Raw genomic sequence first — 72,089 nt, 5'->3', positions numbered from 1 at the left:
TGGCGGAGCAGTGCTGTTGCAGTGGCTGTTATGGTGCACGAAGTGTTGCAAATCTGGAGCTGTTTTCCGCTGTTGTTTCGTGTTTCAGGTGTTGTTGTTGCAGTGGCTACGTTCTGGTGGACGGTGTGCGACGGAGAAGGCACGATGGTGCGGTGGTGGACGGCGCAACGAATTCTGGTTGCAGTTGGAGCGCGAGATGGTGCGGAGATGATGGTCGCTGGTTCGCTGCTGCTGGATGGGTGGAATCGTGCCGGTGCGGACACGTTTCTGGTTACAGGTGGTGGTGCAGGTTCGCGGTGGCCATGGTTGCGTGAAGGAAGAAGATGCGCGGTGGCGCGCTGTAGCTGCATCGTGGTGTGCGGAGCTGCCGGCGAGAAAATGGAGGTGCTGCTCACGACGGCGAGAGGTCCGTGAATGGTGCAGCTGCGGCGTGCTGCAGTGATGACTGGAATCCAGACGGTGGTCAGAAACGGCGGCGGCTGCCGTGGAGGTTGATGGTGGCGGCTAGGGTTTGAGGAAAATTAGGGTTAGGGTTTCATGAGTGAGATGGAGGAAATGATGACGTGGCAAGATCTGATTGGTTAATTTAGTGAGTGGAAGATTATAACACGTGTTAGCAGATGGTTGGCCTGATTTGAAAGGTGGGGATTGCCACATGGCATGATCTGGTTGAGTGGAGTTTAAGTGGTAGGAGGGATGCAACTTAGTGAAAACTGGGGGTGCAAAACAGGTTTTTGGTGGTCCACTTTAGAAGGAGTGTGCAAATAAAATCTGGGGGTGCATTTAACTTCTGATTTATTCTTTTCCAGAATTTCCTGATTTTGGACTTATTTTGTAACTTTGAATATTTTAAATCCACACTATTAATGACCAAAAATAAATTCCAGCTGCATTAACAAACGTTAGAATATCCAATAATATTTTATGCAACTAAAATCAATTTTTACGCCACTTTTACCAAACTTACTCAATAAATCCAATAATCACAAATCCAAATTAAATCAATCTTTAAGCACAAAAAATTCAATTAAATCCCTAAATTTAAATATTAAATGAGGGCAAAAATTTGAACTCATCACCAACTTATCCTTCCCAAACCATGAGTATAGAGGAGTAATCCATACCGACACCATGCCACTTTGAGTACCAACCATCTCATTTGTTTTACATACTAGGATCACGCTAACACATCAATCCAATTAATACCAACAGATTATTCCATGCATTTTACAATACATTTCATTCTCATACTAAATCCCATGTCACTGTCATCACCAACCATGCATACCCAACTCGTCATATTCAAACAATGAATCAATCCATACGTGCAACATGCCCAAATCATGTTAAGCTCATTCATCACATACTGAAGATTATCTCATTCATACAAAATCATCCAATTCATACTTTAAGTTAAGATCAATCCAAACATATAGCCAACATTTGAGAATAGACAAACAATAAAACATGCCGTAGTCTCGCCCAACTTCTCGCTCAGGCAGAAAGGTCTCGCTCAGGCGAGCTCCTTTCGCCTAGGCGAGAACTCGAAGAGTGAGGAACAGTGGCTTGTGCGTTCTCTCGCTTAGGCGAGACCTCCTCGCCTAAACGAGATAGACTCTCGCTCAAAACAAGAGCTCGTCGCCTGAGTCATATATATATATATATATATATATATATATATATATATATAAATTCTCATTAAAAAAATAATAAAATAACATGAAATGTCTATAAACATATTATTGCTTTGGTCAATTTTGTTATGTTTTCTTTTAACCTTTGATTAAAATAATTATTATAATTACTATTTTAACTTAATAATTTATTTATACTATTATATTTAATTTTTATAATTTTATATATATATATATATATATATATATATAATATTTACAATATTTATAAAATGATAATAATATTAGATTATATTAATAATAGTTCTACTCTTCATATTTATAATAACAATATTAAAATTGTATGATTAAAATTTATAGTTAAACTTGAGAATTATATATTATATAAAAATAAAATACGTATACATGGATCATTGTCAAAATAAGATGTTGGTATATTGTGTATTACAGATTACGTACAAAATCAAAATACAAAACGAAGTTCAGAATGTCAAGATTTGTTAATAGAATCATAAATATAAATAATTAAACCAATATTTAAAATTAATTGACCATATGAAATCAATATTAATCAATATATATATATATATATATATATATATATATATATATATTTATTTAAAAGGTTTAGAATATCAAAAAATGTAGACACATCATGTGTTATGGATCTCGTATAAAACAATAATATCAGTAATAATAATAATAATACTAAATATTCTTTATTAATAATAATAATATAATAATAACAATAATAGTACTACTAATAAGAGTTATAATAATAAATATTTATTAATACTAATCATATTAATAATAAAAATAGTCAAAAATTGTAATTAAACATTTGAGTTATATATAAAATTAAAAGAAATGCTAATACATAATCTTTGTCTGAATAAAATGTAAGAATATCGTGTATGAATCCCATATAAAACAAAAATATAAAATCAAGATTATGCTACAATTTGTTGACAGAAATATAGATATGAAAATTTTAACCAATATTTAAAATAAATTGGCCATATGGAATGATAACAATATAAAATTAAATATAATGTAACAAATTGAATTTATATATATATATATATATATATATATAAATAAGGTATAGAATAACATAAAATATAAACGAATTATCACTAAAATAAAATATAGGCACATTATATGTTATGGATCCCGTACAAAACAACAGCAACAGCAATAATAATAATAATAATAATAATAATAATAATAATAAATATTCATTAACAATATTAATAATTTAAGTAATAATAGTAATAATATAATAATAATAGTACTACTAATAACAACAATAATAATATATATTTATTAATAATAATTATATTAATAATAATAATAATAATCAAAATTTATAATTAAAATTTTAAGTTATATATAAAATTAAAATAAAATACACATACAGGATCATTGTTTAGATAAAATATGGAAATATTATGCATTATGGATCCGTACAAACAAAAATACAAAACCAAGTTTACATCGAAATATGTTAACAAAAGTGTAGATATAAAATTTTTAAACAATATTTAAAATAAATTGAACATATAGAATTATAAAAGTATGAAATTAAATATAAATTATTCTAAGCAAAAGTCACAACAATTATAATAATAATAATAACATTAATAATAATAATAATAATAATAGAATAATAGTAATGTTTCTACTTATACTAAATATTCATTAATACTAATCATATTAATACTAATAGTAAAATAGTAATAATATAATATCAGTAATATTCTAATATAATTAAAATTTATACCATTTACGTAAAATATCAATCATTGTTAATGTAAAAATATAGTACATTGTGGACAAGGTACATTGTTAATCACTTAGTTGTAATAATAATAATAATAATAATAATAATAATAATAATAATAATAATAATAATAATAATAATAATAATAATAATAATAATAATAATATTAATACCAATAATATAATTGTTATTAAAATAATTTGTCTCCATTGTAATTAAAAATATATATAAATATTATTACTAACCTCTTAAATAAAAATAATAAAATGTAACAAATATTTTTAACTTCCAATAAATACAAATTCATCCTCCATGGATTAGTAAAATAGTACTATTAATAAGTTAGTAAATAAAAGAAAATAAAATAAAGCAGCTAATTATAATTATAATAACAATTAATAATAGTAAAAATAACGTTAATAATAGAACAAAAATTCTCAAAACGAAATATAATTATGAAATAAAAGTATAATATCAATAGTAATTGTATCACACCTAGCCGGTCACGACTAAGGATGTCAAAAAAATTCGTACCCGCGGATATTCCCGGATAAAACCCGCAACGGGCAGGAAATGGATATTAAAAATGGATACCCGCTACCCGCGGGTACGGGTATTTTTGATACCTGCATGTTAACGGGGCAGGTATGGATATCATAGTATCCGTACTCGTGGATACCTGTACCCGCTAAACTTTAATTCACAAAAAGTACCCTTATATATATATATATATATATATATATATATATATATTAGTAAAAAACATTCTAGCCTAATTTTTTCTAAGTTGCACATCTTGTCTTCTGTCTTCATTCTTCAAACTTCAAGTATTGGTACGTTGTCTTCTTCCAAGTACACCCATTGACATTCTTCTCTTTCCTTTACTTGAAATTGAGCATATACATCAAATCCTAAATAGATAATGACGTTTATGGTATACTTGATGTCAGATGATGAAATCAAAATAAGAATACTTGACACGTGACAATTGAGGTTTATTATTTGTTTATTTTGTTTATTTTTTAAGAATCAATTGGAGAAAATGGACTTTTTGATCAAAACACTAATTAAAGAATTTTAATTGTGTTGAATGTCATTTTATATTTAGTTTTATAATTATTTGGACTTGTGTGAACTTGAATTTATTTGAACTTTATTTAAAATTTATGACAGTGATGTGTTTTATTTTATTTTATTTGAATTTATGATTAAATAGTTGTTTTTTAAATAATTTTGTAAATACCCCCGGGTACCCGTGGATACCCGCGGATATGAAAAAAATAGGCGAATACCCGCATAACGGATACCCGACGGATATGGGTACGGGTACGGGGCAGATATTTATCTAGGGGGTAGGGTACGGGGGAGCTACTACCCGTACCCTACCCGCCCCGTTGACATCCCTAGTCACGACTAGCACATCAGCACATATCATCCTTCACCAACATACTTATATCGGCAAAGGCTGGGGGACTGGTGTACCGTACCTGGACAACTTAACCAAATAAGTAACAATAAACAATCACCACATATATTGTAACGTCCCATTTAATTAATAGCGTAATTAAAAGAAGTGTCACACTAGAATAATATCTTAGCGCAGTCCCGGAGTTTAAAAGTAACTCCATACAACCAACCCAAACGCGTAACGATGCCAAAAGAAACAGTTACAAAATATTCTACAGAAATCAACTTGAAATGTAAGGGACAAATGCTACATGGGTTGTGGCCCTAAAAGAAAGATCATGGATCAATTTTCCCTCACCACAAGGTTAGCCCTTAATGAATTTCGGGCTTCCTGCTACTCTCACCATAGGAGTCAGTCCGCTCTAGGTGAGACTAACTGACTCCTTAGAGTGTCAGGATGCAACCTTACCTTGAACCCTTACCTAGTCATACAGATGGGGCACCACCATGGACACCTACTAACAGGGGCCATGGGATTACGTCCCGACCACTGAAGCGCGACCCTGAAAATCTCACCTAGAGATCCCAAGGAATTACGCACTGACACGGACCAACATTCTTAATCAATCAAACGAGTTCAACATGCGTATACACATATATACATATACATCACATACAGTTTCTCATAATTCACCTCTTTCGTATTCCCAACCAAACCATACCAACTCATTATTCTCGAACCATGAATATGGAACTCCGTCTCATATCATTATCATGCCACATTATACCAACCCTTTTGTGTCTCATGTCGAACTCATGCCAAACTCATCATTTCAATTCCATGAATCACCTCATACATATATCATACTCACATCATGTAAAACTCATAAATCTCAATGTTACCATCTCATGCATACAAAATCACTCAATTCATAACTCATGAACCACATCCCTCATGCATAAACATTCAGAACATACTTTAGAACAATAACCCAGTCCTACATGTGATATTCACCCAATTAACATAGAAGAAAACACTACAGGGTGCATCCTCGCCCAACTCTCGCTCAATCTGAGGATACTCGCTCAGGCGAGAGGTTTCCCTCGCTTAGGTGGACTCCCCTCGCTCAGGCGAGAATTCGAGGAGTGGGAACAGTGGCTCTCTGCGAGGTCTCGCTTAGGCGAGCCCTCCTCGCTTAAGCGAGAATGCATCTCGCTCAAAACGGGGACTCTTCGCTTAAGCGACCCCTCGCATAGGAATCCTGAGCGAAACCTCCGCTAGTCTCGCCTAGGCGAGACAAGCTCGCTTGGGCAAAATTATCAGACTTCGCCACTGTCCGCACCTGCATCAGTTATATTTTACACATATGCAATATTACCAACCCTTCCCCACATTCACAGTAGCATACCAGTTCAAGAATCACGGAACACTAACCAGACAACAGACAAGCACATGAAACAAAAAAAAGGTTCTAGCTTCCCTTACCTGCAATAAGCTAGCACAGTACTCCGACACCAACCACAAAACACAGCAGCTCTAGGAAAAGGCTTAGAACTGAAAAACAGTGGAACAGATCTTAAGATTGGGTTCACTACGAAAACTCCAACTGATAACACTCGAGTTTACACTAAGAAAGGGATAACATGAGTTGAGGGGCAACTTACGTTGAGTAGAAACGAGCTTCGAGCGAACTGGTCCGAGATGGGAAAGCAAACCCTAGTAGAGTAACGGCTGCACCTCTTAGAATAAAGGGGCAGATTCTAAAAGTGAGTTAGAGGGTTAGGGTTAAGGCTGACTTAGGGTTTGTTTTTCCCTTTGGGCCAGCCCTTAGGCCTAACTCACATGGGGCAACCCTTTTTAAATTATGGCAGAAAAAGTGGGCCTTACATATATACCGCAAACAACCCAGGTACCCGACTCGGGTCGACATAGGCCTAACCGGCCTAAACCCATAACCAAAGTCGCTAAAGGAACGACCAACCTAGGACAGTACACGAACAAGGACGACATAAGCCAACTAGGGAAGTAACCGGATCAGACCATTCTAAAAGACTTAACGAAATCAAAGCCCACAACAGTCGATACTAAGGGCTTGGGCCAAGGCCTAGGCCCACCTATAGCCCAAACCATGGCCCAACCCATGGAATAGGCAAACATAATTAATAATCTATAAATACACATGGACCCCATGAATTAAATGTATGCATTCATTACTCCATTAATCACCTGATTTGACTTTTTGAGAGCTTTGGCTGACTTAAGCTTCGGAGTCCCTCCCCTCCCGAGTCCAAGCCGATATATCCCAAAAGGGAAGAAGCCAACCGAGGAGATAGCGGATATGGGTAAGGCCATACTTGTGTCTAACTGATCTTATTTGTTCTCTGCAGGAACAGTAATGATAAATATAGAATTAAGGAAGAGAATGTAAATTGATTCTTTGATTTTTTTTTTCAAAATCAAATATAATTACTATAATTAAGATAATTTCTCTTCACCATAATTATATAAATAAATAAATATTGAAACTGGCCTTAAAATGAAAATAATAAAATTGTAATAAATTTAAAAGATTTCAAAAAGTATTAATAAAACACAACTCATTCATAATTAGAAAATTAAAAATAATTAATACAATTAATAGAATTAATTAGGAATATTTAGAAATAAATTATTTAAGTATTAATTCTAAAAATATTTAATCCTTTAAAATTATTCCCAATCATATTTTAAAATAAAATAATTATTATTTTGAAAAGGTTAAATTTATACAAATTTATATAGAATAACCGATTGCAGTTTTATTTGTTTGGCAATATGAATGGCAAGAGCTCCTAAAAGTAGAAGGAACAATATCTTTGCAATCAATCCAATTTGAATTAAAAGAGCAAATTGCTTTTATTAAACTAAAACATCAATCTCCATTTTTCTTTTTCTTATGCAGAATGTTTATAGCGGCAAATTATTTTTCTTTAAAATATTTTTGAACAATAATATTACCATGTCTTTTACTTCTTTATCCTACCTATATATTATTGTTAACACATTGAAAATTTATTTATTCAAAATAAGTTGAATTATATTATTTTTCTTAAATAAAATTAAAAAATTTTACAGGCTATGATGAGATGCCTCTAACCAAGGGACCCACAACAAGAGCAATGGCTAGGAGGATACAAGAGGAATGGGCCTCCAATACACATACAAGGCCCAAGATGAACTTTACATGGGTCAAGGAAGATGTGAAGACCTAGCCTAAGACTCTTTGTTTGTAAATATTAGAATAGTGTTTATTTTTGGGCCTTGTATTTTGGGCTTTGTAGAATAGGGTTTTTGTTTGAGCCATGTATTGGACTTTGGAGGGTTTTTGGGCTTTGAAGAGAATTGGACCAAAGAAGAGTTGGGCTTGAAATTGGCCCAACAAAGAGAGAGGGCGCATTTGTTAGAGGATCTAGATCCTTCTTGCTCCAAGCTTGGTCACCAAACTTCTCTTATGCGCCAGAAGCAAGTCCCTTGTGACTTGCTTAGGTGGCAAGTCACACTTGCCTCACGCTCTCTTTTTGGCTCCAAATACCACATTCTAGATCCTTTTTCCCTCCCTTTTTCTAGACCACTTGGCTCTCCTTTTCTACTATAAATAGAGAGCTTAGGACCCTTGTATTTTCATTCATGAATATAGTAGAGAAACTCTGTTGAGATGACTCCAGACTCCTTTCTTTTTGTGAATCAACTTATGCTAGAGTTCTCCTTCTTGGTTTCCTCTAGCCCCTTTCCTTGAGTGTTGGCCCAACCTCACTTGAGAGCTTCTCCAAACACCATTGTCACACCACTTTTCCTCTCCTCTTCTAGCTTCCGCACCTTCATCCTTCTCCATGGAAGCTTCATCAATTCCGCATGGCTTCTCCTTGGCTTCCTTACTCTTGAAGATGGACTCATCAGGCTAGTTCCTGATAAAATTGAGGCAATGTTTTGTCTTCTCTTCATCAGGCTGAAATAGATATCTTATCATAATTACATGTAGAAAAAGAAAATAAGATAAATGAAGTTTGTAAAGATTGTCCAATTTGTAAGATTTCTCTTATGTTACTACTCCAAGATTATTTAGACAGAAACTTCTTACATTTATCTTTTGTATAAATTTTTATCCAAATAAATTCAATACAAGTAAAGAAAACATAACATGAATATGAGGCAAGTAAAGCCATCCAATTTTGATCACATCTTGTAACAATGACATAAGTTTTTGCTGATTTGGCAAATAAAACCCCCGTATAGGAGAAAAAAAGAAATAAATACTATATAATCTCAATTACAACTTCAACTTTCCACCATTAATCTGACATGAAACTATTACTTGGGACCAATGTCCTTAAGTACACATATGCTCCTCTCCCATACGAGATATAAGAGACACAACCAAATATTTGCCTTCAACAATCAGTATAAGAATAAGCAAATTATGAAAATTTAACAAATGATCAAGATCATGCCAAAGAAACAAAAAATGTTTCTTTCAGGTTTGGAGATACATAGAGAAATCAAATGCATTTGTTAAGAAAACCCATCTCAAACCTTTAACCATAACTCGTGAAAAAAGAACAAACCTTTAACCACAAACTATCAAACCCATTACAAAACTTTAATTAAAAACCATCAAACATGAACACACCTTCACAAACTTAGCATATCTTTGTCGTATAAAAGGTAAACATATAGTCAAGATTGCATACAATAAAACATAACATAACCATGCATCTAATGTTACAACATCATAGACCTTATTATGACTGCCATAAGTTGTATGCAACAATCCATCTATCTAGAAATTTTCACATGGTGAAGCCAATAAGAAAAATCATATGCTTTATCTAAAGTAGTTGAAAGCATATAACATCTTACCTTAAGATGTTGGGAGGTAAAACACTAAGACCAAAATAAATTATTTTCAAATATCAGTTATTCATAAGATAATAAAATTATTATTCATGACAATATGAAATAGAAAAATTAGAAAACCTTCTCTGAATAACACCTGAAGATTGCTATAAATGGCATTGGTCTCGTGAAGTAGACAATTGTAGAAGTGCTATACAATAAACATATCATAATTTAGTATAGTGTGATAAGAATAAACCAATCTTACGAAAATGATAAACAACCTAATACATATAATAGCAGAAAAAACCAAGTTCATGTAAATACCTTTTACAATGATTTGAAGCCTAATTAGTAAACCATGTGATGGCTAAAAAATCGTACCTTAGAAAGAAGAGCCTTAATTTATAGACATTAAATCGAACTCCAACATCCTCACTAATCAACCATGGATTCCACATGATGAGGGGTCTACACTGCCATTGTATGTATGATTTGAAAGAAAATTGTAAATAATACAAACACACGCGATAAATCTACTATTAATAGCAAAAGAACTGAGATGTAATGGTTGGATGTACAACAACATATCCAACAACTACTTTAATAGGTAAGTAATGCAATTCAAAAGTCACAATCATATACATTAGCGTATACCCCACGACTATTTTTTCACCAGGATAAAACATGAAGCCTTAGAAGTATTACCTTACAAATGTAAAGATAACATTTTTTCACCGATATTTCAGAAGGATTGCACCAACATCTGGAAATATGGCTTTAACTCTCTAACAATCAAATTAATGATTGTAGGCTCCCATGCTACTTAGAGACCCCTAAAATAAGATAAATGGTAAATAAACATAAATAATCAAGAAACATAACCAAATACCTAAATATTATGAATATAATAACAAAAGAACAAACTACAGCAAAAATAATTGAAAAATACATTGAAAGATAGTTAGAACAAACAATTTAAACAAAAAAAAAAAACTTAAACAACCTAGAAAAATATTACAATATCAACTCGTAATAATGATAGTTTCCAAAATACAAAATCGTAGTTTCCAAATTACAAAATGTTATCGATCTCTAAAACTTGGTATGGAACACAAACTTTATTATTTCATATTTAATAGACTATCATTATTGTATAATGAAAATATCCCTAAATCATTGGAATCTAATTATATTCTTGCATAATTTTTAATATGATTATATCCTAAATAATAATAATCTTATTATATATCTTAATAATAGCAATCTTGTTATATCCCTTAATAATAGGGATATTATTATGTCTTTGAATGACAGAATTTTATTAATATAGATGTCACCATAAAAGTCATAATAAAGGTAACAATAACAACAACGTAACTATTTGATTGACATATACTTAAAATAAAATAAACTTATTTTAAAAAAGTTATAATCAACCAAATGCAAAGCAATGCAAGAATAAAAAGTCAGAATAAAATACATATATTTGATAACTAGAAAAAAAATAAAGACATTTTTTTAATGAATAACCACTATTCATACAGTAAGAAATCAATTTCTAAATAAAAAATAGTTAAAGATATATAGTTTTTGCCACAACTTAAAACAAAATCCCAAAAAATCACAAACAAAATCCCAACAAATAATGACACAATAGCAAACATTATAAAAAAATGATTTAACTTGTTTTAGGTAATCAATATTCAACTCCTATCATAAGAACCAAAATACAAAAAAAAAAAAAAAACTTTATCAAGCATACAACCACAAAACACAAATGATCAAAGGTTAAAAAAAATGATGTTAAGGAACCTTAACAAACCCTAAACTATGAAATACATATCAAGAGACCACAAACCAAAAAATAGAAAAACACCAACTCAAATGTAACAACCAAAATACCAAAAACTAATATTTATTTAGCATTTCAACCATAAATCATAACTAAACCAGAGATCATAATAAAAAAACCATGATAGTGGTTCAAGTAAATGGGGTTAAAAGAACATCTAACCTTATAATCTCAGCTTGTCAACTGCGAATGCTTCAAAGACGAATGTCTGAACTTATTTTCGCAGCTTGTGATTTGTAAACCCTTCAAAATTGTGAGTATATACCACATATCAACTAAAATTGACAATAAAAATTAAAAGCATAAGAAAAATTAAGAAAATAAAACCTCAAATGCTAAAAAATACCTTTTTCAGTAACACCATACCGTTGTATTATTCTTGGATGAATAAAGCCCTGCACCACCGAAAACGTAACAAAAAAACTTACAGAATGTCACAGACACAAAACAAAATATGTAAAATAGGAGCATAAGAAGAATGTAGAATAATAGATTAAAACCCTAAAAAATATACCAACAAAACCCAAACAAAACCACAGACCCTAAGACGGTAAACACCAAATAAAACCATAATTAAAAATGTAAACACCAAGTAAAACTATAATCGAAAATGTAAACACCAAGTAAAACCACAATCGAAAAACCATAATAAAAAAGCAAATAATCGAAAAACCATGATAGTGTTGGAAGAAATTGGGTTAAGAAACATCTAATCGTTTCGTGACCTCTAAATCTTTCAATGGAAACCACGTAAATTTTTAGGAAGTATAGATGGTTGTTCATCAAGTTTTTCATCTAGATTCTGGTAGAGAAGAAAGAAAAAAGGGAAGTATAGAGCCACGAAACAAAGAGAAGAAATAATGGGGAAAGGAGCGAGAATGAACCATTTGCATTTGAAACCCTTTTCTCATACATTTGAATTGAGAGCCCAATTACGTCTATCAACTGCAGTCTTTGCTTCTGCGTCATATCACAAAACTCTGGAAAAGACAAAATTACCATTAAAGATGCATATCTTCAAAACTAAAGCAGAGGGTACATTAGTAAAGTAGCAATGTCACCAATACAATGACGAAAAGACCATGACTGAGGACAGCTGTTCAAATAAGATAATGGGTATAAATGGAACAATAAAAATGGAAATGACTTAAAACCCATCTATTTGGACAATTGTCAAGAAATTAAGTATGGGTATTTGGATAATATCCCTACCAGTTTGCGTTCTTATATTTATAGTAGAAAATTGTTGACCATTCAACTGTAGTCCTTACTTCTGCGTCATATCACAAAACTCTGGAAAATACAAAATTACCATTAAAGATGCACATCTTCAAAACTAAAGTAGGGGGTACATTAGTAAAGTAGCAATGTCACCAATACAATGACGAAAAGACCATGACTGAGGACAGCTGTTCAAATAAGATAATGGATATAAATGGAACAATAAAAATGGAATGACTTAAAACCCATCTATTTGGACAACTGTCAAGAAATTAAGTATGGGTATTTGGGTAATATCCCTACCAGTTTGCGTTCTTATATTTATAGTAGAAAACTGTTGACCATTCAAAAGAAACACGTTGGGTAATACCTAGAGGGGATTGATGTAAGACGCACGAAAAATAAGTTTAATTATTAAAAAAATAAAAATAAAGAAATGATGTGGTATATTTTGATTTATTACATTATTATTAAGTTAAGAAGTTAAGGTAATCTGGTTGGCTAGAGCTGGTTGGTAATGAAAGTCATAAGTTCAACATTTATTAGAATTAATTTTAATAAATACGAAATAAGGTCAAGGTGTAGAATTATATCTATGTTAGTAAGTTAATTATATTTATAACCAATTGATTTTGTACCTCAATTGGTTAAAGTGGTTGATTTAACTATAATGGTTGTAGGTTCCATTCTTGCTTATGACAATATTATATATTTTTAGCAATTAAAATGAACGATTGGAAGATGAAGAGCAAAGTAACACTGATTCAGTGTATTTGGACACCAGACAAGAGAATGAAAGCAACATTAAATGTCTAATTAAAGGGAATAAATCAGCATTATTTTGATATTTATTGCTTTTATAGGTAGTTAAAAAGAATTAAATAAGGAATCTAAAGAATTGAATAAGGAATCTGTAGAGAGAAAGAGAAGGAGGTAAAGTGTATAACATTTATAGGTTGTATAAGAATTTGAGGAGGGGGGACGAGAGAGTCTTTGAGGTAAGGGAAGTTTTTTTTTTTTTTTTCTTGATATATGCTTATATGTAATGGTTACAGATTAAATTATAGAAATATGTTTTATTGACGATTATAAATAACTACATTTTGATGAAAGAATCTCTAGTGGAATTCTAAAATCCACTTTTTCGATTAAAGTTTTAGTGAAAAGGGAATATCTTTTGTTAGATTGTTTTTATGAAGCTTTAAATTGGGTTTCAAATAAAATTATAGTTATAATATATCATAGAATAAAATACTTGAATTGGTGTGTGTGTGTAGAAAATGCAATCTTGGGATTACATTATCCTTTAGATATGCTTATAATAATTATAGCATCAATATATGAAACGAACATGCAGAAGCATATATTATATAGTATGTTGAAAATTAGTATGTTACTTGTGAACATCGTATGAAAACTACATATAGTATTCGGTACTTCACATATAAATTGAAATTATTATAATCTAAGCGATGAGATTATACCGTATAAGTATTAATATTTTGATGGGATAAAAGTTTATTATGTGGTATTGATATGATATGTAATTATAAGGGATAAAGATTATATATATATATATATATATATATATATATATTCTTTTCGTAACTAACAGGCTGTTATTTTTTTAGAAACATATTTTTAGTTTTAAAATCCTTAACATATTTTAAGGTTGGCAGTTTAGTAATAGGTAATTAATCATTATTTATTTGGTTTTAGAATTATGATAAAGTTCATTTATGTTTTTATTGTTAAGTGGTGGTTTTAAACGAAAGTATATAACTTTAGTTGGGTGATAAAATGCATAAACATTATTATTATTTAAACATTAAATTTATTTAATATTATGTATATCTTATTATGTGCAACGGAAATATTTAAACTCATCATAATTGGCAATTGTTACTCTTTTAGTAGTTGACGAGTACGTCTTACGGATTTATATGTTATGTATTTTATAATTTAATGGGATATCAAATAAATATTATGTGTTCAAGGGCTCTGGGAGCTAACCTTGAGAATAAAAATAAGGGGGCTTTGAGAGCTGACCATGAGAATAAAAATAAGGGGCTATCGGAGCTGACCTTGAGAGAATAAAGATAAGGGAGCTCTAGGAGTTGACCCTAAGAATAAAAATGATGGGGGTTTTGGGAGTAGACCCTGGAATGAAAAGTGAGGGGACTCTAGGAGCTGACCTTAAGAATAAAAAGTGAGGAAACTTTGGCAGCTGAACTTGGAATAAAAAGTGAGGGGGCTTGAGAGCTAATCCTGAGAATAAAGAGTGAGCTGGATGCATAGTAAAGAGGAGCTTGGGGTTGCATTGGGAAGAAGAATTTTATTTCGAAGGTATTTGGAGCAGTTTTAATAAAAAAAAAAAATATTGTTATGCCTTTTATCAAATAGATCATAAACCGTGGAACAATTATTTGACAAAATAAACGAAAAAAAAATAATTTCCAAGTGTTTTAGTAGCATCTTTGCGAGGTTTTACAATAGTTTTTAAATTTGAAAATAATTTTTTTTTATACCCATTTAAGACGTAAAATATTTTTATACCCAATAGACACCTAAAATATATTTACATCCATTTGACACCTAAAATATTTTTACACCCATTCGACACAAAATATTTTTACATCCATTTGATACCTAAAATATGTTTACTCCCATTTGAAACCTAACATTTTTTTACACCCATTTGAGACCTAAAATATTTTTACACCTATTGGACACCTAAATTATTATTATATCTATTTGACACCTAAAATTTTTTTACTCCCATTTGAAACCTTAAATTGTTTTACACCCTTTGAGACCTAATATTTTTACAACCATTGGACACCTAAAATAATATTATACCCATTTGACACCTACACTTTTTTTACACTCGTTTGACACCTAAATTTTTTCTCAACAATTTGACAACTAAATTTTTTTGCTCCCATTTGACACCTAAAATATTTTTACACCCATTTGACACCTAAAATATTTTTACACCCATTCGAAACCTAAAATATTTTTACCCCATTTGACACCTAATTATTTTTTCCTCCAATTTCACTCCTAAAATATTTTTACACCCACTTGACACCTAAAATATTTTTACACCCATTTCACACATAAGATTTGTTTACACCCATTTGACACCTAAAATATTTTTACACCCATTTCACACTTAAATATTTTTTACTCCCATTTCAACCTAAAATATTTTTACACCCATTTGACACCTAATTTTCTTTACTCGCAATTTACACCTAAAATATTTTTACACCATTTTTATACCTAATATTTTTTACACCTAATTGAGAAGTAAAATAATTATACACTAATTGCACACCTAAAATATTTTACACCCATTTGACACCTAAAATATTTTTATACCCATTTGACGCCTAGGTTTTTTTCTTTCAACAATTTGACACCTAAATTTTTTTTCTCCCACTTCACACCTCAAATATTTTTACACCCATTTGACACCTAAAATAGTTTTACACCCATTTGACACAAAATATTTTTACACCCATTTGACACCTATAATATTTTGACATCCATTTGACACCTCAATACCTAAAATAATTTACACCCATTTGACCCTATGATATTTTTACTCCTATATGAAACCTAAAAGTTTTTTACACCAATTTGAGACCTAAAATATTTTTACACCAATTGGACAACAAAATTTGTTTGCTCCCATTTGACACTTAAAATATTTTTACACCCATTTAACACATGATTTTTTTACACCCATTTGACGCCTAATACATTTTACATCCACTTGACACATAAAATATTTTAACACCCATTTCACACCTAAATTCTTTTTACACCCATTTGAAGCCTAAAATATTAACACCTAAAATATTTTTACACCTATTTAATACCTAAAATATTTTTACACCTAATTGACACGTAAAATTTTTGTACACTAATTTCACCCCTAAAACATTTTGGCATCCATTTGACACGTTAAATATTTTTACACCCAATTGACATCTAATATTGTTTTACACCCATTTGAGATGTAAAATATTTTTACACCCATTTGACACCTAAAATATTTTTACTCCCATTTGAAACCTAAATTTTTTTTACACCCATTCGAGACATAAAATATTTTTACATCCATTGGACACATAAAATAATTCTACACCCATTTGACACCTAATATATTTTTACACCCATTTGACACCTAAAATATGTTTACACTGATTTGACACTTAAAATATTTTTACTCCCATTTGAAACCTAAAATTGATTTACACCCACTTGAGACCTAAAATATTTTTACACCTAGTGGAGAACTGAAATATTTTTACACCCATTTGACACCTAAAATTTTTTTACTCCTATTTGACGCCAAAATATTTTTCACACCCGTTTGACAACTAAAATATTTTTACGCTCATTTCACACATAAACTCTTTTTACACCCATTTGAAACCTAAATTTTTTTTGATCCATTTGACACCTAAATATATTTTACACCCATTTGACACCTAAAATATTATTACACCCATTTTAAACCTGAAATATTTTTACGCCTATTTGATACCTAAATTTTTTAACACCTAATTGAGAGCTAAAATATTTGTACACTAATTTCACACCTAAAGTATTTTTACATGCAATTGACACCTAAAATATTTTTAAACTCATTTGAAACCTAATTTTTTCACACCCATTTGAAACGTAAAATAGTTTTACACCTATTGGATATCTAAAATATTTTTACACCCATTTGACACCTAAAATATTTTTACACACATTTGATACCTAAAATATTTTACATCCATTTAACACATAAAATATTTTTACTCCCATTGGAAACCTAAAACTTTTTTACACACATTTAAAACCTAAAATATTTTTACACCCATTGGACACTTAAAATATTTTTACATCCATTTCACACCTAAATTCTTTTTACACCCATTCGAAACCTAAATTTTTTTTCCATCCATTTGACACCTAAATATTTTTTACTCCCATTTGACACGTAAAATATTTTTACACCCATTTGACACCTAAAATATTTTTACACCCATTTAACACCCAATTTTTTTCTCCCATTTTACACCTAAAATATTTTTACACCTATTTGATACGTAAAATTTTTTTACACCTAATTGAGACGTAAAATATTTGTACGCTAATTTCACACCTAAAATATTTTTACACACAATTGACACCTAAAATATTTTTAACCCATTTGACACCTAAACTATTTTACATCCATTTGAGACGTAAAATATTTTTACACCCATTTGATACCTAAAAGTTTTTTACACCCATTTGAGACGTAAAGTATTTGTACATCCATTTAACACCTAAATTTTTTTTACAGCCATTTGAGACGTAAAATTTTTTTACACCTAATTGACAGCTAAAATATTTTTATTCCCATTTGAAATCTAAACTTTTTTTCCACCCATTTGAGATGTAAAATATGTTTAAATCCATTGGACACCTAAAATATTTCTACACCCATTTGATACCTAATATATTTTTAGACCCATTTGACACCTAAAATATTTTACACTCATTTCACACCTAAATTCTTTTTACACCCATTTGAAACCTATTTTTTTTTTCATCCATTTGACACCTAAATATTTTGTACTCCCATATGACACGTAAAATATTTTTACACCCATTGGACACCTAAAATATTTTTAAACCCATTATACACCTAAATTCTTTACACCCATTTGGTACCTAAATTTTTTTTTCATCCATTTGACACCTAAATATTTTTTACTACCATTTGACACATAAAATATTTTTACACCCATTTGACACCTAAAATATTTTTACACCCATTCAACACCCAATTTTTTTTCTCCCACTTTAAACCTAAAATATTTTTACACCTATTTGATACGTAAAAACCTAATTGGGACGTAACATATTTGTACGCTAATTTGATACCTAAAATATTTTTACACCCAATTGACACCTAAAATATTTTTACACCTATTTGACACCTAAAATTTTTTACAACCATTTGAGACGTAAAATATTTTTACACCCCTTTAAAACCTAAAATATTTTACTCCATTTGATACCTAAAGTTTTTTTACATCTATTTGAGACGTAAAATATTTTTACACCCGTTAGACACCTAAAATATTTTTACACTCATCTGACACAAAATATTTTACACCCTTTTGATACCTAAATTATTTGACAACCATTTCACACCTAAATTCTTTTTACACCCATTTAAAATCTAAAATATTAACACCTAAAATATTTATACACGAATTTGATACCTAATTTGTTTTCACACCTAATTGAGACGTAAAATATTTGTACACTAATTTCACACGTTAAATATTTTTGCACCCATTTGAGACGTTAAATATTTTTACACCCACTTGACACCTTAGTTTTTTTACACCTATTTGAGACGTAAAATAATTTTACACCCATTTGACAGCTAAAATAATTTTATTCCCGTTTGAAATCTAAACTTTTTTTCCACCCATTTGAGATGTAAAATATGTTTACACCCATTGGACACCTAAAATATTTCTACACCCATTTGACACCTAATATATTTTTAGACCCATTTGACACCTAAAATATTTTACATCCATTTCACACCTAAATTCTTTTTCCACCCATTCGAAACCAATTTTTTTTCATCCATTTTTTCACACCTAATTGAGACGTAAAATATTTATACGCTAATTTCACACCTAAAATTTTTTTACACGCATTTGACACCTAAAATGTTTTTAAACCCATTTGACACCTAAATTTTTTTTACACACATTTGAGACGTAAAATATTTTTACACCCTTTTGATACCTAAAATATTTTTACTCCCATTGGAAAAGCTAAAATTTTTTTACACCCATTTGAGACCTAAATATTTTTACACCCATTTGACCCCTAAAATATTTTTACTCCCTTTTGATACCTAAAATCTTTTCACACCCATTCGACACCTAAAATATTTTTACACCCATTTGACACCTAAAATATTTTAACTCCCATTTGAAACCTAAAAGTTTTTACACTCATTTGAGACCTAGAATATTTTTACACTCATTCGACACCTAAAATAGTTTTACACCCATTTGACACCTAAAATATTTTTACACCCATTTGACACCTGAAATATTTTACACCGTTTTGAGACCTAAAATACTTTTAGACGCATTTGACACCTAAAAATTTGTTACACATATTCCAGACCTATAATCAATTTACACCCATTCAACACCTAAATATTTTTTACTCCCATTTGTCACCTAAAATATTTTTACAACTAGTGGGCACCTAAAAATTTTTTACACCTATTGAGACGTAAAATATTTGTACGCTAATTTCACACCTAAAATAATTTTACACCATTTGACAGCTAAAATATTTTTACACCCACTTGACACCTAAATTCTTTTTACATCCTTTTGAAACCTAAATTTGTTCATCCATTTGACACCTAAATATTTTTTACTCCCATTTTACACCTAAAACATTTTTACACCTATTTGACACCTAAAATATTTTTACATCCAATTGACACCTAATTTTTTTTACTGCCATTTTACACCTAAAATCTTTTTATGCCTATTTGATACCTAAAATTTTTTCACACCTAATTGAGGCGTAAAAAATTTGCACGCTAATTTCACACCTAAAATATTTTTACACGCATTTGACACCTAAAATGTTTTAAAACCCATTTGACACGTAAAATTTTTTTACACACATTTGAGACGTAAAATATTTTTACACCCATTTGATACCTCAAATATTTTTACTCCCATTTCAAAACCTAAAATTTTTTTACACCCATTTGAGACGTAAAATATTTTTACAACCATTTGACCCCTAAAATATTTTTACTCCCTTTTGAAACCTAAAATCTTTTAACACCCATTCGACACCTAAAATATTTTTTCACCCATTTGACACCTAAAATATTTTAACTCCCATTTGAAACCTAAAATTTTTTACACTCATTTGAGACTTAGAATATTTTACACTCATTTGACACCTAAAATATTTGTACACCCATTTGACACATAAAATATTTTTACACGCATATGACACCTGAAATATTTTACACTCATTTGAGACCTAAAATATTTTTCCACCCATTCAACATCTAAATATTTTTCACTCCCATTTGACACCTAAAATATTTTTACAACTAGTTGGCACCTAAAAATTTTTTACACCTAATTGGGACGTAAAATATTTGTACGCTAATTTCACACCTAAAATAATTTTACACCATTTGACAGCTAAAATATTTTTACACCCACTTGACACCTAAAATATTTGTTCGCTAATTTCTTACCTAATATATTTTTACACCCATTTAACACCTAAAATTTTTTACACCCATTTGACACTTAAACTTTTTTTCATCCATTTGACACCTAAAACTTTTTATTCCCGTTTGACACCTAAAATTTTTTTACACCCATTTGATACCTAATAGTATATTTTTACACTCATTTGACACCTAATTTTTATTACTCCCGTTTGAAAACTTAAATATTTTGACACATATTTGGCAGGTAAAATTTTTTTACACCTAAATGAGACGTAAACTATTTCTACACCCATTTGACACCTAAAATATTTTTACACCCATTAGACACCTAAAATATTTCTACACCCAATTGACGCCTAAATAATTTTCCACCCATTTCACACCTAAAATCTATTTACACCCATTTGACACCTAAAATTTTTGTACACCAATTTGACAGCTAAAAAATTTTTACACCCATTTCACACCTAAAATCTATTTATAGCCATTTGACACCTAAATATTTTTTACTCCAATTCGACACTTGAAATTTTTTTACACCCATTTCACATTTAAAATATTTTTACACCCATTTGACACCTAATTTTTTTACTCCCATTTGACACCTAAATTTTGTTTACACCTAATTGAGACGTAAAATATTTGTACTCTAATTTCACACTTAAAATAATTTTACACTTATTTGAGTCCTAAACTATTTTTACACCCATTTGACGCCTAAAATATTTTACACCCATTTGACACCTAAATTATATTTACTCCAATTTGAAACCTAAAATATTTTTACATCCATTTGACACATTATTTTTCTTACTCCCATTTTACACCTAAAATATTTTTACAACTATTTGAGACCTAAAATTTTTTTACAATTAATTGAGACGTCAAATATTTATACTCTGATTTCACACCTAAAATATTTTTACACTCATTTGAATCCTAAAATAGTTTTACACTGTTTGGACACCTAAAATATATTTACACCCTTTTGAGACTAAAATATTTTTACACCCATTGGACACCTAAAATAGTTTTACACCCACTTGAAACCTAAAATATTTTTACACCCATTTGACACCTAATTCTTTTACTCCCATTTGACACCTAAATTTTGTCTACACCTAATTGAGACGTAAAATATTTGTACTCTAATTTCACACCTAAAATAATTTTACACTTATTTGAGTCCTAAACTATTTTTACACCCATTTGACACCTAAAATATTTGTACACCCACTGTACACCTAAAATATTTTTACACCCATTTGACACCTGTTATTTTTTTACTTCCATTTGACACCTAAATATTTTTACACCCGTTTGATACCTAAAATATTTTGACACCCATTTGAGACGTAAAATATTTTGATACCCATTTGAGACGTAAAATATTTTTACACCAATTTGAGGTCTAAACCATTTGTACTGAAATTTGAAACCTAATGTCTTTTTACACCCATTTGAGACCTAAAATATTTTTATGCCCATTTGACAACTAAAAGTTTTTTACACCCATTTCACACGTAAAATATTTTTACACCCATTTCACACTTAATATTTTTTACACCCATTTAAGACCTAAAATATTTTTACACACATTTGACACCTGAAATTTTTTTCATCCATTTGACACTAAAATTTTTTTTACTTTTTCACACCCTTTTCACAACTAATAATATATTTTTACGCCAATTTGACACCTAAAATATTTTTACTCACATTTGAAACCTAAGTTTTTTTTACACCAATTTGAGACCTAAAATATTTTTACGCCCATTTGACACATATTTGAAAGCTAAAATTTTTTTACACCTCATTGAGACGCAAAATATTTGTTCGCTAAATTCACACATTCTATATTTTTACACCCATTTGACAAATGAAATATCTTTACACCCATTTGACACCTAAAATTTTGTTACACCAATTTCATGCCTAAATTGTTTTTCACCAATTTGACACCTATGTTTTTTTCCTCCCATTTGACACCTAAAATTTTATTACACCCATTTGACACATCAGATTTTTTTACACCCATTCGACACCTAAAATATTTTACATCCATTTGACACCTAAAAAAAATTTAGACTCATTTCACACGTAAAACCTATTTACACGCATTTGACACCTAAAATTTTTTACACCCATTTGACATCAAAAATATTTTTACACCCATTTGACACCTAATTGTTTTACTCCCATTAGACACCTAAAGTATTTTTACACCAATTTGACACCTAAAAGTTTTTAACACCTAAAAGTTTTTAACACCTAAATGAGACGTAAAATATTTGTACTCTAATTTCACACCTAAAATATTTTTACACCCATTTGACACCTAAAATATTTTTACACCAATTTGAGACGTAAAATATTTTTACACCCATTTGACACCTAAAATATTTTTACACCTATTTTGTACCTAAAAATTTTTTACACCTAATTGAGACGTAAAACCTTTGTACGCTAATTTGGTAATTAAAATTATATTTTACACCCATTTGACACCTAAACTTTTTTTTCATCCATTGGACACCTAAATATTTTTTACTACCATTTGACACCTAAAATTTTTTTTACTCCCATTTGACACCTAATAGTATATTTTTACACCCATTTGACCCCTAATTTTTTTTACATGCATTTGAAACCTAAAATATTTTGACATATATTTGACAACTAAAATATTTGTACGCTAATTTCACACCTACAATAATTTTACACTCATTTGACAACTAAAATATTTTTAGACCCATTTGACACCTAAAACTTTTTTACACTCATTTCACGCCTAAATTTTTTTTTTGCCAATTTGACACCTATGTTTTGTTTCCTCCCATTTGAGACCTAAAATATTTTTACACCCATTTGCCACATAAGATTTTTTTTATACCGATTTGACACCTAAAATTTTTACACCCATTTGATACCAAAAATTTTTTACACCCATTTGACATCAAAAATATTTTTACACCCATTTGACACCTAATTATTTTACTCCCATTTGACACCTAAAGTATTTTTACACCTATTTGACACCTAAAAATTTTTTACACCTCATTGAGACAAAATATTTGTACGCTTATTTGACACAAAATATTTTTACACCTATTTGACACCTAAAAAATTTTTACACCCATTTGACACTTAAAATATTTTTACACCCATTTGACACCCAAAATATTTTTACACCCATTTGACACCTATTTTTCTTTACTCTCATTTGACCCCTAAAATATTTTTACACCAATTTGACACCTACAATATTTGTACACCTATTTGAGACGTAAAATATTTGTACACTAATTTCACACCTAAAATATTTTTACACCAATTTGAGATGTAAAATATTTTTACACCCATTTGACGCCTAAAATATTTTTACTCCCATTTGAAACCTTAATTTTTTACACCCATTTGAGACCAAAAATGTTTTTACGCCCATTTGACACCTAAAAATTTTACACGCATTTCACATTTAAAATCTATTTACATGCATTCGACACCTAATTTTTTTTTCATCCATTTGACACCTAAATGGTTTTTAATCCCATTTGACACCTAAAATATTTTTACATCTTTTTTGTACCTAAAATTTTTTTTAAACATAAATGAGACGTAAAACATTTGTACGCTAATTTGGCAAATAAAATGTTTTTACACCCATTTGACACCTAAAATATTTTTACACCCATTTGACACCTAAATTTTTTTTCATCTATTGCACACCTAAATATTTTTTACACCGATAACCTTTTGTTTCTGTCTTACTAAAGTCTTAAGCTCTACGTTAAGTTGAAAATAATAAAAAGTGAATTCAAAGAATATAAAACAAAAAATATAATATTAAGAAGTTTGATTTTTAAAGTGCATTTTTTTAATCTACTTTGTTACAAATATAATTATTTAAAACTTTATAGAAATTTCTATATACATATGATTAATACTCGTTTATTTTTATTAAATAATATCAATTTCATTTTTACATACTAAAAAATGAAAAATATTTAACAATAAAAATATTTATATTATAATTTAATATAAAATAGATAAATGTAATTTTTATTAACAATTTTTTGTTAGACAAAATTATTACATGACAATTTTTTTAGATGACAATGTAAACAATTTGTATTATCAATAAATATACATTATTTTTACATAATACTATTTTAAGAAATAAAAGTAAATTGTATTTTTTAAATTTTATTAAATTTCCAAGTAATTAGAAATAAAAACGGATAGAATTAAAAATGAAAAAATGGTGTAGGAAAAAATTAATATTTAAATTTAAGTTATTTTTATTTAATATTTTTTTAATATACTCGTTTTGTCGTTAGACTCTTCTAATCGATATATAAATAATATATTTTCATATACTCATCTATAAATACATAATTAGTAGTATATTTTAAGATAATTAGTTTCTTAACTTTTACTTTTTTTTCTTAGTCTTATTACATTCGTCAGCTATGACAACTTGAAGGGTGAAATAGTAAAAAATGAATTCAATGTAATATAAAACAAAGTTTATAATATTAAGAAAAGTAATTTTTTTTTATTATAAATATATATTTTAAATTTTTGAAATAAATTATTAAGTAAAACCCTTTAGCAGTGGAGATCTCTTTATCGTTCGAATTTGACAATGTGATTTTGGTTATTGGATAAATAATTAAAAGGGATAAAATCAGGTTTTCAACTTAGTCATTCGTATTTAAAATCGTGGTACTTCAATATGAAACGATCTAATAAAATAACTTTCCTCTTTTTAATCATAAATTGGATTCTTCTTTTTTATGTCAATATTTCTTTTTTAATTTTACCATTTAAATAAATATTTTTTAGTTAAAATAACTATTTTATCAATTCTTTTAAGAAATTTTTTTTTAAATTTAATATTTATTTTATTTAATATTTTAAAAAAATTAACAATATTTTAATTATAAAACCACCTAGAAAATAAATAAAAACTACTTACACAAAAATTATAAAAAATATTTTAATTTTATAATACTCATTATAATAATTTTAATATTTTTATTATCATAGAAAATATAAATACACGTGATATGTTTGGACTAGTGTATGATGAAGAAGATTAACGTTTATAATAAATACCAGTATGAATCATAATTTTTTATAAATCGAAAAGTAATCATTTTATATTTGCAATGTCATTCTTTTGTGTAGCACCCCATTTAATTTAATATGCGAAATTAAAGGATGCATCAGATAAAGATAATATACTAGCGTCGTCCTGGAGTTTAAAACTCAACTCCTTACAACCCAAGGCACGATGCCTAAAAGAAAACTGGATAAAAAGTTTACAAAATGTATATAAATCCAAGGACAAACAAATACATAGGCCACAACCCTAAAGAAAAGCCCCTAAAGGAAATTAAGCCGAGTCCATGTGGACTATGCAGTGGAACCATCACCTCCCTGTTACCCACGGGTGTTCCTCGCATCTGCTCACACCAACAAGTTGATGATCATCGCAAAGGAGAGTACCACACAGCAGAACACACAACAATAAAGTAGGGTAAGCTAGAGCACAATGGATTTCATTCATGCAATCAAATATATTTTCACAATTCCATATACACATATCAGCCAAGCATGTCATGACTTCACAAACATTACACTAAGACACAACTCGACTCATCCAGATACATATAACCTGGTCGAATTCAACAGATGCTTGCACTTGTGGTGGATACCTCTGCTCACCCCCGAGCTGTGTTATAAATGTAACAATGAATCAATTTCCCTCACCACAAGGTTACCCGTTAATGAATTTCATGCCTCCTGCTACTCTCACCACAGGAGTCAGTTCGCTCTAGGTGAGACTAACTGACTCCTTAGAGTGTCAAGATGCAACCTTACCTTGAATCCTTACCCAGTTATACAGATGGGGCACCACCATAGACACCCACTAACAGAGGTCATGGAATTACATCCCGACCACTGAAGCACGACCTTGGAATCTCACCTAGAGATTTCAAGGAATTATGCATTGACTACAACTAAACATAATCAAGCAACCAATTAATAATTATCGCGCATACATACATACATATATGTCAACTCTCGCAACCAACCTCTTTCATATTCCAGATCAAACCAATACCAGCACATCATGCTCCATCCATGAATTAAAATCTAAATCCATCTCATAACCATGCCACTTTCGCAACCAACCATTTCATGCTCATTTCATGCCAAGGATTTATTCAAGTTTGTCATTCATAATTCATACACCCTCTCACACATGCATATTATACCCTTCATGCCATTATACAATAACCGCATCAATTACATGCCAAACATAAAAGATCAAGGAAGGAAACACCAAACTAGCGTGTACCCTCGCCCAGCTCGTCGGCGAGAAGGACTCTTGCTCAAGCGAGCTCCCCTTCGCCTAGGCGAGAGCTTGATAAAACTGGGCAGAAACAAACGCGCCAGCTCGCTTAGGCGAGCTCACCTCGCCTGAGCGAGGCAGTCTCTTGCTCAAAACCAGGACCACTCGCCTGGGTGACAACTCGCGCAGAAGGTCTGGGCAAGCCTCCGCCAGACTTGCTTAGGCGAGTCTGACTCGCCTGGGCGAGATTACCAGTTCTTGCCCTGATCTCACCTGCAGCAGATGTATTTTCAAATCCAAGCAATCATACAAAGTATTCCACGCACCAAAAATAATGATTGACCCATACAAACATCAAGCAAGCTCAAGAACAGGCCAAAAACAACTTAAACTCGAAACCCTAGCTTCTCGTATCTGGAAAAGGGTTAACAGAGGCCTTGACGGCACGACAGCGAGCATTGCAACTCTAGGAATGAACTAACGAGCTGAAAACAGAAGGTAAACGGAACCAAGGGGCGAATTATTACGAAACCCTAACTGGGAAATATGAAGAAAGATCAATGGAAAACCATACAAGCTAGAAAGAGGCACTTACGTGGAGTAGGAGTTGGTTTCGAGTTACCTCGAAGAAGGCTTAGGACAAACCCTAGTAGAGCGTCCTATGAGAGTAAAGGAGAAGGTGACGGCTGGTTCTGTGAAAGAGTGAGAGTGGAAACGTTAGGGCAACTTGGGATCAGCTTTATCGTTTGGGCCAGCTCTTTGGCCCATCAAATTTGGGACAGCCCTTTTTGATAATGGTTACAAAAGGAATAGGGCCTTACATTTTTTCAGAAAAATAAATTATATATTTATAAATAAACATTTGAGTTATTTTAATCCTAATACATTATATTTATAATAAGGATTTTGATATGTTAATTTAATTAATTTTGCTGTCAAATATATTTCAAACAAATTGAGTAGACGAATCTCCTTTGGAACTATTTAGTCAAGCAAAAACATAGTAATTAAATTAAAAAAAAAAAGTCAGATTTTCTTTGTTGCCACCATGTTTAAAATTGTTTTCAAACGTCACAAGTTCTTATATAAATGTTCAAATTGGATACAAATAAATTCCGTCCAAATCTGTTATTAGTATACAATAATTCACTTAAAAAAAATATTAATATTGAATATATTTAGAAGGTTAAAATGTCTTCTTCATTCCCAACCTACCGTATATATTTTTTGTTCTTAAATTAAAATATAAATTATTTCATCCCTCAATTTTATAAAAATTATATAACAGATCACAAAAGAAATTTCATAAAATTTAATAACAAAATATTTTATAATTTAATTTAAAAATAAATCACAATCTTTTATAATAATTTTAAAATAAAGTCATGTTTAATCCTATTTAGAATAATTGTAGTTATGGTTTTCTGACACAGGCTTGCCAACTCAGTGAATATTTCAGAGAAGAGACCATAAGGCCCCCACAACTTACTGCAATACTCAAGCGAATTGCTTGTCAGGTGCTTGCTAATTTTCTATTTTCTATGTTAATTAGAAATTTAGTTTAACCATTCAATAAAAATAACGAATTTAGGAAAGGCTTAATAGTTTTTTTATAATCATGTTTTCAATTTTTCTTATTATGTTATGTTTTCTCTCCTTTTTCTATTTCGTTAATAATATTTTTGTGAGAAATTGACGATAATATATTATACCGATTATTTTCTAAAAAATGAAATACATTTAAAATAAATTAATTGCTAAAATGAAATGAACAAAAGTTATTATATAAAAAATTGAAATATAATAAAATGAAAAACTCTATTCTTTTTATATTCTCTACAGTAAAATAAGAATGGATTAAAATAATTTTTTTTTTTGTATTCTTAAAAATGGTCCATGAAAAATTTAGTTTCTACAAAATGTTTGAACTTTTTTAATTATATTCTAAATTAATAGTATTAAATATATATAATCCTTGTAACGTTCCATTTAATTATTAAACGAAATTAAAGGAAACGTCACGCAATAAAAGTATAGTAGCGTAGTCTTGGGGTCCTTAACACAACCCCTACAACCTGGGCACATATGAGTATCCTTGAAAGAAGATAAGTTGTAAATTGTAGACGTAGCAGAGACGTTCTTTGAGTGTGAAGAGAGGTACCGGTAATCAAAGCGTGTTAGTGATAATAATATTACGCAGAGCAATCATGATTATCTATCGTCTTGAGAAGTGTTGATAACTCTGGACAGTGCAATTAATTTTATCTTGAGAAGTGAAAACCATAATGAAGAGAAATTTAAAAAAATGAAATGCTCCTTGGTTGGCGATTTAGTATTTAATATTGGAATATGAAAACATTTAATAATTAAAACGTGTAGCAGATGATATAGCAGTTTAGTCATCATTATCTCGAGCAGTGCGAAACTTAATGCATTTGAATACTGATTGACACGTTGTCATCATTATCTCGAGCAGTGCGAAATTTAATGCATTTGAATACTGATTGACATGATTTGGAGATAATTCGAACCACTTTGAAGGCGTTGGAATGCAAAAAGTTTTTTAAACGGTCATTTTAAATTTATTTTTCCATAAAAAATGATCTTAAATTCTTCTGAGTATGAAAATGGTGAAAAATATTTTAATTATTTTATAACTTATATTATTTTAATAATAATAATTAATAAGTAATAATTATTGTATTTCACTGACGTTTAAATTTCCAATTTATATGGAATGGTAATTAATGTTAATTAATTCAATTTCTAATTAAAAATAATTTATATTGACTAAAATGAAGTCGAACAAAATCTAATAAAAAAAGGAAAATACATATAATAAAAGAGAATAAAATATAACTTTTATATTGAGATATATAATAACTGCATACAAAATAAGAGTCGAATTGAAATCTTCTTATATATTGATATATATATATATATATATATATATATATAAGAAGTTCAAACAAAATTACATACAAAATTTTCAACTTTAATGCCAAAAAAATGGATAAAGAACTTTGATATCTCTGCTTGTTCTTTCACTTTCAACTTCAAAAAACAATTAAGGGTGATCCTCTGCAGAGAGTTGATGATCTCCATAGAAAGATCTTAGTTGGTTCCAGCTTTGGGTAATCATTGGAGTGTGAATATCCATGTTGTAAGTAACATGGTGAACATTACTTTGGTAATCAACAACAATCCATTTAGCAGCAAGGTCCTTCCAATAACGTATTATGAACACTCGGTCGACGTGTCCAAAGTCCTTAAAAGATTAGCAAGTTAAGAATAAAGAAATAAATAAATATAAATAACAAAAATAAATGAGTTTGAATCAAAAAATATACCTGGTCTTTCAAAAACATAGAAATGAATCTGCTAACCATTTCTGAAGAAAGTATGGATTGTGGTGTGGGCATGGATTCCATTGCAGGAGAATAGGTTGGTGATGAAGTAAAATTGTGAGAGAAGAAAATGGGTAACAGTAGAAAAATCAGATGTCTGACTTTGAATTGGTAAACATAGGAGAAGTCATAGTTGTTGGAAGTATCTGTACATACTGGACAGTCTGAACTGGTAAAAGTACAGATTAATAAATACGAATTAAAAAATAATACGTTAAAAAAAAATTATGAAGCGTCGTAAAAGTATAAGAAGAATTATATAATGTAATTTACTAATGTTGATTTTTTTCAGGAAGTGGTATTTAATATTGGAATAGAATAAAGTTTAATAATTATAACGTGTGGCAGATGATGGAGCAGTGGCAGATGATGGAGCAGTTTATTCATCATTATCTCGAGCAGTGCGAAATTTAATGCGTTTGAATACTGATTGACAGGTTGATTTGGAAAAAGTTCGAAACAGTATTTGAAAGGGTTGGAATACAAAACGTTTTGTAAACGAAATGGTTTTGATGGAGTAAACGGTGATTGGAAAAATGTGAAGAACTCTTTGAAAAATGTCCGAATAAAAACAAAAATTGGGTAAAAATAAAGAGATTTGGTGATACAGTGCATTATTAAAAAATACCATTAACGAAAAAAAATGACACAAACAGAGTTTAAGGTAGAAAAATGAAGAAGATGAAGAATTTGCTTGTAGGTGGAAAAAAATAGATAAATTGGTAAAGAAAAATGTATTTTGATACAAATTACTTACCAATTAAGTTGTACAGCGAAAAAGACTCGTGCATGACTTTGAAATCTTGATTTGAAGCCTGTATCCAGAAGAAAAACAGTTAGATCAAGGTAGATAAACAGAAAAAATAGTTAGATTAACTCTTTTTGGTGTAGAAATTTGAAAAAATATAGTGTATGATGAACTCTTTGAAAAATGTCCAAATAAAAATGTAAATCGGGTAACAATAAAGAGATCTACTGATAGAATGCATTATTAAAAAAATACCATGAACGAAAAAAAAATGACACCAAGAGAGTTGAAGGTAGAAGAATGAAGAAGATTAACGGGTTCCTTGTAAAAGGTGGAAAAATACAGATAAATTGGTAAATAAAAAGGTAGATTTTGATACAAATTACTTACCAGTTAAGTTGTACAGCGAAAAAGACTCTTGAATCAATTTGAAATCTTGATTTGAAGCATGTAAACAGAAGAAAAATATAAGAAACAGTTAGATCAAAGTACATAAACGCCAAAAATAGTTAGATAAAAAGTTTTTATAAACCTGATGTTAAATCTGTCGTAGTGAACCATATTAGACATGTAGCAACCCTAGAAAATACCATCATCGGAAAAAAAAGTTAGATCTGAGAAAATAAAAGAAGAATATGAGTTGTTCGCTTGAGAAAGGTCAAAATGAAAACGAAATCTGCGTAATAAAACCATATGTCGCAGTGAACCATATTAGTCCTGTACAAAAATGAAACAAATAGTTATATCTGACAAAATATAAGAAGAAAATGAGTTGTTCGGTTGAGAAAACTCAAAATAAAATTAACTTCTGGGTTTAAACCTGTAAAAAAATGCATGAAAAATTTAGATCTGACAAAATATAAGAAGAAAAATAGATGTTCGCTTGAGAAAAATAAAAATAAAAACGACTTCTAGGTTTAAACCTGTAAAAAAACGCATGAAAAAGATAGATCTGACAAAAAATAAGAAGAAAATGAGTTGTTTGCTTTAGAAAACTCAAAATAAAATTGACTTATATGTTCTTACCTGTAAAAAAGCGCATGAAAAAGTTAGATCTGACAAAATATAAGAAGAAAATGAGTTGTTCGCTTGAGAAACTCGAAATAAAATCGACTTCTGGGTTCTTACCTGTAAAAAAACGCATGAAAAAGTTAGATCTGACAAAATATAAGAAGAAAATGAGATGCTTGCTTGAGAAAAATCAAAATAAATACGACTTCTGGGTTTAAACCTCTGAAAAACGAATGAAAAAGATAGATCTGACAAAAAATAAGAAGAAATGAGTTGTTCGGTTGAGAAAACTCTAAATAAAATCGACTTCTGGTTTTAAACCTATAAAAAAACGCATCAAAAAGTTAGATATCAGAAAATATAAGAAGAAGATGAGTTGTTCGGTTGAGAAAACTCAAAATAAATTCAACTTCTGGGTTAAAACCTGTAAAAAAACGCATGAAAAAGTTAGATCTCACAAAATATAAGAAAATGAGTTGTTCGGTTGAGAAAACTCAAAATAAAATCGACTTCTGGGGTTAAACCTGTAAAAAAAGGCATGAGAAGGTTAGATCTGAAAAAATATAAGAACAAAAATAGATGTTAGATTCACAAAAATCAAAATAAAAACGACTTCTGGGTTTAAACCTGTAAAAAAATGCTTGAAAAAGTTAGATCTGAAAAAATATAAGAAGATGAACGGTTTGCTTGCTTGAGAAAGGTGATATATTCAGATCTTCTCATTTGAAACAGCTGAAAAGAGGAAGATGAAGAGGTGTTGTCTGTGCGTGAGAAAAACAGAGAAAAGAGGAAGGTTGAGAAGAAGCTGAAGAGTGTACACTGGGAAAGACAGGAGAAGAAAAGAGAGAGCGAGAGAGAAACGAAGAGTGTAGACTGGGAAAGACAGGAGAAGAAAAGAGAGAGAGAGAAACTTTTTGAACCTGATAATTTGAACATTTTGAATTTTTTTTTAAAAGCTGTAAATTCTGGTTGATTGACACGTTAGCAAATTTACCTTTTGTAGAATGAAAAATTTGAATTCAAGTAGATCAGATATATTATTTTATAGAGAAAGTTTCCATTTGTTAGTTTAGAATTGTATATAGTATTAGATTTAGAATTAGTCTCTCTTCAAAATTTTTGACCAATTAGTCCTTCTTCTTTAAAAATATGTGAATTTAGTCATTTTAACCATATTTTGTTTATAAAAATGATAATAGAGAGAAGAAAAACAAAGGAGTAAAAAAAATAAAACCGATAGAAAAATTATCTTTTGACAATATTTTTTTGACAAACTTAACAAAGTTTCTAAAAATGAAATTAAAATAGAATAATTTTTTTATTTTTTAATTAAAATAAAATAACAAAATAATATTTTTTTACTTAAATAGGAAAGTTTGTAAAAAACTTAGTTAAAAACATTCTTAACCTATCATAACCTATCATAGCTCTAAATTTTAATACAAATAGTTAAATCTCATAAGGAGTTATTAATCATACAAGTAACTCTAACAAATCAATGGATAATTATTAAAAAATGTCTTTTTATAATTGAAAATGAAATAAAAAAAAAAATCTTTTCTCAAATTATACTACTCATTAGTGTAGCACATACATTATAGTTTATAGTAATACAACAAATAGCCTACATATACAATAGTTTTTAGAAAATATTAGTTATATTAAAAATGTCACTACTGCAAAAATACTATATTAAATTAGTTGTTTAAGATATATTATATCAGTTAACTTATAACTGTTTTAATATTTAAAAGAATTTTTTTTTGTCATCAGTAGAAAATATATAATATTTACGGTGAAATACTTAGGATGCTCCAACCCACATATATAAAATATGTGCAAAATTAAATGGTAAAGTCTCACATTACAAAGCTCACATTGCGGCATATAGATGAGACTATGATTGTCCCTATAAAAAAAATCTTATATACATCGACGGAATATCATATTGACATAGGAGAGCCACGACTCCTCAAAATTTTTTAAATTCTTTTTCTTATATATATTTATATATTTTTTAAATTATAATTATATATTATTTATATTAAATTTATGTTATGGAAAATAATAATAAAAAATAAAATAAAAATTTAATGAAAACATTGATTTATACAAGAGATTAGGGTTTTGTTTTTACTATAAGATCTTTCTGCCATGTAAGTTATTATGAAAGTGTGTGAAGAGAAAAAAATACAAAGAGATAGATCGGGAAACAGAAGTTGGATAACACATAGATTGATAAATATACATTTTTGCCTAATCTTTCACATATCAAAGTTAGTATCTTATAATGATTTATGTATGTTAGATTTCTGATTCTTCTTAGTATGTTTATCCCAAATTAGTATAAACCTTAATTATGATTTCATGGATTCTTTTATGAAATTGGTGTGAACTCTAATTATAATTTTTCCCAAATTAGTATAACGATTAATTATGAAATTTAGGGATTTTGTGTTTTACTGCCTATGGTAAATTTTTTAAAAGTGTTGCTTATTTAATTAAAGTGGTATGAGTTTTGTTATGTTTTGCAATGTGATAATTATGAGTTGTAAATATAAATTTTATCATTTTCTAAATAGGTGAGAGGTGACAAATTTATATGAGAAAGATTATGGTAAAGAATAAAATAATTGATTCTTTTTTGAAAGAGGAAAGTTTATGATAAAGATGAAAAAAATGCATTTACGTTAACTCAACTTGAAAATTTTCATGAGAACCAAGAATTCAAGACAATGAAAAACAAATCTCTACAGTTCTTAGAGTTACATATAATGAAGTTAAAAATTCATTAGAATGCGATCCAGGAAAAACGTCCTCAAATTTCTCAATACCCACCAAATCAAATTGATGAGATACGAAGGGCTTATCCAGAATGGTATTGATGGTTTGGTATCATGATATAATAGCGAATGATAGTCATTTTTTTTAATTCTACTATTATATGTGCTTGTTTTAAGCAGAAGAAATGAAGAGAGAAAATGAAGAGCTTTTTTTAACTAAAAGAATTTATATATAAAAAATATAATTTGGCACCCCTAAATTTTTTGTCAAAGTTCCGCCACTGCTTATATATAAATTATATTGTCACCATTGGCAAACATAACCTAGATGATGATTGATCCATTACTCTTCTCCTCCCAACTTGTTTGAAATTTTGTAATGGTTTATTTATAGCTTTTAGTCTTAGTTTGCCTCTTCGTTTTTTGGTTGTTGTTGGAGTTCCTTCATCTTCCCTTGGCTTTTCTCCACCTGTTCTAGCCTTGGTCACTTTATCCATTTGTATCCATGCAATCTTTTTAGGATAACATATATTTCAGTACATTTCTAATGTAATTACATATTCTCTCCAATATTGCTTAGTGGGCTTTTTTCTAAAGAATTATATATTATTACAATATGTCCTAATAGCCCATATGTACCAACTTATCTCATTTTGTTATCTCATTTGTAGATTCTTTTTTGTTAATCTATTTTAAGTGATACATGTCACAAAACTTTTAAGCTTTGGATTGGATAAAGATACTAGTCTAAGTATGACATTGATACATTTTTTAATTTATGTTTCATCCATAGCCATGCATTCAACAATGCTATACATAAAATTTCTTTCGCATCTACAACTCCTTGCCTAAATATGACCATATTCCTATGATTCCATATTTCCCAAATAATGGATATCCACACTCCCTTCCAAATTGTATTTTGTTTCCCATTTAATTCAAATAAAGAAAAGTGTTGGAAATCTACTTTTGTATGGTTATGGCTCACTAATGTTGTTCCCACCCACTTGTCACAAGTGTGGTGCATTCTTTACATTTTCTCAGCAAAATACATGCAAATTACAACCTATGTTTATCCCTTTTTTTTCCAAGTTCTCTTTTGTTGGGATCTTATCCAACATTACTCTCTAGCCAAAATGTTTTGCATTTGGAAGCACTTTCACCCTCCAATAAGCATTAAAGATACTATTATTTTCCCCACTCGGATTGAATTGTAGTATGAAATAGGCTTATCTAACAGAAAAATTATCTTCTTCATCACCTTTTCATACCCATATGTCCTTTTTTCCTCTTTTGAATTGTTTACCTTTTATCATATGCATTAATTCTTGGTCTTGTTCAGTTTCCCATACCTTTCTTCCCCTCCTCCATACTAGTTTCCATTCTCCAAGCTCCTCTATTGTTTTGTCCTTGCAATTTGATATAGCAAATAACCTAGGGAATCTATGGCTTAGTGGTAAATCTTCAAACCCATTTGTCCTCCCACAAGTTAATTGTACTTCTTGTACCCACCGTCTAATCAATGTTATTATCAAACCAATTCTTTTGATATCCTTCCCTACATACCTTACATAAATCACTCCACCACCATGATTCCTCCTTCACTGTTTTAGTGGAATTAAGATTCCTCCATGATTTGTACTTTGATTCTAATACTTCCTTCCACAATCCTTGTTTTTCTACCCCTAATCTCTATTTCCATTTTGGTAATAGAGTTGTGTTAAACTTTTCTATATCTCTAATGCCCAACCCTACATCCTCCTTTGACTTACACACAGTTTCCCATTTTATCCAAGCTACTTTTCTTCCATGCATGATTTTATCCAATTTATCCATTTCCTACAAAAGCCTAATCTGCCCAACATGTGATAAATAAATTCCCAACTAACAGAGTCATAGGTTTTTTCATAATCCACTTTCACTATTGCTACTTTCTTCTTTAATCTCCTATACTCATTCACTACTTCATTGGCTATAAGGATGCTATCTAACACGAGACACCAGAATTGCAACAGTGCATCACAGGAGCTCAAGTAGAATGACAACTTGTGTGAGAACGAACGTTAGCCACTACTATTGAAACAGTAAGGCACACAACCGCGACGAGAGAAAGGTCTGTGAGGAAAGCGGTGAGGGATGCAAACTGCGATGAGAGGGATGTTTGTGAAGGTGAAGGTGCGGGGCGCAAATGATGGTTTTGAATTGCTGAAAATGGGAAGGGAATGGAGGAAAATGGAAGTCTGCAAGTGAACAATGGGAATGAAGTAAGAGAGGCTCTCAAAGAGCGAAAATGAGAAACCAGGCGCCCTAGTTTGAATAAAAGGGATACTCCATCGATTTCCCACTATAACGATGAAGTATCTAGTTTTTTTTTTTAAATAAGCTTAAAGTATATATTATATTCATCTAACAACTTATGATATATACTTTACAATATTTAAAAAATGCCATTGTGCAAAAAATTATATTATTCCTTAAGAAATTGATGTTATATCTCTATTTTGCACTAGTGTGTGATACATATAAATTCTTATAAGGTTAATATGGAGGGTGGTTTATATTTATGATTTTTAAGCATCAAGGTAGGGATTTTATGTTATTGATGTGTGTCAATCATCAAAATTCTCAAATTGGAATTTGCACTAATATTCAATCAAATTTAATTATTTTTTCGTCAAATATAGTGATTACATTTCTTGATTCAGAGTTCACAAACATGAATTATCGAAAAGCTTTGAGGTCAAGCTTGACTACATTATGGAGCTTTTAGGGAGAATTTGGAAAAGTGTAGTAAGGAGATAGGTTAGTTATATGTGTGCTTTGTATCTTATTCCCTTTTCCTAAATTGAAGTTCATGTTTTTCTTATAAGATATTAAAATTATGTGTGATAATTACAGGAAGAATAGAAGATTACTTTAGGCGTAAGAATATTATCAATAGTACTGGAAAAGATATTGTCAAGGTCTTGAAATCACTCATCATCTCCACTGGGAACAAGGATTCTAGACATAATGTTATTAATTGCGTCACTTTAAAACAGGTAATAACTACTAGCATAAACATTACAATTTTAATTAGTCTTATTTCTCATGCATAATGAGTATCCTTAGTTATACATGGAAACATGGTGGGATTAGTATAAATTTAATTGGATGAATTGAAGAAAAAAAAACTCTCATATCGAGTACATATAAAAATAACTTATAGTACATACGGGATAAAATTTAATTTATTTGTTAGTTTTTTAATGATAAAGTAGTCTTAAACTTCTTTTCTATTGTTGCATGCAAATAAACAACTATAACACTAACACATCAATATAACAGTTTACTTCTCTTCTATTTACGTGGTATCCAAAGCTCTTAAGTTCTATTGTTTTTTGTCCCACAATACATTTTGCAACATCTTTAAATCTTTCTTCTTTTCTTCCTCATACTTTCAATACATCTATCTTTCTCAAAATTAGATGATGAAAATATTTTTATTTGGCAACAAGTTCTTGCCAATCTTAAAGGTTTGCAACTCATGAAGTTCTTGGAAGGTCGTGATATACCACCACATATTACACTTTTTTCTATTTTTATTAACATTTGCATAATCACATCTACTAAAAATGTTACTATATATATATATATATATATATATATATATCCTAATATTGCAACATGTTTCAAAAATGTTCAAAAATGTTACTGTAAATAAATAAATATACTAAATAAATAAATATATTGTATAATATCAGTATTATCAGAAATTAATTAAAAATAAAATAATAATATCGCATCGTTAAGAAGTAATTAAAAATTATTTTCTAGTCATTTTAAATTTATTTTAGAAACTAAATTTTAATCAATAAAAATAATCAAAATAGAAACTAACTTTTAGTTTTTAATTATTGTATTATTAAAAAATTGATTTTTTAGTCTTTATTGTATAAATATTTTGTTGACATATCATTTGATGAATGATTTTTAAGATTTATATTTACAAGAAATAAATTTAATTAAAATGTATTATAATTATAATGTAATTGTTCGGTATACGAACATGTATAATTAACTAGTGTATTAAAGAGTATATAAAATAGAATATCATTTCTTTTTTATTATTATATTAAATAATAATTTTAGGTACTAAAATAACTCAATAATATTAAATGCAAGAAGCATCATCCCCCTTCATCACCACCGTTTGGATTCGATTTGGAGGGAGCTTCTTCTTGGATCTAGCCTCACCACCACCGTCTGTTTCTTCTACAACTCTTAAGTCCTCTCTCTGTAAGATTCTTCTCTTTTGGACTGTGACCGATTCGTTTTTGCCTCTCGCTTCTGATTACCTTTTGTTCAAGTTCTGGATCTGTTGCAAGTAAAATAGTTTCTCATTTTCAATTAGTTAGGTTTTTCTCAATTGCGGAGATCTTAGCTTTCGCATTTCCTGCCTTATGCTCAACGAAGAAATCGAATCGTTTTATTTTCAAAACTTTCTTTCGTATTTGTGTTTAACAGACTGTGCATCTTAGCTCGCACCGAATTATGCTATTCTATTTGCTTGATAGATTTGGCGAAATAAATTAACACTTGATACCACCTCTTTAGTTTTCAAAAAATTCTGGGATATCACTTGCGTGTAGTATTTTTTATTTTTTTTTGTATTTCTGTCTGAATTTGGAAAATTAAGGTTAATGGTTCTGATGTACATTGATTATGAAACTATGAGATTTGACTGCGACTATCTGATTTTGTTGACATGTGCCTTCCCATGAATATCTGCATCCAGTTGAACCAAGATGGGGTTGATTTTCTGTCCATACTTTCTCCATATATAACCATCTTCCATCAGGTGTGAGCTGTTCTTCTCCCATGTTGGTGCACTATAGAATACACATATATAATTCTATTCAGTTTAAGAGAGATAACTCAATAATTATTCTTTTTCAGGTTTTATTTGCCCATTTGTGCCACTGCTTCTCATAGCTTGCACTCTCATCAATTCTTAATTACCTGTTCATCTTGGATAAGCATTACTACATAATTTGTTGTACTTTTAGTTAACCAAACTCGTTTCTCAAATGTTTTTTTATTTTATATCAGGTTGTGTGTGGAAATTTTGGAATTAATGGAAGTAGTTTGGTTTAATAACTTTGAATTTTATTGTTATTTAAGTTAATATTAGAATATATCTAGTGTTCTCTTTTTCTCTGCATGCCATGCCTTAATAGTGACAAACATATTTCACCTTCATTTTAGTAAATAGTAAGAATGATAGGAACTCCAAGTAAACAAAAATTGGTACTCTTTTTGTGTGATGTTAAAGAAAATTTAATTCAATTCAATAACTACATTTCCGTAAAATGTTCATGATCTTTTTCTTTTCGTATTTGTTTCTCTGGTTTGTAAAATTGAATGTCCATACTATAGAATAAATTGTCTAATTGAAACTTTGTTAATGATTATATTGTTAAAGTTAGGATGCTTGTAAGCTTGTAGAACATGTTATTATTTAGCACTGTTTTTAAGGCTGAAGCACGAAACTTTTAAGGGAAACAAAAATGTTAAACATGATTTATTTACATGCTTGACTATACATTGCATTAATACAGTACATTAAAATGTTATGCTTGCAAGTTGATGAGCTGAATATGCTCGCCTTTGATGTATGGACATAATGCCATAGCTGTGAATGAATTTCAAAGTCAAGTAGATTTATGGCTAGTGGTGAGAAAGAAAAACCATCCTTGCTGGCCAAGAATGTTAAAGTGTCATTTCCAAGTGGTTCTATGGTTGCAATCCTTGATGAGTTGGAAGAAATTGCATCAAGACCTAGTCAAACTCCAACACTCCCCCACATTGGTTAGTTATTTCTTTTTGTTCATTCAAGTATGTAGTAATTTATTATATATGTAATAAGATATTATTTCTTAATTTTATACTTAATTATCAGGTTCTACTAGTAAGAGAAAAAGAGGTCCTACCCAATGTCTCAAGACTCATGGTTTGAGATATGATGAGCGTTTACCGGTTAAACTTAATGTCCTTGGTCAACCTGTTGGCACTTATCGAGCTACATTGAGCAATTATTTGGGAACATTAGCTAGGAATGCACATTTAGCTCCTCTAACTTTTACTAGTTGGAAAGGATTGAAAGAACATTGGGATGACATGTGGAAAACAGTATTGGTAATTCATTTCACTAACCTTTATCTTTGATTATATATTACCTAAATTCTAATACTTATTCATTGATTATGATATGCAGTCAAAATTTGATATTGAAGAACGTGCTAAAAAGTGGGTTTTAGGAAGCATATGTTCAAGTTGGAGGAACCACAAATGTCGATTGAAGACAAAGTATTTTTTTCCAAATATGCCAGATGATTACAACTTCAAAAATCGACCCCCAAGTGTTCCACTTGAGCAGTGGAAAATTCTTATTAAATTTTGGAAATCTGACATAGCTAAGGTCTTATTTAAATGTTATTATATGTGGATTTGTACTTGTATATCTCAGTTGCTTATATCTTTTCTCATTTCATATTTTTATTATAAAGGTTCGCTGTGAGAAGAACAAAACAAGCAGAGCAAAATTTACTTCTGTACATACCACAGGAACAAAAACCTTTGCTGAAATACGATATGAAGAGGTTAGACTAATTACATAACTAATGTATTAATGGTTGTACCTTTTTTACACTAATATTTTTTCTTTTGTATGGTGTAGATGATGAAAAATATTGATGGAAGAGAGCCATCTCGTGCAGAAATGTTCATCATGACACATAAGCCTAAAAATGAGGAAACCAAAGAGATTATTGTATGATGATCTCATTCATTATATATATTTTTATAATTAATAGTTTTGTTTAATAACAAGTTTAACTTTGTTTTTTTCTTTCCTTTTTTAGTCAAAGCTTGAGGATGCAATTTCTTCGCATTCAATAGAACCAGAGAAAAACTCAACCCGAGATGATGTATTTTCCCAAGTCTTTGGAAGAGATCGACATGGTTATGTGCGCACATATGGAAAAGGGGTTTCACCTTCCGATCTATGGGGATCTAACTCCCGAGTTGGAATACAAAAATTAATTGATGAAGTTCAAAGGAATGCTCAGGTTGAAATACAAAGCATGAAAAACAGAATGCAAGAGGAAATGGAAATAAAGCTAAAAGAGCAAGTGAAGGAGCAAGTGGAAACCAAACTAAAAGAGCAACTAGAAGCAATGAAAGTTGAGCTGCTAAACAACTTCAAAATCGCTTTTACTCAAATTCCAAGTTATGCTCCAGAAGTAATGGTTTCAAATTTGAATAAAGAGGAGGTGGACATTGAAGATGATGGATAATGATGACAACATCTCTCATAAAGGTTTATTTATTTCATAGTAGTAAATATTGATTTAGTATTAAATGTTTTGATCTTTGCATTGTTCCTTTGGTAGTTATTGAAGATCCTACAAGTGAGCTCGTAGAGAAAAATGCACATGCCTTGATCTTTCCATTCACTCATACTAGCCCCAGGAGAAAAAAGGAAAAAGTGCAGAAAACTAACACCAAGTTAACTAAGAGGTTATTATCATATTTTTTCTTTATTTTTCTTTTATATTATCTATCAATTAATTTTGTTAATAATATTTTGGAACATATCTTACTATTTCTTTTATCCAGGAAATTAGAAGATCTTAATGTTGAAATTGTCACACTTGATAAAGATCTTAGCATTCTCAAACATCCATCCAATGCCTTTGAGCTTTTCTTGTAAGATCTAGTTCTCTTACAATAAGCTTATAATTTTATTCTTTTTGGTTTATTGACTTATAAATGATCACTATTACAGGCAAGAATTTGCAAACAACTATAAAGAAACAAAAGTTGATTTAGATAATTTTGAAAGGGTATGTAAAGTTCAATACATTGATAAAGCTTCATTATTTGAATCACTTATTATTTAACATTTCATTTAAAAAATAGGTTAAGAAAAAAGCTGTTAAGGCATGGAACTCTCTGACAAATAAAGTAAGTCCAAGCCTTTTATTCATCCTTAAGAAATTTAATATTAATTGAGCTTCTTATTTATGATATTTGAATCAGGAATTAGAGTCTTATTTCAATGCAGCAACTAAACTCAAAAGAAAATTACATTTGAGTACATTAAAGGAAAGGTTCTTCTTCTTCTTCTTCATAACTTTAGTGTTGTTAACATTCTTGAATATCATGCCATAAGATGTTCTTATTATCCTCTTGAACATCATGCCAAAAGTAATTGTTGCAATCCATACATAGCCACTGCCCATCATTCCTAGCTTCTGAGCAATGGAAAAATGCTCAAACCAGTTTCAGGATTAACATCCCTCCATCTGTATAAGTAGTTTTTGTTTCCATTTTTGTTGTTATATTGATTGTTTGTTAATGAACTTTATCTAAGTAGTGTTGTTGAAGGAAAAGAAATAGGAAAAAGAGAGCGGAAACCTAAAATTCATTTTGACGGGACTGACTTGAAAAAATTGAAACAAGAGAAATCTCACAAGTGTAAGTTTCCTCTAAGTCTTTTAGTAAATGATAGTAATAGTTTGATTAAAAACATTTATGTATTTGTTATACTAATTTATCAATTTTAATTATCTTTATATACAGTTGCTAAATGATGCACATACATTGTTACATGCAAATGAGCTGAAGAAGCGGCTTGAATAAGGTGTGAATGTTTTCTATTGGATACAATAAATTGTCACAGGATTCTGTTTTTTACAAATAGCTACTAGATCTGAAATAGGAAGAAACAAATTACAGTGTTGGATAAAAATGAACCAACTCTTCCTCGCCAACCTTGTCTTTTTGTCATTACTTTTATTATCTCATTGAAATATATTCCCCACTTTTAGTAATTAAACTAGTGGATAAATAATAATATTAATTGCAATAACTGAAATTGCTTTACTTGTTTATTTTGTGTGTGAAGCTTTCAAATTAATATGATTTTTTCTTTCATATCCATCAAAGTTCTCTGGTGCATAATGTGTAAACAGAAGTATATTGTTACAAGGGTGCACATTAACCCTAGTAGGCCATTAGTACTTATCACAGTTTCTGTTGAGTAGGCAGAGCAGCCAAACCTTCGAAAGAAATTAAAATGATTATACCATCCACTTGCATGAACACTTTAGAAGGAATTATCACTTGAATATCTTAAACTGTTCGACTTATTATTATTTATTAAACCAATATCACCAATTCTCTTCAAAATATGATCATATATTCGTATATATGATGATACTGTGATACCAACCATAGCTTTCATTTTGCATGCATCATGCATGAATGAGACCATGTTCATAATAAAAGTTATTGAAAACTGATTTCAGTGCTCTCTGCAAAATTGTCTTGCTTTTAGTGCCTACTGATTTTAAGTCTTTAACAGGTAATGATCGTAGGAAGTTCAGCATCAAAAGATTCTGAATCAGGAAGATGATGAAGAATAAGACTGAAATTAAAGCTAATTCAGTATCATATCTCCAAGAAATTCTGAACTGTCAAAATAAAAATCCATGCATTAGTAACAGAAGAAGAGAAGGACAGTTCAATTTATGTTGATGGTTATTAAGATCATATTTTAAACTTGAGATTTTCCATGTTTTAGTTGAGGTATATTCTTTGATGTATTTACTTTTATTTTTAATGCAGAACATGATGATGTTGAGAATCTTAAAACTCGGACAAAATTTAAACACTTCTTTCACCTGCTCTTAATTCTTGTTTATCTATTATGTTGAAATATAGTAAAAGATTTTTTACGTTATAGAAGATGATATTTGCCTCTTTATACATATACGAATTAATTTAGAAAAAGGACAAATTTTAATTTTACAAATTAAAAACGTAATTAATCCTACTAATCTGTAAAAATTAAAATCAAACTTTTTTAAGACTACAAGAGATCAATTGGTCAAAAGAAATGTTGGAATGTTGGTATGACTATTTATATTAGTGACATTTTTATAATGTTACCTTAAAAAAAAAAGTTATCACTAAACTTTTTAGTAACAATTTTAAAATGTCTCTTTATTTAAAAAAATGTTACCAATGATTTTTAGTAACATTTTTATAATGTCACTCATTTATAAAAGAATTATAACTAAAAGAATTTAGTAACATTTTTTATAATGTTACATTTTTATTAAATAAATGTTACTAAAAGTATCTAGTAACATTTTTATAAATGTCTCAATTAATATGTAAAAATGTCACTAATATTTATTAGTAACATAGGGTATACGTAACATGTAGTATAATGTTACTAAATTATATTTGTAACATTTTTTACAATATAGTAACATTTTTTAAATGTTACTAAAGAATAAATATGTAGTAGTGATTGTTGCTATCAACTCTATAAACAATGATTTGGTCTTTATGTTTGGCTTTCATGTTTTGGTGATGCTTCACTCAATACTATTAAGCAATCTTTAATATATATATATATATATATATATATATATATATATATATATAAAAGTTTGGGACTAACTCCTTTTTCTTGTACAAATGGGGCAAGATACTAAGATTAGCTACAAAAGTCTTCTATTTTATTTAATCATTTAACTTTCACAAACTATGAGTGTAAAATTTAACATATTGTTAACTAATTAAGAATAATCCAAGACATGATTCAATGTATAGTAAAAGTTAGTAAGTTCTTTATGTTAAACCAAACTCGCACACACTAGAAGAATAATTACTTTGTTAAACCAAACTCACACACGAGACGAATAATGAAAATGCGTAATTCATTATATCTCTTTTATTGAACTAAGATGAGCTATTAAAAGTCATGTACAATGTCTTCGCCGAGTATAATGGAATCTAGCCCAATATTTCAGCAATCTACCAATATTCTAGCACCTAATAAACTACCCAATATTTCAATAATCTAATGAAACAAACTACCATAATTTGTTATTTAAAAACTACTACAACTTACGTTAAATAAAAGCAACCTAATTAATTAAAGATTATCTAACAAAACTCTCCCATAAGCTCTAAATTTTTCCTTCTCTCTTCACGAGAAATGTCCTGAACTCTTGAAACGATGTTGTAGGTAGTGGTTTTGTGAACATATCAGCTATCAGTTCTTTACTTCCTATGTGCTCGAGCTCCACACTTCCTTCTTTCACTTTTTACATGATGAAATAAAAGCGAACATCAATGTGCTTACTCCATTCATGGTTGACCGAGTTCTTAGTCAAATTAATTGTCGATCTATTATCTACTCGAATACCTTCTCTCATTGCATGATCTCTAGTTTGCTCAACAGGTTTCTAAGCCAAACTACATGCCAGAAACTCCATGATGCTGCCACAAACTCGGCTTCACATGTTGATAGTGCCATAATGGGTTGTTTCTTTGAGAGCCAAGTAAAAGTCGTGTTCCCCACAAAAAATACATACCCTATTGTGCTCTTCCAGTCATCCATGTCTGTACATAAATCACCATCTGAGTACCCATAAGTTGGTAATTGTCCGACTTAGTGGAGAACAGTCTGATTGAAATAGTTTCATTTACGTACCTTAGTATCTGCTTCAGTGCTTTCCAATAAGAGTACCTTGGTTCCTCCATAAAGCTGCTTGTGATTCCTATGTTTAGCATAAGGTTTGGTCTTGTGTTCGTAAAGTATCTCAAACTTCCAATTAGACTTCGGTACCTGCTTGAATCAACTTTGTCCCCCTTCCATTTTTGAATAACTTTGTGCTGGGTTCCATGGGAGTAGAAACCATATTGCAATTTAACATCTTTGCCTTCTTCAATAACTCCATAGTATACCTCTTTTGGGACACAAAGATACCTATCGTGCTTTGGTCTACCTCTAAACTAAAAAAGTATTTCATGATCCAAGATTGGTCATCTCAAACTCCTTCTTCATAACTTCTTTATACTCGTCGACTAGCTTGACTTTACTTACCATAAATATCGGGTCATCTACGTATAGAGCAACGAACAATACATCTTCGCTATACGTTTTTAAATAGAAAGCATGTTCATACGAACATTGCTCATAACCATTCTTCTTGAAAAAACATGTTTGTCCTTTCATTCTAGGATCGAGGAGCCTACTTCAAGCCATAGAATGTCTTCTTGAGCTTCAACAACTTCTTCTCTTCACCTCTTCTCATGTAGCTCAGAGGTTTCTCCATGTGGGCCTTCTCTTCCAAAACACCATTCAGGAATGCAAACTTCACATCCATCTATTGTATCCTTCATTTGTGTTGTGCTGCTAGAGAAAATAGTAGTCAAATTGTCTCAATCCTTGTTACGGGTGCAAAGACCTCATCAGAGTTAATGCCTTTTTACTATTTGTAGCCTTTCACCATGATTTGGGCTTTGTAGTGCTCCACCTCTTCATTTACATTAGTTTTCTTTTTCTATACCCACTTCATACCAATTAGTCGGGCTCTTGTAGGTAGATATGTTAGCTCCCATGTTTTATTTTTTTTCAATTGAGCTAATCTCCTCATCCATTTCTTTCTTCAATCTCTATCGAGCACGACATCCTCTGCACCTACCAACAAACATACTAAATGTACCTCATCAGTGGAGTTATAGATGTCCTACAAACTTTGAGTTTTGGATCGCACAGGTTCATCGCCTTCCTCAAAATACTCTTTGTAGTTTCTGAGCTCCTCATAGAAACATCTAAGCTCCTCCTAGAAACATCTGAGCTCTTCTTAGTTATTTCCGAGCTCTCTCCCCTAGAGGTCGTGCTCCTGAAGACCTTTCCTTCGAGTCTTCCTAGTTTCATTCATTCTCTTTAACTACCTAGACATCTCAACTCATCAAAACTTTGCTTACATATGGGTTATATAGTTTGTAGGCTTTTTCCTCTTCATCATAGCCAATAAAAACATACATTTTTCTTTTGTCATCAAGTTTTGTTTTGAGTTGGCTGGGACATCACCATAAGCCATGCTTTCGAAAACTTTGAAATGTTTTACACTCGGTTTTCGTCCACTCCATGCTTCTTGTGATGTCACGCCATCTAGTTTGGAATGCAGACACCTATTCTGGACATATACAACACACTACATTGCTTTTGCCTAGAACTTTTCTCGCATGTTCTTTCCTTTAAACATGGTTTGAACCATATCAAGGATGATCCGATTCTTCCTTTCAGCGACACCGTTCTATTGTGGTGAATATGGAGTGGTGAGAAAATTCCTTATAGCATGCTATTCACAATACTTCATGAACTTTGCTAATGTGAATTCTCCTCCCCTGTTAGACCGCATTACTTTAATCTGTTTACTGGCATCTTTTTCCACCATTAACCTGAACTTCTTGAATGCCTAAAATGCTTTTGATTTCTCTTGTAAGAAATACACCCACTAAATAAACTAGGAGAAATTGGTCCACACAAGTCGGTATGTATTAGGCCAAACTGCTTTTCTTCCTTGTCCACACAAGTCAGATGTTTTCCGAGCACACACTCTTCACAAAACTTCTTCTCAAACTCTACGCCAGGTAGTTTGAGTATTAGTTGCTTCTTTGATAGTTGGGCAAGGCCTCCAAAATTCAAGTGCCCATACAGAAAATGACACATCATGGCTTCATCCTTCACATCCAGCTTCAAACACTTTTTCTATAAGATCTTTATCTTTAGTTTGTACATCTGGCTTTTCTTCATTTCTACCCGAGCTGCTAGCCGACTATGCTTGTCCTTCAAGTTCAGTACCCGATCCTTCATTAGAACCAAGTTTCCTTTCTCCGTCATTTAACCCATGCTTAGAATATTACTCTTCAGCTCAGGAACATAGTAGACATCCATGAATTCTCCAACCCATCCATCCTTCTACATGTGCCAGATTGTTCCATGTCCTTTTACTGCCCCTTGAAATCATCTCCAAATGACACTAATCTAGCGTCCATCTTAGTTAGTCCTTTTGCTCGCTCTAGTGTCCAGATACCAGACCAAGCTTTTAAATAGTCGAGACTAAGCTCATCACCTAATATCCTTTCCTTCAAACAGCCTGACCACAACTCGACATAAGATTTCCAGCTCTTGAGTTCAACATTCGAGTTCTTTGTCATCATTAAAACCTTATCTCCTCATTTCTTCCTCTATGAGAAGATTTTTCTCTTTTTTTTTCAATTCGACAAAACTTCGCTATATGGCCGACCTTGCCACAATTCTAGCAACTTGCCGATCTGGATTATTTTGTGTAGTGGTCTTGCTTGCCACACTTGAAACATTCCACTTCAGACTTAGATTGACCTCCTAGGCCCATTCTTTGACCACGACCACGCCAAATTTGCACCCTAGTCTGATCCATGTCGGCTTCAATATCACCTCGACCATGTCCACCTCGTCCTCGACCACCTCGTCTTCTGCCTCTAGGACCTCGACCATGAGTGTTCTAAGTTCCGTTCAAATCAAGTTACGCTTGTAGTGCTTGGTCAAGAGGTTCCTTCTTCTTCCTTCTCCTTTGTTCACGGTCCTCAACTGGCCTAACAAGTTCTTCACTAAGAGAATTGACAAGTCCTTTGACTCCCCAATGACACATACGATGCTCTCGAAATCATCTATTAGTGATATCAAGATATTCTCCATAATGTGACTTGTTGGCATTGTCTATCCATTCTTGCCGAGTTGGTTGGCCACCTTCTCTACTCGAGTTATATACTCGGTTACCTACTCTTCATCCTCTATCTTCAAGTATTCAAACCCTCATTTGATGGTTTGTAGCTGGACTTGTCTGATGTGGTTGCTCCCTCTATATGGAACTTGCAAAATATTCTAGGCTTCCTTTGAAGATGCAACATTTGCAATCTTCTTGAAGCCTAACTCGTCCAACACATTGTATAAGAAGTACATGGTCGATTTGTCTTTCCCTCCTATCTTTCTCAATGCGATAATCTGGGCCACTATCTGGTTTTCGTCTTCTGCAGGTTCTTGGTACCATGTTCTCCACTATATGCCATATGCCTTGGGATCCCATAAGGGTCTTCATTTGTAAACACCTATTATTATAATTGGTTTTCTTCGACAATTGTGGCACAATCATTCTATTAACAACTTTTTCCATTTCTTCTTTTTTACACAAAGCACTCAAGGGCATGTTGTTTTCCTTATACTGTTTCACTCTTTCTCATTTTTTTCTCACTCTATAGTAAGAGCATAAAAGCTCTTATACCACTTTGTTATACCAAACTCACACACACGAACAAACTCACACACACAAGAAGAATAATGAAAATCCGCAATTCACTGTATCTCTTTTATTGAACTGAGACGGGCTATTAAAAGCCTTGAACAATATCTTGGTCGGGTATAATGATATCTAGCCCAATATTTTAGCAATCTACCCAATATTTTAGTGTCTAATAAATTATCCAATATTTCAACAATCTAATAAAACAAACAACCAAAATATGTTATTTAAAACTACTGCAATTTTTGTTAAATAAAAACAACCAAATTAATTAAAGATTATCTAACACTTTATATGTCAATCTATATAGTTACTATATATTTAGATGAGTATAAATGTATTGAAATTAAATTCCTAATGAAATCATTGTATTTTACTTTGACAGGTTAAAATTGAAGAGTTTAAGAAGAAGCATGTGTTGTTATTCATTTCGAGGCTTGATGAGGAGACTCAACTTCTGAAAACTATTTATGAGAAATTGAATGAGATATTGAAGGAGAAACTAGGAGAAGTAGAAGGTTATAGAAAGGAGGATTTCAAGATTTTGTGGATCCCCATTGTGGATGAATGGAATGAGCATCAAAGGAAAACATTAGAAACTAAATTACAAAGAACAAAGTTTGGATGGTATGTGGTCAAATATTTCAATTTTGAAATAGGGATGAAGCTAATGAAAGAGGTGTTCAACTATAGGGGAAAACCTGTGATCTCATTAATAAGTCCTGAAGGTAAGGTGGAAAACATTGACACAAAGCAAATGATATCTATGTGGGACATTGATGAGTTTTCATTTAGAACCTCTGATAACACTACAAGAAAATGTCTTATTAGTAACCAATTTTAGTGACTAAAAGTTGTTAGTCACTATAGTGACCAATTTAGATACCAATTTACAAAATTAAAATTTATTGGTTACTAAAATAGTCACTAATATAAATAAAAAATTATAATTGGTCACTAAATTTGTCACTAATTTATTAGAGAGCAATTTAGTAACTAAGTTATTTTGGTAGCCAAAACTTAGGTAGCTAATTTTTAGTGACCAGTTTTCTTTGGTAGCCAAAACTATGGTAGCTAACTTTAAAAACCAATTTAGTGACCAATTATAATTTTTTATTCATAATAGTAACTATTTTAGTAACCAATAATTTTGTTTACTTTGTAAACTTGTATATAAATTAGTAATTCTAGTAACTAACAACTTTTGGTCACTAAAATTGGTTACTAATGAAGCATTTTCTTGTAGTGTGATTTTCTTTAGTAAATACAACAATACATTCTTTTAACTCATTATTATTATTATTATTATTATTTACTCATTTATTTTACGACATCGTATACCATTAGAAACAAATTGAAATTCATATAATTTATTAAAATCAATTTGCTTTTGTAAGAGCTTAGTAAAATGCAGGGGCCGTGATAAGAAAAGTGGTATACTAAAGTAATATATTACTAGCATGCACTCCAGTAAAATATGCATTACTATTAAGTTTTGTAAGAGCTTCGGTCAGTAAAGTGCAAGGGCCCTAGTAAATAAGGACTCTAACTCAAAGTCCATTTAGTCAGAAAAAAATGGGAGGAGAATAAAATGAAATTTGAATTGCAGAAAAAATGAAAAGAAGAAATTTTGAATTTTACCTTTTGAAACAAACTGTTTTCTTAAGAAAGAACATTAGTATGTGTGTTCTTTTCTTCGTATTTTTCTTTCCTTTCCTCCAACCTTAACTTACATGAATTTACCTTATAGTAAAAACAGTTATAATTTTTTTTTTCCAAAAGTGTATTGTTAATTAGTATTACCTTCTTTTTTCTGTAATCACTGTTTTTGTAAGTGCTTATAAGTTTTCAAAATCTTTCATATGACATACAATTTGAAGGTGATGGTCTCCAGATAGTTAGATTCTGCCATTGAAATTGCCTTAGTAAATATAATGCATCATTGGTACTTATCACATTTGCATCTATCTATATATATATATACATATACATACATATATATATATATATATATATATATATATATATATATATATATATATATGTATAAAGTGGAATATGACATATAATGATTTAATATAATGTTGAAAAATCAGATTGAGAAGGATAGTTATCTCTTCATCTACGAAGGCACAAACACTATGTGGATCCAAGAATTCACAACTGACATAGAGAAATTGAAGAGGGATGTTGAGACAATAATAGACATTACACTAGACTCATACGAATTGGGAAGGGAAGACCCTAAGATTGTGCCACACTTTTGGATTGCCATTGAGAGCTTGCTTGCAAGTAAGGAGCAAAATATAAAGAATGGTGAATATGAAGGGGTGCAAGACTTTGCAACAAGAGAGATAAAGAGGTTGCTCTTCCTCAAACAAGACCCTAAGGGATGGGTCATTCTTAGTAAGGGATACAATGTAAAGCTCCTTGGTCATGGTGAAGCCATGTCTCGCACCGTCAAGGACTTGAGCTTGTGGCATGTGAAGTTGCATGAAGAAGTGAGCTTTGATGTGGCTTTCAAAGAGTACTACGAGAGCATCAAGGAGATTTCTAACTACCCTACTGATATATTGGCTCATTTACCTTCCAATAATATGAAATGTGGACGTTCCATGGAAGTAACTTCTGTTAAGTATAAGTGTTATCATGGATCCGATGAAATTTGTGTTGGCAGGGAAGCCCAATACAGTACTAAGTGTGGGATCAACGTGGCAAATAGAATGGAGTCAAGACCAACAGAAATTATGACCCAAAATAAAGAAAATCGAAAACATTCAGCAGAGGAGAAAAATACAGGAAGCAGAGAGAGAACTGACAGAGGGCACTCTGGTTACGAGGAAAGCGACAAAGATGATGAACAACGGGAAGAAAAAGAATCAAAGAGGAATACAAATAAAGACAAAGGGAAGGGAGTGGAGGAAAAGGAAGAGATCGAAAGTGAAGATGAACATACGATGCTGATTAACACAGCAGAAGTTGATTCACGAAGCTTAAAAATGCAAGAAAAAGTGGTGAAGGGAGAGTCTAGCAAGATGCGAAAACACAATGAACGCGGGGACCTAACAAACAGCACAAAACACAACAGAGACACCAAAGGTTAGCAATTCATACACTCAGCATTTCTATTTTAGAAAATGGTATAGAAAAGAGTAATATTCATACGCCAATGCTATTTGCTTATATTCAGATTCCTACCTACACCATTATCTTGCATAAATTCAATGACCAAATAAGAGCAACAACGGATTCTAGTGGGTGGAAAATGCTACAATATTGTTTGGTGAATTTGTTTTGGTGTAAATTGCAGGAACAGGAGGAGGACAAAAAGATCATCAAGTGAAGTGAAACGGAAATGATAAGCTATATCAATTCAGGTAGGAATTTAAACAACAACAACAACATAATCAACAAGGAAACTGTCACGGGTCCATTAAATAAGAAAGTTAAGGGAAGGCAATAGGGAGAACAAAGGATAAACAAGTTCTTACTAAATACTAAATACTAAATACATATGCATACATTATGTGAAGGTGTTATTCATGAATAGGGATTCAATGTAGTATGCCAAAGGCACCCTGAAATCATTTGCAATGTACTATGTCATCTATAATGGGTCCATTAAATACAGTACTAATTTGCAATGCACCAATTAACATATTTATAAATATTTTTATTTATATTAAAGTTTTCCACAACTTAAAATGTAATTAAAATATTAAAATTAATATAATAAATATAAATATCGGTATTAACTAATTTTTTATATTTTAAAATCTTATGTAATATTACTTTTTAGTTTTACAATGTTTATTATGTTGCGTCAAATTTTTTAAAAAGATTTATTTTAGAAAACTCTTAAAATTAATTTTTTTTTAACATTTGCATTCATTAATATTTGTGTGAAAAATGTTCTAAAAATTTTATGAAGTTCTAAAATATATTTCGTGAAGTAACAAATCAATAACTTTTTATACTTTTTAAGAATTTGTTAAAATTAATTCTCTTTAAAAAATTGACGCCACATAATAAATATTTTAAAACTAAAAATAATATTACATAAGATTTTAAAATAAAAAATACGTTAGTACTAATATTTATATTTATTATACTAATTTCAATATTTAAGAATATAAATAAAAAATTATAAAAATGTTAGGTGTCACAAAATTTAATTTTTAAAAATAACTTCTGTAAAATCATAACATAAAAATAACATTAAATAGTAAAATTCATTCAAAATAAAATAAGATCTTGAATTAATTTATAATTTTTTTAATAAATTAATTATAAATATTTTATATTTTTCCTCAAGGAAAAAGTAAAGAAAAAAATTAAGACAAAATAAAATAAATATTTCAATATGAAAAAGAAAGAATAGAACGTAAGACACAAAATACATAAGTCCAATTCTTATCCTAATTCCAATATTTTATTTGAGGTATTTTGCTCTTTCAATCTATTATAGTTGAATAGTTAACTTAGTTAACTTAACATAAGTTTAGTTTCTTAAAACTAAACTATTTTATAATACAGTTCAATTATTATTATGAATAGGTTAGTATATTTTAGTTTAATATAGTACAATTAACTATAGTTTAGTATAGTTTAGTAAATTATGTCCGACTCTACTTATAAGATAGTTTCATATATATACATTTAAAAGTATCGAATAACTTTTTATTTAATTTATTTTTTTGATATTGTTCGTATATTCTTTTGGATATTTTTTGAAAGTTTCCTAGTTTGCATTAAAAAAAGAATCTATTAGATAATGAAATGAAATATATTATTACATAGTTTAATTTTATCTTTAGTAACATTCAATTTGAATTTTTTATAACTATATATTTGTCATTATAATACTTTGACAACTTGATTAAACTTATTAAAATTACTAATTATGATCATGGTATATATTTTTAAATTTTGGTTTATTAAATTTTTTTTTACACTCTTTTACTTGTTGAATGATATATATATATATATATATATATATATATATATATATATATATATATATATATATATAATTATAAAAAATATTAATAGTGCAAGACCCCCTCTATTTCCAGAAACAAAAACAAACTCACCCTCATTTCTCTCCTTCTCTATATACTCAGCTCTCCCCTCTGTCTTCCTCTTTCTGACCTCACCAACCTTGCTTCTTGATCAAGTCCTGGAGAAGAAGCCATACCTGAGTCTTCTGTTGCCTCCATTGATAGTCTCTCATTCCCTAGGTAAGTTTTCCTTGCGGCTTCAATTCTGAATTTGAAATTCAACTCGAAATTCTGCTTCCATTCAGAGTCTAACCCAATACTCATGCTTCATGTGTGATTTGATGATAAATTCCCCTAGGTTCAGTTGAGGAATTCTGCTCCCCTCTCCTAGGTTGCCTTCACTCAAACTTCAACTCAAGAATAGGTAAGGGAAGCTGACCTTTAACTCAAATTTTGTAGGAGGTGTGTTCTTGAGTGGTAGAATTGTTTGATTCTGTGTTTAATTGAGCATGAGATGATTCTGGGCGAGGATGCATGTGTGGAACAGATGAGGAATCCTAGTATTTTCGCCTAGGCGAGCAGCTCTCGCCTGAGCGAAAATACCAGAGGATCACCTCTGCCACTGCACGAAATCTCGCCTAGGCAAGCTGGAGTCGCCTGAGCGAGATAACTTCTCGTCTAGGCGAGCCAGTTTCGCCTGAGCGAGAGTTCGCCCAGGATTTTTATTTGCCACTGTATGATGTCTCGCCCAGGCGAGGTCGACTCGCCTAAGCGAGATAGGCTCTCTAGCTTAGGCGAGACCCTTTAGCCTAAGCGAGATTCCCTGCAGAAGTTTGGTTTTTCCCACTGTTTTGATTTCTTGATGCTTGTTTGGTTGCTTAAGATGATGATGGTTGATAATGTATGAGATCTTTATGCATGTTAAACTGTATGCAAACATTGAGTGTGAACTTGATGTGAATGGAAGTATGTTAGAGTTAGGATTTCAAGGGAAATCCTAAGGAAAGTGGTTTAGTAAATGTAAGGGCATGAGGACTCAGATTGGTGATATCCTGACGCTTCCAGTAACCATTAAGACTCAAGTAGAGTATGATGCATTACGTCGGGGGAAGTAGCAGGAGGTCCTGGTCTATGATTCCGATCCATCATAGAGGTGATGGGATTTACCTTGAGAGTGGTTGGGTGAATACCCCTTGTGCCTAAAACTCTGCAGAGTTTAGGAACCATCTCGAGTGCAAGTCACCAAGAGCTCCAATGCCGCTTACATAATCCGGATATCGAGTCTAGATTGATGCGTAGTGTTGTGGTCAGGATTAATTTGATGATTGAATCGATTGTGTAGTAAAAGTCTATTTTCTGTCTTAATATAAAATTTGCATGATTTGCTCTTTGTTCAAGTTAGCTTACCCTTCTAGTTTTTATGGTGTTCTGTGTGTCTTCTACTTTTGCAATGATCGTCTTTATTGAATGGCGGGAGCAGATAAAAGTGCAGGTGAAGGTACACCCTTTCTAGACAGACGTTGAGTGGGTTTCCAGGACTTTTCCCCGCTGTAGTAGCCACATGTTTTTCTTAGTGAATGTTTAGGATGTTTTATAACCCTTTAGTGGTGTGGGCTGTACAGGTTGATCAGCGTATGTACTTCTTTTTGGATGACTGTATTAGATTATGCTGGCCTATATCTTTACTTGCTTCTGAACTATTAAAATTTAAATGTTTTGTTTAATAGTTTAAAAACTATAAAAACGGGATGTTACAATTTTGGTATCAGAGCAGTGATTTCTCTAGGATCTGTAGGTGTGAGCTTGCTTAGCTTCTGTTGTGTGTTCCTTATAGCGTGTTTGGCTTGAGTCGTTGTACCTGTCGACTAATATGATGGTTCCTCCTTTGTGTGCTCAGAGCTATGGCACCTAGACCTCCTCCACCTCCTGTTCCAAACCCAGATAATCCTCATTTGGTGGGAGCAATTGAGGCGATGATAGCAGCCATGCAGCAGCAGAATGCTAACATGGTGAATCAGCAGAATCTAGCCTTGCAACAGATGGAGTCTGCAAGACTAGTAGCAGAAGCGACTCAGCAGAGGCACTTGGAAGCCCTGCATCAGATAGGGGAAAACCGTTCAGCCGCTGGTTCTTCCCAAGCTTCACTGCCGCGAGTGCAGGAGTGGAGTTTGGAGGATTTTCTACAACACCATCCATCCCGCTTTGATGGCAAGATTAGCCCGAATGGAGCTGATCAGTGGATGCGGGACATTGAACGAATCTTTGATGCTAAGAGATGTCCTGCAGAGAGTAGGCTTGCATTCACTGAGTACCTTCTTGCTGGAGAGGCCGTGCATTGGTGGTCCAGCATGAAGATGATGTTGGAAGACAGCCATGAGACCATCACTTGGGAACTGTTTAAGAAGAAGTTCTATGCTGAGTTCTTCCCAGATAGTGTGAGGTATGCGAAGGAGGTTGAGTTCTTGCAGCTGATGCAAGGAGATATGTCAGTGTCGGAGTACGCTGAAAAGTTCAAACACTTGGGTAGATTTCACACCCTGAAGATGGCAGAGGACTGGCAGTGTAGAAAGTTTGAGAATGGATTGAGGGGTGACCTCAAGCTCATGGTGGCCCCGCTTTCTATCAAGGGATTCCCTGCCTTGGTAGAGAAGGCAAGAGTGATGGAGAAGCTTAAGGCTGAAGTTGAAGCTCAGCAGAAGTCTCAGCTGAAGGTGGGAGGACCATCTAGGTCCACGAGTAGACATGACGACAGAAGGAAGCCATACTCCAGGCCTCAGCCTCAAGGGCCCAGGAGGTTCTTACATCAGCCCCAGCAGTCTCAGCCTTTCAGGCCACAGTGCTTCCATTGTAGAGGGCCCCATCTGAGGAGTGCCTGCCCTCAGCTTTCTGACAGGAGGACATGCCATAGATGCGGCCAGGTGGGCCACTTCATCAAGGATTGCCCAGTTGATAGGAGCACAGTGTCGAGGCCTTCATCACAGCCTCAGTCACAGCCGTCGAGGGGAGGTGCGAGACCACAGGCAGTGGGCAGAGTGTATGCTGTGACGAGTGTAGAGGCAGCTGGATCAGGTAACCTTATCATCGGGTCTTGTGTGATAGTTGGTAGGAGCTTGCATGTTCTGTTTGATTCAGGGGCGACACATTCTTTTGTGTCGGAATCTAGAGTAGTGGAGTTGGGTCTTCCGGTGAAGGAGCTCCAGTATGACCTGGTGGTGTCCACACCTGCTTCTGGGTTGGTCAGAACCTCGACCATGTGTGCTAGGTGTAAGATCGAGGTTGAGGGGCGCATGTACAGGGTAAACCTCATCTGTTTACCCTTGGTGGGGCTAGATGTCATTCTGGGGATGGATTGGCTATCTGCTAATCACATTCTCATTGACTACAATGAAAGGAACGTGTTGTTTCCTAGCCTAGAAGATGAAGATCTGTTGGTGTCCTCACAGCAGGTAGACAAGGCAATGAAGGAAGGGTCTCAATGTTTCTTGATTCTGACTCAGCTATCCGTGGAGAATGAGGCTGGACCCTTGGAGGCGCCTGTAATGGGGGATTTCTCTGATGTGTTTCCTGAGGAAGTGTCTGGCCTACCCCCTACTAGAGAGATAGAGTTCTCCATTGACCTGGTGCCAGGAGCAGGACCAGTGTCTATAGCACCCTACAGAATGGCTCCTGCTGAGCTAGTGGAGTTGAAGAAACAAATTGAAGAGCTGCTAGAAAAACAGTTTATCAGGCCGAGTGTATCGCCTTGGGGAGCGCCGATATTACTGGTTAAAAAGAAGGATGGTAGTTCCAGACTCTGTGTAGATTACAGGCAGCTGAATAAGTTAACCATCAAAAACAAGTACCCTCTGCCAAGGATTGACGACTTGATGGATCAGTTGCACGGGGCTGCTGTGTTCTCTAAGATTGATTTGAGATCAGGATACCATCAGATTCGAGTCAAGTCTGATGACGTGCAGAAGACCGCTTTCAGGTCCAGGTACGGACACTACGAGTATGTGGTGATGCCGTTTGGTGTGACTAATGCCCCTGCTTTGTTCATGGACTACATGAACCGAATCTTCAGGCCATTCCTAGACAAGTTCGTGGTGGTTTTCATAGATGATATCTTGATCTACTCGCGGACTCCTGAAGAACATGCAGAGCATCTGAAGACAGTTCTGAGCATACTTAGGGAGAAGCAGTTGTATGCGAAGCGATCCCAATGTGAATTCTGGATGACTTCAGTTCAGTTCTTGGGGCACATGATATCGGCTCAGGGCATAGCAGTAGATCTAAAGTAGAAGCTGTGCTAAGTTGGGAACGCCCTAAGTCAGTGACTGAAGTAAGAAGCTTTGTGGGATTGGCAGGTTATTATAGGAGATTCATTGAAGGATTTTCCAGGATAGCAGCACCCTTGACCCAGTTAACCCGCAAGGATCAACCTTTTGCTTGGACCGACAGGTGTGAAGATAGCTTTCTAAAGCTAAAGCAAAAGTTGACTAGCGCTCCAGTGTTGGTGATTCCTAATACCAGTAGACCCTTTGAGGTATACTATGATGCTTCTCATCAGGGTTTGGGATGTGTTCTGATGCAAGAACGGAGAGTGGTGGCCTACGCCTCTCGGTAGTTGAAGAATCATGAGAAGAACTACCCCACGTACGACTTGGAGTTAGCAGCAGTGGTGTTTGCACTAAAGATCTGGAGACACTACCTGTATGGTGCACAATTTCAGGTTTTCAGTGATCATAAGAGTTTGAAGTATCTGTTTGACCAAAAGGAGTTAAACATGAGGCAGCGACGGTGGATGGAGTTCCTAAAGGACTTTGATTTTGAGTTATTGTACCACCCGGGGAAGGCGAACGTGGTGGCTGACGCCTTAAGCAGAAAAGCGGTTCACGCATCTCACATGATGGCCAGAGAGTTAGAATTGGTGGAACAGTTTAGGGATATGCGGTTGCAGGTGATTTTAGATGAGGGAGTCATTAGATGTAACCATCTCACAGTGTCTAATGATTTCCTTAAGCTGATAAAGGAGAAGCAACCGTCGGACCCCAAGCTACAGAGGACAATAGAGTTACTTGGTACTGAGAAGGCCAAGGATTTCCTGATGGGAGGTGATGGGGTACTAAGATTCAGAGGCAGGGTTTGCATACCTGAAGATTTAGAGCTGAAAGGTATGATTCTTGAGGAAGGACACAAGAGCCGTTTTAGCATGCACCCAGGCATGACTAAAATGTATCACGATCTGAAAGAATCGTTTTGGTGGTCGGGCATGAAGCAAGATGTCGCTCGATATGTATCGTCATGTTTAACTTGTCAAAAGGCTAAGATAGAACACCAGAAACCAGGGGGGATGCTTCAGCAGCTTGAGATACCCGAGTGGAAGTGGGATAGCATTGTTATGGACTTTGTTACCCATTTACCTCGGACCGTGAGGAACCACGATGCTATTTGGGTAATAGTGGACCGCCTCACCAAGAGTGCTCACTTCTTAGCAGTGAATTTGAGGATGTCTATGGTGAAGCTAGCACAGTTGTACATCAGTGAGATCGTGAGGTTACATGGTGTGCCATCGAGTATAGTCTCTGATAGAGACCCAAGATTCACCTCTCGCTTTTGGCAGACGCTGCAGGATGCTATGGGTAGCAGGTTGGCTATGAGCTCTGCGTATCACCCTCAGACCGATGGGCAATCCGAGAGAACTATCCAATCTCTTGAGGATCTCTTACGGACGTGCGTGCTGGACCATCTGGGTGCGTGGGATGAGGTCCTGCCTTTGGTAGAATTTACATATAATAACAACTTTCACACCAGTATCGGCATGGCACCTGATGAGGCCCTCTATGGCAGGAGATGTAGGACGCCTTTGAGCTGGTATCAGGATGGGGAATCAGTGGTGGTGGGACCAGAGCTTCTGAGGCAGACTACTGAGAAGGTCAAGCTCATACAAGAAAGAATGAAAGTATCCCAAAGCAGACAGAAATCATATGCTGATCAGAGGAGAAAACCTTTAGAGTTTGAACTAGGGGACCATGTTTTCTTGAGAATCACCCCGACTACTGGTGTGGGAAGAGCAATCCGCCAAAAGAAGTTGTCTCCTAGGTTCGTCGGTCCATACCAGATTCTGAGAAGAGTTGGACCAGTGGCATATGAGATTGCCCTACCCCCTCCCTTGACCAACCTCCACCCCGTGTTTGATGTTTCACAGCTCAGAAAGTATGTACCTGACCCTTCCCATATACTTGAGATGGAAGATCTACAGATTAGAGGAGATCTTACAGTGGAAGCTCAACCCGTTGGTTTAGGAGATATTCAGATGAGGCAACTCCGAGGAAAGTCCATCAGACTAGTTCAGGTCATTTGGGACAAGAGGACAGGTGATTCCACTTGGGAATTGGAAGAAGATGTGAGAAAGTCATATCCACACTTGTTCCCTGGTAAGTCTCAATTTTCGGGTCGAAAATTTTTGTTGTTGGGGAGAATGCAAGACCCCCTCTATTTCCAGAAACAAAACCAAACTCACCCTCATTTATCTCCTTCTCTATATACTCAGCTCTCCCCTCTGTCTTCCTCTTTCTGACCTCACCAACCTTGCTTCTTGATCAGGTCATGGAGAAGAAGCCATACCTGAGTCTTCTGTTGCCTCCATTGATAGTCTCTCATTCCCTAGGTAAGTTTTCCTTGCGGCTTCAATTCTGAATTTGAAATTCAACTCGAAATTCTGCTTCCATTCAGAGTCTAACCCAGTACCCATGCTTCCTGTGTGATTTGATGATAAATTCCCCTAGGTTCAATTGAGGAATTCTGCTCCCCTCTCCTAGGTTGCCTTCACTCAAACTTCAACTCAAGAATAGGTAAGGGAAGCTGACCTTTAACTCAAATTTTGTAGGAGGTGTGTTCTTGAGTGGCAGAATTGTTTGATTCTGTGTTTAATTGATGCTTGGACGTGTTTTGGTGTGATTTTGAGCATGAGATGATTCTGGGCGAGGATGCATGCGTGGAACAGATGAGGAATCCTAGTATTTTCGCCTAGGCGAGCAGCTCTCGCCTGAGCGAAAATACCAGAGGATCACCTCTGCCACTGCACGAAATCTCGCCTAGGCGAGCTGGAGTCGCCTGAGCGAGATAACTTCTCGTCTAGGCGAGCCAGTTTCGCCTGAGCGAGAGTTCGCCCAGGATTTTTATTTGCCACTGTATGATGTCTCGCCCAGGCGAGGTCGACTCGTCTAAGCGAGATAGGCTCTCTAGCTTAGGCGAGACCCTCTAGCCTAAGCGAGATTCCCTGCAGAAGTTTGGTTTTTTCCACTGTTTTGATTTCTTGATGCTTGTTTGGTTGCTTAAGATGATGATGGTTGATAATGTATGAGATCTTTATGCATGTTAAACTGTATGCAGACATTGAGTGTGAACTTGATGTGAATGGAAGTATGTTAGAGTTAGGATTTCAAGGGAAATCCTAAGGAAAGTGGTTTAGTAAATGTAAGGGCATGAGGACTCAGATTGGTGATATCCTGACGCTTCCAGTAACCATTAAGACTCAAGTAGAGTATGATGGATTACGTCGGGGGAAGTAGCAGGAGGTCCTTGTCTATGATTCTGATCCATCATAGAGGTGATGGGATTTACCTTGAGAGTGGTTGGATGAATACCCCTTGTGCCTAAAACTCTGCAGAGTTTAGGAACCATCTCGAGTGCAAGTCACCAAGAGCTTCAATGCCGCTTACATAATCCGGATATCGAGTCTAGATTGATGCGTAGTGTTGTGGTCAGGATTAATTTGATGATTGAATCGATTGTGTAGTAAAAGTCTATTTTCTGTCTTAATATAAAATTTGCATGATTTGCTCTTTGTTCAAGTTAGCTTACCCTTCTAGTTTTTATGGTGTTCTGTGTGTCTTCTACTTTTGCAATGATCGTCTTTATTGAATGGCGGGAGCAGATAAAAGTGCAGGTGAAGGTACACCCTTTCTAGACAGACGTTGAGTGGGTTTCCAGGACTTTTCCCCGCTGTAGTAGCCACATGTTTTTCTTAGTGAATGTTTAGGATGTTTTATAACCCTTTAGTGGTGTGGGCTGTACAGGTTGATCAACGTATGTACTTCTTTTTGGATTACTGTATTAGATTATGCTGGCCTATATCTTTACTTGCTTCTGAACTATTAAAATTTAAATGTTTTGTTTAATAGTTTAAAAACTATAAAAACGGGATGTTACAAATAGCATCATTTGAATTATAGAAAAAAATATTTTGCATTAAATTCATTATTTAAATATTTTTAATGCACAAATTTAATGATAGCATATAAAAAATTATTCTAAGACTCAAAAGGGCTAACAAATGGATTATCATCACCCTAAGGAAATATTATCAATGCCTAAAAAACGAGTGTCTAATTCATATAATTTTATGCATGTAAACAAAGTTTTAAAATACGTAATGAATTTAATTGTTAGAGTGTAAATAAAACATAAGTGAATTTACATTAGAAAAATAAGGTATGACACATAATGGTCCATCCATCAATAGACTCAAAATCTCATCAAAGATAACTCTATCATAAAAGATTCAACCTATAATAGTTCTCAATAACCAATATAAATTAGTAATATAGAAATAATTCATGCAACATTAATCAAGATTCCAATTTTTCATGAATTTGATAATCCCAATCACTAAAACATCTTACAAACCCAATAAAGATATGCTAAAAAACAAAACATTTATTGTAATTTTGTTTTAATTTTTTGATATAAAAGATGAGCTCAAAATAAGAAAAAAACAATAAAAATAACATAACATTAAAATTTCTATTTAGAAAGCGTAGTTAAAATGCCTAAACTACAATATCTCCCTAACACTTATTTCACACATTATGCTCAATGCAACAATGGACTTATTTATTATAGAAGCCAAAAATATATCAATCTTCTATTTGACAAATTTTATTTTCTTTAATTTCGTCCGGTACAAATTGCCTTGCACACTTTTATAATTTTTATATTTTGACTTTCATTAACTAAAAGATATATTTTTGAAATTTTTATTAAAATCTCACTGCTCATATTTGCAAAAAATCACTGAATTTAAGTATGCTTGCATATTTAATTTTTACAACAATGTTTTCAAATGTATTTAAACATGCATACATTTAATTTGAATTTTTTATAACTATTTGTTATTATAATACCGACACTTTCATTAAATCTATTAAATTATGGTATATATTTTAAAATTTTTGGCTTATTAAAATATTTTATTATACTCTTCAACTTGTTAAATGTGATTTATACATATTCTTTAATTATAAAAAATATTAATAGCATCATTTGAATTATAGAAAAAAATTTACATAAATTTATTATTTAAATATGTTTAAGGCACAAATTTCATGATAACATATAAAAATTTAATATTTGATTATTTAATTTAAAAGATGTATCTTTATCACAAGTTTTCTTCTTTTTTTTTGGAAAATGGGTATGGGTGTTCAAAATCCATAGGAAATATAGTTTGGTAAGACTTCATCACAAATAATGTTTAAGAGAATTGTGACCTTTGTCACAAATAATGTTTGATGGAAATTACTTACATATATTAAAATTTGTGGAAAACATTTTCTATGCGCATATTATTCACAAATTTCTGTTTGTGGTAAATTTGTGTGGAAAACATTTTTATCTACAGATTAACTGTCTTTGAATTTTAACTATGGAGAATTCTGATTTTTCTTGTCGTATAATCTAATAACTTAATGATAACTTGGAACAACATATATCATTGTTGATTATTAACCAACTTATTATCATAGATTACATTTGATGGAGAGCTATATCTCGAAAATTACGTGGTCCTTATCTTTTAAGGTATGTAATGAGCTTAAAATAAGAAAAATTATCCAAAGACTCAACGGGGGGTAACAAGTGGATTATCATCAATGTAGGCAAATATGACCAATGTCTCAAAAACAAGAAATGCTTAATTCATCTAATTTTATGCATGTAAACAAAGTTGTAAAATAGATGATTCAACAAACTATTAGAATATAAGCAAAACATGAGTGAATTAACATACAAAAAAAGGTATGACACGTAATGGTTCATCCATAAATAGACTCAAAATCTCAACAATGACAACTCTATCATAAAATATTCAACCTAATAGTTCTCATTAACCAATCTCAACTAGTAATATAGAAATAATCCATGCAACATTATTTCCTATTAAAAATATTAGTTAAAATTCCTAAACTACAATATGTCTCCACAACACTTATTTTACATGTTGTGCTCAATGTAAAAATGGACTTATTTATTATGGGTGGGGCTGGCAATGTATTTCTGTAATTGAGAGACGTGAAACACATTGTGCAAGTTTGCTAGATAAGGTGGCAATGCGATCTCATATGCCACCAGACCGATCCTGTTGTTAATCTGATACGACCCTATGAACTTTGACGTCAATTTTCTGGATTTGATCACTCTCCCAATGCTCGTAGTTAAGGTAACCTTAAGGAACACATGATACCCCGCCTCAAACTCCAATGGCCTTCTCCTTTTTTCTGCCTATGACTTATGCCTGTTTTGCGTCGCACGGATCCGATCTTGAATCAATTTGACTCTATTGTCTGTTGTAACAATTCAGGTCCAATAGTCACTGACTCCGCATCTTTGTACCAACATAGCGGCATTCTACACTTTCTCCAATATAAGGCCTCATATGGTGCCGTCCCAATGTTTGAGTGGTAACTATTGTTGTACGTGAACTCCACCAAAGGGAGTACCTCACTCTAACCACCTAAATGGTTTAACACACATGCCTTAAGCAAGTCTTCCAAAGACTGAATAGTTCTCTCAAACTGACCATCCGTTTAAGAATGATAGGTTGAACTCATCCTCAATTGGGTACTCAGTGTTGTTTGTAAGGACTACCAAAATCGGGAAGTGAATATTAAATCATGATCCAATACTATGCTTGTTGGAATCCCATGTAATCTGACTACCTACCAAATATACAACTATGCCAACTTATCCATGGACATCTTCTTATTAATTGGTAAGAAACGAGTGAAATTATTGAGTTTGTCTACAATCACCCAGATGGAGTCATGACCTTTAACAGACCGTGACAAGTGGGTCAAAAAATTCATAGAAATACTATCCCATTTTCACTAGGGAATGTCGAGCAATTGTAGTGTACCTCCCAGACTTTGGTGTTCAATTTTAGCCTTTTGATACACCAAACAAGATGCTACAAAGTTCGCCACATTTGTTTTCATTCCGACCCACTAGAAGGATTTCTTCATATCCTTATACATCTTAGTCATACCCATATGTATGCTAAGACGACTTTTATGCCCTTCCTCTAGAATCTGCCTCCGCAAATCTCGTTTCTCGAGAATGCACACTCAATCTCAGAACTGTATGATGGCATCTGATCCCATCTTGAGTTCTTCCCCTTCTTTGTACCCAACCAGCCAACAATTTACTGTAGTTCGGTATCATTCCTCTACTTCTCCCAAATTTGTTCTAAAAATGCATTGGTGACCTTCAATGTACTACACCTAATATGATTGGGACCTCGTTGCAATCCTAAGTTCATATCACATAATTTCTTAATTAACTCCAATTCTTTGACCATAAACGAGGACATGTGCACTCGCTTTCGACTTAAAGCATCTACTACAACATTAGCCTTTCCCGGATGGTAAAGGAGCTCAAAATCATAATCCTTGAGATACTTCATCCACCTCTTCTGTCCCATGTTAAGCTCTTTCTGATCAAATAGGTACTTCAGATAATCTCTCCAAGTCTAAAGAGCAAACACCACGACAACCAACTCTAGATCGTGGGTAGGATAATTCTTTTCGTGAATTTCAACTATGGAGAAGCATGTGCTACTAGCCTCTTCTCCAACATTAACACACACCCCAGACCTTAATATGATGCACCATAGTACACCTCAAACGTCTTGGTCGTATCTGGGATGACCAACACTAGAGTCGTAGTCAACCACTTCTTCATTTCCTCAAAGCACGCTTCACATTGTTCTATCCAAGGGAAGGGTAAGTCCTTTCTGTAAGACCTGTGAAAATTAATTAATTAAATAATTAATTAATTAATAAATGCGGGTAGTGAGAGTCTTTATGGAATTTAATATTGATTGATGTGACGTGGAAAAGTACTAGCTCAAATGGTTAAGAGTATTTGGTTGTGTGAAAGACTTGGGTTCAAGTCCTATGTGTACCCCGCTAGGCGGTCTGGAGGCCTGATGCGCTTTGCACGTAAGGTGTTGCGCCAGGCGGTATCGTGAAGCAATTGTGGTTCTTTGCTTTGGTGTACGTTATCTACAAGGCTTCTGGAATATCTTAAAGGTCGGCTTGCTGGTGTTCCTTGAGTGTTGGCTTGGAATGTATCCCTTGAGTTCTTGGAATGTATCCCTTGAGTTGAGCTCGGGATAGGGGTTAAGCACGTGGCATTCCTCGAGTTGTGGCTCGAAATGGCATCCCTCGAGTTGAGCTCGGGATGGCGGATGAACACGAAGAACCTTTGAGTTGAGCTCGGGTTAACGAGTGTTGCTGGTGTGAGTGTGCTGATTGTGGCCAAGATGGGTCTAGATAGGTTGCCCTCCTCAGTAATTAGCTTACGAGTTTGGTAGTCTTTGGACGTTACAAACTATGTTCGTATTTAGGAACTCCACCTGGCATTACGATATGTGATTCGTAGCATGGTTTCCCGCATGTGCTCTATCGGGTGTGGCCGATAGGTATAAAATGTGGCGCGCACAAGCTATGGCGAACAGAAGGAGAAGGAATAATGTTGGAGCTGATGACATTGTTCAAGCGATCCATCGTATGGTGGACGTGATGCAGCCCATTGTAGCACCATCCAGGGCCATAGTCGCACTTACTCGCCTAGTAACTATGGAGGATTTCTTGAAGCATAGGCCAACCAAGTTCTCTGGCAAGGCCACTCCTGATGAGGCAAATGCTTGGCTGTGAGAGTGCGAGAAAATTTGCAGAGTTCTCGAATGCACTAATGCGCAGAGGTTATCATTTGTCACCTTCCTCTTGGTGGTAGACGCTGAGTATTGGTGGCAGGGAATGCAGCAATTGATGCAGACCCGTGAAGAGCATGTGACCTGGGCTACCTTAAGGATGAGGTTCTTGGAGAAATACTTGCCAAACAACGTGAGGCATGAGCAAGAGGCAGAGTTCCTTACCCTCCAGTAGGGAACTATGACAGTGCAGGCCTATATTGATAGGTTTGAGTATATGGCACGATTATACTCGCAAGTTGTAACTAAATAGTGGAGGTGCAGCAAGTTTGAGGGCAAACTTAAACATGAGCTGCGCAGGTTCTTAGTGCCGCTTAGGATCAAGGAATTCCCAGTTTTGGTCAAGCAGGCCAAAATAATTAAGCAACTAGAGATAGGTCCTAGCAGAGTGGCTCGACAGTAGAAGATTACTGTAGACTCTAGACTACAGAAGAAGCCATACAGCATACCATCGACTTCGTCTAGGAAACTATAGTGTTTTAACTATGGTGGGGAGCATCTTAGAAGGGACTGCCCAAAACCCTCTGGCAGCTCAAATGGCAAAAGTAGCATTGGAAAGTGCTACGTGTGTGATCAGAGTGGACATTATGCACGACATTGCCCTAACAAGAAACCAGTTGGAGGTGCCCCGGCTAAGAAACCAGTTGGAGAGTGGCCTAGAGCACCAAGGCGTGTTTTCGCCTTGACGACCACCGAGGCAACCCAATAAGGTAACTTAGTGCAGCATACTTATTTGTTGATTGGTCATGAGGTTGTTGTGTTGTTTGATTCAAGAGCCACACATTCATTCGTGTCTAATGAACGCGTGAGGAGGCTCATTGTAGTGCTGCGAGAGTTGGGGTGTGAGCTGATAGTTGCGACACCAGCATCTAGCGAGGTATCCACCACTTTTGTGTGTATGGGATGCCTTATAGAAGTGGCAGACCGCAGGTTCAAGGTGAATCTCGCCTACTTGCCGATTAAGGGCCTGGACGTGATTTTAGGAATGGATTGGCTGTTAGGCAATCATATTGTTATCGATTGCGGACGACGCAGTGTGATTTTTCCAGAGACAGTGGGACAGAAGTTGATCTCAGCTCAGAAGGCGATGAGGGAAGTAGAAGTTGGAGCTACTTGTTTTATGATAGTGGCTCAAGGAGAGAATAAAAGTACAACTGAGCAGATTAGAAGCATACCAGTGGTGGATGAGTATGCAGATGTGTTTCCAGATGAGATTCCAGAATTACCGCCTAGTAGGAATGTGGATTTTGCCATTGATCTAATCCTTAGAGTTGGCCCAGTGTCTATGGTACCATACTGGATGGCGTCGACCGAGTTAGCCGAGTTGAAGAAGTAGATTGAAGACCTGCTTGAGAAGAAATTCATCTGCCCGAGTGCATCACCTTGGGGAGCACCTGTACTGTTGGTGAAGAAGAAGGATGGCAGTTTAAGGCTATGTGTTGATAATTGTCAGTTGAACAAGCTGACCATCAAGAATGATTGGTGGATGCATTCCCATGAGGATTCTAGGCCAAAAGGGGAAGGAGACCAAGTAGCCTTCAAAGGAATAAACCAAAAAGGCAAAAGGAGACAAGGTACATGTCTACTTTTGCTTTTGCTTTATGCTTTTTGCTTTCCTCTCTCTTCCACATTAGCCATGTGCTCCAATCACCATGTGCCACCTAGCCATGCTCTACTTCTTCTTAATTACCTACAAAACAAGACAAAAAAGGATTAGCATGTTGGTTTAAGTTAATCTAATCTTGGTCAAAGGTCAACTTTGGGGTCAAAGTCAACAAGTCAACTAGAAACCAACTTAGGGAATTCAAACTAAAGTGATGCAAAACAAAGATAAAGATGATGGAATAGAAGACTCCCTTCTAGACATGTTTCTAGTGATCCTTCTTGAGGGAGCTTCTAAGGAGGTGGTGGTGGTCACGCCTTCATCAGCATGGAATAAATTGTAAATTGTTTCATTACTGAACTTTGATCTTGTAATAGAGTTTTATACCTATAAATCTGAGTTTGCTTTTAATGATGTAATAAGTTTTAAATTTCTCGCGTTTTTAGGAAATGGATTTTATAATTAATGAGATTTTATTTTCTTATTTTATATTATTATTTAAATTCGTAATATCCGGTCCGGATGTTACACTTTCGAGTGAGTTGTGTTAAGGGACTCACCATCTTGGAGAATCCCTCTACAAATCTCTATTAATATCCGGCCAATCCTAAAAAACTTCTTACCTTCGTCACAGTCTTTGGTCATTCCCATTTCAACACAACCTCTATCTTTACTAGGTCTATCGCAATGCCCTAGACTAAGATTACATGTCCCATAAACTGTACTTCATCCAGCCAAAACTCACATTTAGACATCTTCTTGTATAACTGATATTTTTTGAGTATCTCGAGTATAACCCTCAGGTGCCCGACATGTTCCTTTCGATCCTTGGAATAAATAAGGATGTCGTCTATAAACACAATGACAAACTTATCCAAACATTGTCGGAATATTCGGTTCATGTAATCTATGAACACTGTCAGAGTATTAGTCACTTCAAACGGCATCACTACATATTCATGATGCTCGTATCCTAACCTGAACGTTGTCTTCTGCACATCCTCTTTCTTCTTGACCAATAACATCGAAGCTCCCCACGGTGATGAACTTGGTCTAATGAACTTCTTTTCTAGTAGATCTGAATTTGTTTCTTGAGTTTTGCCAATTCTGCTAGTGCCATTCGATACGGAACAACTGACACTAGACCAGCTCTAAGAATGAGATCAATAGTGAAATCTACATTCCCAATTGGCGGTAGTCCGAGGACTTTGTCTAGAAACACATCTGCATATTCTGCTACCACTTGTATGCTACGAATTTGCTTTTCACTACTCTTCTTTTCTGCTTGAGCTACCATCATGAAGCAAGTAGTTCCCCCCTTTAGTTCCTTCATAACTTCTTGAGTTGAAATTAACTCTACCCTATTTGTTTATGGGAACACTACTCTGTGTCGTCCACAATAAATAACCATATGGGTGTTAGGCACCTAGTCCATTCCCAATATGACATCGAAACCCTTCATCAACAAGTAGATAAGGTTCACCTTGAACCTGTGGTCTGACACTTCAATTAAGCATCTAACACAAACAGAATTGGTTGAAACTTGTCCAGATGCCGGTGTCGAGACTACTAGCTCACACCCCAAATTGCATACCATCAGTCCTAGTCTTCCCACACATTTAATAGAAATGAAGGAGTGTGTAGCTCTTGAATCAAACAATACCCACACATTCTGCCCAAATAGTACACAAGTATCTTGTATGATATTACATGACTGGGTAGCTTCAGTATTGGTCATGGAGAATACCTTTCCTGCGGCTCTTGGCCTTTCTACCGAAGGCATCGGTGGTCGGAGGTCGACAACCGCCTTCTTGATAGGACACCTATTGGCGAAGTGCCCCGGCTGATCACATACAAAGCATTTTCAACCTCCCACA

General features: G+C 32.8%; 2 protein-coding genes and 1 pseudogene across 10 annotated transcripts; all 3 read left to right on the top strand.

Moving 5' to 3' along the window:
* The first annotated feature begins 37,533 nt into the window (after nt 1-37,533).
* Nucleotides 37,534-53,680, top strand: LOC114171155 (annotated as a pseudogene).
* LOC114171147 lies at nt 39,558-45,107 on the top strand. 9 transcript variants are annotated; one of them, XR_003601366.1, is made up of 14 exons: nt 39,558-39,663; nt 40,163-40,225; nt 41,060-41,235; nt 41,327-41,562; nt 41,642-41,845; nt 41,934-42,026; nt 42,104-42,196; nt 42,288-42,945; nt 43,045-43,134; nt 43,214-43,271; nt 43,348-43,392; nt 43,468-43,905; nt 44,011-44,071; nt 44,795-45,012. XR_003601366.1 is itself a non-coding variant. In XM_028056356.1 (9 exons), exons 3-8 carry the CDS (start codon nt 41,091-41,093, stop codon nt 42,720-42,722), a joined length of 1,206 nt encoding a protein of 401 aa, XP_027912157.1. In that variant the 5' UTR covers nt 39,558-39,663; nt 40,163-40,225; nt 40,324-41,090; the 3' UTR covers nt 42,723-42,745; nt 42,819-42,899. The 9 variants fall into 9 exon arrangements, 2 of the variants coding, with proteins under 2 accessions (XP_027912157.1, XP_027912158.1); XR_003601365.1 differs by having other exon boundaries at nt 41,011-41,235; XR_003601367.1 differs by having other exon boundaries at nt 40,324-41,235; nt 43,805-43,905.
* Nucleotides 53,681-69,094: 15,414 nt separating the features above from the next.
* On the top strand, nt 69,095-69,945 carry LOC114171154. The gene is made up of 2 exons (XM_028056362.1): nt 69,095-69,282; nt 69,384-69,945. The coding sequence occupies exons 1-2, from the start codon at nt 69,095-69,097 to the stop codon at nt 69,943-69,945; spliced, it is 750 nt and encodes a 249-aa protein (XP_027912163.1).
* The last annotated feature ends 2,144 nt before the right edge of the window (nt 69,946-72,089 follow it).

The sequence above is a fragment of the Vigna unguiculata genome, unplaced genomic scaffold (genome assembly GCF_004118075.2).
Source record: "Vigna unguiculata cultivar IT97K-499-35 unplaced genomic scaffold, ASM411807v1 contig_122, whole genome shotgun sequence".
Classification (NCBI taxonomy): domain Eukaryota; kingdom Viridiplantae; phylum Streptophyta; class Magnoliopsida; order Fabales; family Fabaceae; genus Vigna; species Vigna unguiculata.
This window is presented reverse-complemented; position numbering and strand designations above follow the sequence as displayed.

Excerpts from the sequence above, each read along its gene's own strand:
- LOC114171147 (XM_028056356.1), top strand. The coding sequence starts at position 41,091 with ATGGCTAGTGGTGAGAAAGAAAAACCATCCTTGCTGGCCAAGAATGTT. Across the intron at positions 42,027-42,103 it reads CTGAAATACGATATGAAGAG|ATGATGAAAAATATTGATGG; the intron begins GTTAGACTAATT and ends TGTATGGTGTAG. Across the intron at positions 42,197-42,287 it reads AGGAAACCAAAGAGATTATT|TCAAAGCTTGAGGATGCAAT; the intron begins GTATGATGATCT and ends TTCCTTTTTTAG.
- LOC114171154 (XM_028056362.1), top strand. The coding sequence starts at position 69,095 with ATGGTGGGGAGCATCTTAGAAGGGACTGCCCAAAACCCTCTGGCAGCT. Across the intron at positions 69,283-69,383 it reads GGCCTAGAGCACCAAGGCGT|AGCCACACATTCATTCGTGT; the intron begins GTTTTCGCCTTG and ends GTTTGATTCAAG.